General features: G+C 33.2%; 6 protein-coding genes and 2 long non-coding RNA genes across 12 annotated transcripts in view; 6 read left to right on the top strand and 2 right to left on the bottom strand.

Moving 5' to 3' along the window:
• Positions 1-3,692, bottom strand: part of LOC133677238 (protein EMSY-LIKE 2-like) — a 4,254-nt gene extending 562 nt beyond the window's left edge. The window contains exons 1-9 of the mRNA XM_062099148.1: positions 3,430-3,692; positions 2,569-2,771; positions 2,337-2,446; positions 2,134-2,254; positions 1,767-1,913; positions 1,345-1,413; positions 676-909; positions 526-594; positions 377-440 (exon numbers count right to left, since the gene is read on the bottom strand). Coding sequence (XP_061955132.1) covers positions 377-440; positions 526-594; positions 676-909; positions 1,345-1,413; positions 1,767-1,913; positions 2,134-2,254; positions 2,337-2,446; positions 2,569-2,771; positions 3,430-3,457 — 1,045 coding nt within the window. The 5' untranslated portion in view covers positions 3,458-3,692. The remainder of the gene's footprint in view (positions 1-376; positions 441-525; positions 595-675; positions 910-1,344; positions 1,414-1,766; positions 1,914-2,133; positions 2,255-2,336; positions 2,447-2,568; positions 2,772-3,429) is intronic.
• A 14,259-nt stretch (positions 3,693-17,951) lies between these two features.
• LOC133676964 (uncharacterized) lies at positions 17,952-19,118 on the bottom strand. Its single transcript, XM_062098786.1, has one exon. The coding sequence runs from the start codon at positions 18,890-18,892 to the stop codon at positions 18,296-18,298; it is 597 nt and encodes a 198-aa protein (XP_061954770.1). The 5' UTR covers positions 18,893-19,118; the 3' UTR covers positions 17,952-18,295.
• A 25,325-nt stretch (positions 19,119-44,443) lies between these two features.
• Positions 44,444-47,698, top strand: LOC133676724 (myb family transcription factor PHL5-like). Of its 2 annotated transcripts, none has more exons than XM_062098455.1 (7): positions 44,444-45,334; positions 45,426-45,639; positions 45,723-45,799; positions 45,911-45,950; positions 46,670-46,724; positions 46,916-46,988; positions 47,133-47,698. In XM_062098455.1, exons 1-7 carry the CDS (start codon positions 44,861-44,863, stop codon positions 47,343-47,345), a joined length of 1,146 nt encoding a protein of 381 aa, XP_061954439.1. In that variant the 5' UTR covers positions 44,444-44,860; the 3' UTR covers positions 47,346-47,698. The 2 variants fall into 2 exon arrangements, with proteins under 2 accessions (XP_061954439.1, XP_061954440.1); XM_062098456.1 differs by having other exon boundaries at positions 44,447-45,334; positions 46,919-46,988.
• Positions 47,699-51,302: 3,604 nt separating this feature from the next.
• LOC133676723 (myb family transcription factor PHL5-like) lies at positions 51,303-53,180 on the top strand. Of its 3 annotated transcripts, none has more exons than XM_062098454.1 (6): positions 51,303-51,819; positions 51,949-52,105; positions 52,191-52,267; positions 52,348-52,387; positions 52,466-52,584; positions 52,744-53,180. In XM_062098454.1, exons 1-6 carry the CDS (start codon positions 51,385-51,387, stop codon positions 52,837-52,839), a joined length of 924 nt encoding a protein of 307 aa, XP_061954438.1. In that variant the 5' UTR covers positions 51,303-51,384; the 3' UTR covers positions 52,840-53,180. The 3 variants fall into 3 exon arrangements, with proteins under 3 accessions (XP_061954438.1, XP_061954437.1, XP_061954435.1); XM_062098453.1 differs by having other exon boundaries at positions 51,946-52,105; XM_062098451.1 differs by having other exon boundaries at positions 51,931-52,105.
• Positions 53,181-54,812: 1,632 nt separating this feature from the next.
• Positions 54,813-58,833, top strand: LOC133676757 (UBP1-associated protein 2B-like). Its single transcript, XM_062098490.1, has 6 exons — positions 54,813-55,079; positions 56,018-56,138; positions 56,324-56,467; positions 57,078-57,274; positions 57,394-57,469; positions 58,297-58,833. The coding sequence occupies exons 1-6, from the start codon at positions 54,943-54,945 to the stop codon at positions 58,645-58,647; spliced, it is 1,026 nt and encodes a 341-aa protein (XP_061954474.1). The 5' UTR covers positions 54,813-54,942; the 3' UTR covers positions 58,648-58,833.
• Positions 58,834-59,824: 991 nt separating this feature from the next.
• Positions 59,825-63,814, top strand: LOC133676726 (transcription termination factor MTEF18, mitochondrial-like). Of its 2 annotated transcripts, XM_062098458.1 has the most exons (4): positions 59,832-60,084; positions 60,538-62,210; positions 62,451-62,523; positions 63,327-63,814. In XM_062098458.1, the coding sequence occupies exon 2, from the start codon at positions 60,609-60,611 to the stop codon at positions 61,932-61,934; it is 1,326 nt and encodes a 441-aa protein (XP_061954442.1). In that variant the 5' UTR covers positions 59,832-60,084; positions 60,538-60,608; the 3' UTR covers positions 61,935-62,210; positions 62,451-62,523; positions 63,327-63,814. The 2 variants fall into 2 exon arrangements, with proteins under 2 accessions (XP_061954441.1, XP_061954442.1); XM_062098457.1 differs by having other exon boundaries at positions 59,825-62,210.
• Positions 63,815-64,054: 240 nt separating this feature from the next.
• LOC133676451 (uncharacterized) lies at positions 64,055-65,619 on the top strand. The gene is made up of 2 exons (XR_009835613.1): positions 64,055-64,726; positions 64,966-65,619. It is a non-coding gene; the product is annotated as an uncharacterized LOC133676451 (long non-coding RNA).
• A 1,351-nt stretch (positions 65,620-66,970) lies between these two features.
• Positions 66,971-70,611, top strand: LOC133677025 (uncharacterized). Its single transcript, XR_009835680.1, has 2 exons — positions 66,971-67,219; positions 70,363-70,611. It is a non-coding gene; the product is annotated as an uncharacterized LOC133677025 (long non-coding RNA).
• Positions 70,612-71,243: the final 632 nt, after the last annotated feature.

Here is a 71,243-nt window from a genome sequence, read left to right as displayed (position 1 = left end):
GTGAGTCCAACCAAAGCCTTCCATGCACATGCTTTAGACTCCAAGCTGAACTGTACATTTAATTGTATTTCAAGCAATCCAAAAATAAAAAATAAAAAATGCCCCACTTACAGGTACTTCCCAGAAAAAGGGTTCGCATCTATTTAAGAAGAGGGGTGGATCTCAATTAAATGGAGTATATCTATGCATTTAGTAAATAAAAGGATGACCCAGAGAGTGAAGGAAACATTATACTTTTTCCTAAATGCAAGAAAACAATGATTACTATTAGCCACCCATTAAAATGAACTGCTTAAACACAGGATATTGCCATCTTCAAAGAAACAAAATACACAACAAGAAGCAAAGATATCTAAATTGCACATGTATTTATTACCGCTTTCTCCATCAGATGCATCTGCGAGCCTTGCAATTGCATCAACAAGTGCTTGTTCATGCTCCTGCATCATAAAAACCAGTCAAGTCTGCAGTTCTAGAAAACTAACAGTTAAGTCTGCACTCAGCATGACATACAAATCTACTTACTTTTAACATCCTTTTTGCCTTCTCAAGGTCAAGAGGATCAGGATAACTGACACCAAAAACCATCTCCACCTGTTTAAAGTTTCAATGGAAAATGAACAAGTTAATGTTTACACATAACAAATGTAACAGATTCCAAGCTATTTCACGCACCTCCTTAACTAGGGACTCTGTGTTGAGCAATTCGATGTTGTCAGAAAGTTTCCTTGCAATACCATTCTGTGTTAGAAGAAATTCTCTTTTTGATTGATCATTAGTGGATGCCCTCCTTCTTACAGAACTTGAATTAAAACCTCCATGGCTCATGGATTTTTTTATCATGTGCCTTGGCCCACCACGAGAAATTCCAGGATCATCACCTTCCCAACGAATGTCCTCTGGAGCCATCTGTAAGAAAATATATATGGACCATTCTTTTTTTAAACAAAAAAAAAACAAGTAAAAGATATATAAAACCAATCGATATTCAAATGGAAGCCACACTACTAAAAATTACAGAAACATCTAACAGAAGGATATGGTCTGATGCAATTTCAGGCCAGCGCCCCCCCCCCCCCCCCCCCAACAAGCTTTCCTAGTTTTTTTTCCATTTTTTCTTAATACAGTATCAACCTAAAAAACAAATTACCATTCCTCATCAACTCCAAAACATGACTCAAGGGTAATAAAGATAACTAAGATCCCAAACAACCTTGTGCAAACAAAGTTGGAGATGGGGATTGAATGAACTAAACTGATCAGCAAAAAATCTCTCTAAAAGAGTAATCAGCTTTTAAAGAAAAAGTAGAAACCCATTCATCAATAGAAATACTATAAACTTACCTCATTGAGATCAACCCATTCCCACGTCTCATTTTCTGTATTCATATCATAGACCAAAGCATGCCTGCCCTGTAAATTATCAAAATCTAGTCACTACAGCTGAACATCCACCAAATAACAAACTTATTAAAAACAGGGAACATGCAGAGAATGGGAACAGGAAAGTATCTGTGTTGTAATCAGCATACAAATTAACAAAATATGTTAACACAGAAGAAATATAAAAAGAATAATGGTGAATTGAAAATGAAGGAGTCATATTTCTTCACATGGGGGGACACCCTCAGGTGCAAAAATAAAGCCTTGAACATGCCATTCCTTTCTGGACATGCCAAATCATTAACTTGTTACCACCATTCCTTCATTCCAAGATGCTACTCAATAGTAATTATGAAACATGCCTTTTAAAACCTGTAACATACCTCGGTAGGGTTATAGCGAGTTATGACAGCCTTATAGAAGTTGTTGTCCTCAGGCCATCTTGTCCACACTTCTTTTCCAATTTCTTTGTCATCATAGGCGGAACCATGGTTGGTGAAATGCTGATTTCTGGGAGGACCTGTCGGATACTGCATAGAATTGTGTCGAATTAATTCGGGTATGGTTGACCCAGAAAAAGAAAATGGAAGGAGAAAACCCAAGTAGAGGCAATTCACTATTACAGTTATATAACAAAAAAACAGCATCCTAAACTCTTCAGTTTGCAGCTGAAGATGATGAATGCATGGATTAAGGTATTGATTAAGGTTATAAAGACAGTGTCATCACATGAAATACTAAAGAAAGTACCATTAGGAATGTCTTCTGTTTTTTACGGGATGCTGAAACAGTGGGACTAGGAAAAACATCATGAACAGACTGAGATGCATTAAACCTGGGAGCTCGCTGGCCGCCTGCCTCTCTCCACTCCCTACACCATTACTGAGACTTTAGCCATTGCATACTAGTTATTCTGATCACCAAATTTTAGTAAACTCATAAAGCATTCAAACCTTATCTTTTGAATGATATCATCTCTATTAACCAATGTTAAGATCTCTCTGTGTTCATCATCTGACACCCTGAGCTCTTTCCTAAGTTCTGTAATTAAACCCTCCTTATCCTGAAAAAAAGACATTGCGGAACATCTAAACTTGATCAGAATAAGAATATCTTCCCTTGTGTTTGATAGGGGAAAAATAATTCTCAAGTATCAAAAGATACACCAACAGAGAAAGTCAATACCCAACTAAGTTGATCAGATTGAGCCTTAAAAGCACGAAGTACAGCCCTATAAGCTTCTTGTTCAAGGTGATGAATTTGAGCCTCCATGTCAGCTTGCACTCTAGAATATGTTGCAGAAATTACAGCAGATTGTCCACTTCCTGAGATTCTTACTGCTCTTACAACTCTATTTTGATCTGATGGCGGGATATCATCATCAGTACCTGCATTTTTCCAGACAAAAGGTACATGACATCATAGCCCAAAGAGCCATGAACCACAAAACTCACAAAAACTAAACGATGCTCCTCTAATAGATAGTTTTTAAGTCAAATTCATCCAGACATCCATAATTCAACTAATATTTTGACTATATAATCTTCATAAAACATGTCAGATTCACACATAAAAACATTATAAGTTCAAAACATTTTGATATTAATATGAAAGTGTTTCTTTCACTTAAAATTCTACAGGCACATGATTACATGTTCAAAAACATTTAGAAGAAACGCAAAACTGGCACGATAACCAGAATCAAATTCTAATGCTAATTGCATCCCAAAAATAATCAAACTCTGAAAATCCAACTCAATCTCTGAAATGAAGACTTTATTACACATTCAAAACCTAGTTCCTCTAAAACCCACGTCCAAAACACCCTCTAAGTCACAAACTCACCAAAACAGCAACACCCAATTAAGTTTGTGAAATTTAAAACCCTAGGCCACAGAGACCAAACCCACATAATTCTTAAAAAAAGATTCAGCAATACCCAATAAAAGAACAGACTTTATGTCGAATACAAGGTAACAAAAGCAGTTCAGAAAATAAAAAATAACAGAAAGAAAGGAGAAAAAGGGACAGAAAAAGAAAACATACCACTACTGTCTGAAACTTCATATTCCATAACAAGACGAATCACATGAAAGATGCAATTTTTCCTATTGCATTTCAGTCAAGACTTCAAATTTGAGAGACTTTTTCAAAAACAAGAAACGGGTTTCTTCAAATTCTTAAGGGAGAGACAGGGTTTAAATGGGTTGAGAGAGCAGAGGAAGAGAAGGAGGGAGGGAGGGATGGAGAGGCAAAGGAAACGACTTTATAGTTTTTATAAACGCCTTGGTCTGTAGTAAAGGTGGATTGGGTTTTTCTGACTTTGAGATGATAAATGATAGAAAAATAAAAATATAAACAAAAGTAAGCCTTTTGTTGTCATTAGATATTTAGTGGTGAAGAGAAAATTAAAAAATAAAATAAAAGAAATGGGTAACATTGAAAGATTTTGAAATAAAAAATCAATTAAAATAAAATAAAATAAAATTGGGATTTTTTATATTATAAAATGGTAAGATAATCTTAATTTTAATTGCTACAAGTTTCAATGTTATTTCATTTATAAAAAATTGCTGGATTTCGAAATTTCGAAAAGGTAAACACACTCTCGTGTACATCATACGTGTCTATTTTTTAAAATATTAAATTAGAAAAAAGTTACATGGGAGAATGCAATTATTACCGATGAACCAAAAGTAGAGAAACAATGGCTATTCAAATACTCTTTTTTTTTTCTTCTAAAACATAAATCATAAAAAGGAAAATGAAATTTTTTTGTTCCTAAACTAGTTTTTTAAATTTATACTGAATTCGAAAAACATACTTTAGAGGTTCTTTATAGTTTTGTTTTACAAGTTTGTTATTGCTTTTAATGAAAAAAAAACTTGAACAATATAATTTATTTTATATATAAATATTTTTTAGCAAAGTAAAACATGAAAATTATATTTTTTATATTTATTTAGTATAATAAATTTAAAATAAATGATTTCTTTTTTTAAGCTAGCAATAAAACTTTTTATGATAATTTTTCATTTAAAAGGATAAAATAAATATTTTACAATTAGATTATCACAAATATAAAATATTAAGATGATTATTATAAATTAAGAGTTTTATGGTATATAAAAAATAGCTATAATTTTATTTTATTTTTTATTTTTTTATAGAAAATTTCATCTTTATTTTGAATAAATAAACATGTTTTTTTTATAAAAAAAATAGTTTTTCGTAATCAAACAAACCCGTAATGTTTCTTTTTCTATTTTAAGTTTCAGATTTTTTTCAAAAATGATTTTATTCTATTGTAAGAGTTCACATGCACGTTTTCTCATCAAGTTCCAAAACTTAAGAAATGTATAGCAGTTAACATTTATAGAATAAAAAACATCATGTTTGATTTGCCCAAAAAAAAAGGTACATTTTAAAATTTTATTCCAAAATTATTCTCATAAATTCTAAAAGATTCGTAAATCATGTTCGTCACTTATTAATCTTAATCATTGATTTCAAATGAATTAATTTTTACTATTGAATTTGTCTAAACAAAAAAATATAAAAGAAAAAAATAAGAAGATATAAAAAAGAAAAAGGAAAGAGAGAAGAGTGAAAAATTATATAGTTGATCCATTGTTGCTATAAAATACCATTATTAAAAGATAATTATCATCTTCACGGATCCAATCCAACACCAAAAATTTACAATTTCACTCCTCTAATTGAAATATAATTGGATTTGTTGTTTAAAAATGGTTTTTGAAGTTAGACTTGTGTTTATAAGAATAAGGGGAATATTTATAAATGTTTTTGAGTGAAAAAGTTTGAAAAAAAAAACTGAATTTATTCTTGTGCTTTGCCAGATTCCGACATGATTATTTGAAATCCGACGTGTCCAAAGTTGAAGATTATATAGCGCGACGCGTTAACCATGACGTGTTGTTGCTTTTGACCGGGAGTGGAGCCAGGCGCACCTAAACCATGGCCGAGGTTTGCTTGGGCTCAACTTTTGCCTATTTTATTTTATTTTATTTTGTTTATTTTTCCTTTCACACCACACATATATATTGAATTGTATTTTAATTTTATTGTTCTTATATATACAATAAAATGTATCACAAATTTTGTATTTTCTATAAATCTATTTTTATGCGCATATAGTTATGATATGTCATTTTTTTTAGTTCAGACCATAATATTTTTTAAAGGAAAAAATATTTTTCATTAATATAAAATATGCATAATCTAGTGAAATACATATATACAGAGACAAGAAAAAGATAAATACTTTTCTATCTTACTTTAAACTGTATTTTTTTTACTATTAAATGGAATAAATATAACCATTTCAAAATATTCGAAAAAACTATATCATACACAAACACACATCAAACATAATATTGCATGAGATATCTGAGTGTCATATGATTGAAGAGAATAAAAATAAAATAAAAATAAAAATGGGTCACCATCTAATTTTATAATAATTAAAAAAACTCTAATATATACATCTTAGATCATTTATATAAGTAAAAGATACAGATAGAGCTACACATTAATTAAAAAAAATAATATATATATAAAGTTTTTTTTTTCTTTTTTTCGTGAGGATGAGGGAAAAGAATTAGCTGCCCATATATCACTGGTATGGATGGGATAAGAATTTCTTTCAAGTTTCTGAATTTTTTTCCTTATATATATATATATAATATTAATCGGAGGCCAACAAGCGCTGCCATGCTTAAGGTATCGATTGCCCTATTAAATTATGACATTGATTCAACAACATGTCAAACTTAACTGAGAAGATCCAGGGAAGTCGTCTAGTTGTTGCAAACATTGTTTAATCATGCTTTCACTTTCAACATCGGGATGATCTTTTTCTTTTTTTCAATATACCAAATCTTGTGTTCCCACAATGAAAAGTATTTTTTTGTAAAAACTTAAATGTTTTTAATTTAAATTAAATCTTTTTTGCTTTATTTAAATTGTTTTAAAGTTTTAATATCAAAAATAATTTTTTAAAAATAAAAAAACTTATTTCAATATATTTACACTATATGTTTCCATTTCATTATCTGATTTAATCTTTTTATGTATGTAGATTTTATGTTGAGATCGTTTTCCAGAAGATGAGCCAAGTGTGGCTTTCATCAAGGTCATGCCTTGGGCTGTTGGCCAGAAAGTGTGGACTATTGAAAAGATGGGGCAAAGATGAAGGAAAGACAAGGCATAGCTTGGAAGGATTTTATAGAGTGTTAAAGGTGGATTAAAGTAATTAATTACACAGCTAAGGAAAGCTGGTCAACAAAGGTAATACATTTTAAGGGTTTAAGAATGCTGCGAAGAACATGTAAGCTCTGGTTATTGATTAGGATTCACGTGGCGAATCACATGATTCTTTGTTTTTTAATCCATTTTTTGGGATTGCAATGAGCTCAGGAACGGTAATAGAAACAATAGTCAATTCAGCATCACATGATCATTAGCGGCTTCCAAGCTCTGCACTAGCCACCAAGGAATATTAGATGGACCATCAATATTTCTACAATCATTGTTTCTTTTTCTTTTTTGAATTGGGGTAGCTTGAAGCTGTCTTCATTGAGCTAAACTGCTACTAAATGGAATGATTTTATCAATGTTCATAGATGAATTGATCTGTGGAATGAGAAAAATTGAATTCTATAGTATAACTTTAGACCAAGTTTAATAATATAGTAGATGGTCCAGTGATAAGAGTTCGGGACTAAAAGGTTTGCTTCTCATGTGGTCTAAGATTCGCGTCATGTGGTTGCTAATATGATGATTACTGAAGATTTACATGATCATTGACTTCAGAGCCTATGAGATTAGTTGAAATGCGTATAAGTTAGCTCGGACACCAACATAAATAAAAAAAATAACTTTAAACCAAGTTAAAGATGAGCAAACTTGAACAGCTGACATCCGCACCTTATGCTTTACAATAGATGTAATTGTTCGAAATTGCTCCACTTGATTTTGATTTTATTTTATGTGAGCATTTTTGATATGAGAACAATTTAATCATTAATATTTCAAATAATAATTAAAAACAAATCCTCAATAAAAGTAGCTTGCACTCGAATTACACACAACACTGATCCCGTGAATTAATTATTTCAATATTTTGTAAACCTTTTGAATTTTTTCAAAAGATCTAGAAACCCAAGTTGCGTGCATATATACCATAATCAAAACCAAAGTTGCAATAATATTAATCTCACATTATTTTATCTTATGGGCTCATCACATACCACGTGGAGTGAACCCGCGTGCTGGCTGCCCATATATACCTACCTGTTCAAGCTTTTAAATCATTTGAATCTCTCCGATCTTTGTTCACTTCACTTGTACCTTCATGAAGATCAATAGCAGAACTCTGGCCGCTCTCTTCGTTTTGATTCTTGTTCACATTCTCGCATCATCTTCGCTATGTCTTTGCCATGAAGAGAGTAGTCTAATCCCAAGCAAAAGAAGCACAATATCGAGGAAGCTACTAGCAACTCCAATGAAGTCAAGAGAGAACAAGTTGGGTGATGGAAAAATGAAAGAGGCCAAGAAAGCTGTGGAGCAAAGCCTAAGGAAAGCGCCACCAAGTGTCTCTAATCCTATACAAAACTAGTGATCTTCTTGAGACAAGCAAGAGAACTAGATCGATCTCGGCAAGAATGGAGAATTTCTTGTTAGTTTCATTAATTTGTTTTTGTAGAATATTAATATTTGTTTTAACATTTTGTCTTTTATAGTACTTTTTAATCGACATGTCTAGCTCTTTGATCTAAGTCTCAATTTTGTGTTTTGGAAAGAGAGTGTATGTGGAAAATTAATGGCTGTAGATAAAGGGTAGTGTTAGGCAGTATTAGAAGTTCCAATTTTTATGTTTCTAAAAATTGTTCATGTAACTTTTGTTCCGCACTCTACACTAATGTCAAGAAATATTACTAATTGTGAACTGCATTTCCTGTCCTTTTGTTTCTTTGATCTGCTTTTTAATTGTGCCAAAACATCAGGATAAATATTTATTTTTATGTGATAAATAGTTATTTTTCAAAGTATTTTTTACTTAAAAATTCATCAAAATAATATTTTTTATTTTTAAATTATTTTTCGACACTAATAAATCAAAACGATCTAAGAACATCAAAAAAGTAATTTAAAGCTAAAAAATTAAGAATTTAAAAAAATATAATTAGACTGTAATACCAAATAGAATCATAAAAAAAATATAATTCATGAGTCAAATAAAGATACAAACTCATAAAATAGTATATTTTTCAAGTTTTCTCTTTTTTTGGGTGTGGATGTAAGGCGGTGTTGATTCTTGTGATTGAATTGAAAGGGCGCTTTCCTGCATCTAAAATTATATATAGTATTAGCTAAAACTACAAGAAATAATTCGATCTCCAATTTATGAATTATTAGAAGAATCATTTCCCCTAAAAGGTTGAGCTACAAGCTTGACCTTGCCTGCAGAAATCAGAATCCAAGTGAGAATTGTGATTGTGACAACCTTGATTTTAGTATCGAGAGTTTGAAGATCAAACCTAGTGTGAAATTATGATTTCTGACCTAGACAACATCTTTTAAAATGCTAGCTATACAATGGATTTGTCCCCGTCGAGAGCCATGATTGAATGGAAAGCGACCTCAATTTCGGAGAAGGGCGTCCCGGTGCAACCGTGGGCAAGAAAAGCCTAGCAGCCACATGCATAGTTCGCTTTTTAAAATTAGTTTAATGCATTTCTTGGCTTTACACACCTTGTCTCAGGGCAAGCTTCTTGACTATGCGAGCCATGGACAGATGGAAAGGGGGAGCCGCACGTTCAACAGTCATCTTACATTGCGTTGGATTGCCAGCCATGAACCTTTTAGGTACAGGGGTTTGTCTTTACAGCAATATAAACCATAGATATCTTACCCGACCCTGGGATGATTCGGTTAAGGAACCAGATTATAGGTTTTATAGATTGACCCGGATCGACCTGAAAAAATTTAAAAAAATATTTGAAGTTTTAATATTTTATATGAAAAAATTAAAAAATAATTCATGTAAATACAGGCTAGACATGTTATAAATAATAAAATTTAAAAGATTATTTCAAAATATTTTTTTATCTCATATTGAAAAGATACTATGTTAGTTTGTTATCTTTTTAAGTTGAAATATTTAAATCAAAATATTTTTTTATCCCACATTAAAAAAAATATTTTTTTTTTCTTTTAAACATAGTGTGTGTATTAAAGGGTTTCAAATTTTATATTAAAAAAGTAATTTTTATCTTGTGAATATAGATTATATAATACTAAAAGTTTTTAAATCTTAAATTGAAAAAATAAAATATTCTTATAGTATTTATATAATGAATTTTGAAAAGAATTAATAAACCAACTGAAAAATATAAATATAAGAAAAGATATTTCTTTGGTTATGAGAAAAAATAAATTTTTTAAAAAAATAAGTCTTAATCAAGTTTTACTGGATCTCTCAAAACATGATTCAATCCAAAAGATAAACCAGGTTTTACTAGCTTTTTACTCATTTCAATCTTTTACCTTATCCAAATCAATTCAATTACCAAATTAAACGAGTTTTGAATCAACTCCCGACCTAGTCTAAATTTAATAATTATGCTATAAACTGGGCGTGTTTTTCCATTCGCATCTTAAATCTTTTTTCCTGGTACGAGATTTCGTTGTCTTTGTAAATGGATGCATGCAAGGTTGCAAGTTATTATAGCTATGATGAACATTATTAAATATTTTTATATCATAACCACGAACAATTTACAATAATTTAATTTCTTCAATTGTTGTTGAGCTTGCTTTCTTTATTTCTTTTTTTTCCTTGTTTAAATGATAAATTAAGATAGTTGTGATGGACTGAAAATATTTTCTTAAAAAGGCAAAAGACTACAATATTTTTTCTTCTTCTAAAGGCTTAGTTCTACTCTGGGCTGGCTAAGCCCAATGAGAGCAAAAGCCCAAACCTTTATAACCAAGCGAATGGTCCAGAATAACTAGGCCAATCTGTGAGAAGAAACCAGCCCCCTTAGGATTGATGCACAGACCCAACTGAGCCAATTGTAAACTCCAAAGTCCAAAGATGACAAATGACAGGTCGTCTGTTAAGGAGTGGACAAAGCTTTCCATAATGAAAGCATCTCTGTAGATATTTGAAAGTTTAATAATAATTATTTTTTAAAATATTTTTTATTAAGAAATATATTAAAATAATATATTTTATATTTTTCAAAAATTATTTTTAATGTCAATATATTAAGATGATCTAAAAACAAACAAAAATTATTTTGAAACAAGGAAATAAATAAATAAGATTTAAATTTTTTCAAAATTTTTTTTGAAATACAAACATAAACAAGTAATTAATCACATGAAATCGACTTGCAGTCTCCCCGAAGCCAACAACATGCCGTGTCATTCATTGTGAATTAAAATCAATTAAATTAACTTTTATGTTTGAAATTAGATTTAAATTTTTAATAGAATTTAAATTATTCAAAATATATTCAAAAACAAATCAGAGAAGAAATCTCTGATGTGCTATAGTAATTTTAAATAAAAAATAATATTCTAAAAATACCTTTCTTTCTTTGCTCGTTGAAGTAATTAGCTTCTTTCTATCTTTCCACTAATTAAAAATACCAGTTCTCTGATCAGATTAATGATGATCACCACGTACGGGTTTCATGCTGGAATTTATGATTTGGATGATTATATACTGCTAATTAGGCATTGCTGAAATCTCCAGGTTATTCTTAGATTTTTATTGGCCACCACCAACTTGGCTCAAGAAGAATCCACGCACAGGCAGATTTCCAAGTTAAACTGAAGAAAATTTCTTCATTACGACACAGTATTTCCAAATTCCATGCAGAGGCAAAATTTCCCTCATTTTCCACTGTAAGCGTAATCCAACTTCTGTTGGTGCTTAGATATAGTTCAGTTTGTTCCCTGGTTTAAATAAATGCAGAATAAATTATTGCTTATTTAAATATTTTACTATTATTAACTTTGCTTGCGGGTGAAATTCTCAAGGGTCAAAAAGAGAAAATCAAAAGAATTTTTATCAAGATATTTCTAGAATTTCTTTTCTCAACATTCTAATGACAAGTTTCTGATCATATATTTATCTATATCTTCTTTAAAATGCCTATATTTTATTTATTTTAAATAAATATATGAGTTTTTTGTAACAAGAAGAAATAATTTATACAATAAAAATTAAGGATAAATTAATGAGTTATCACATTAATCCGCCGAGTCCGTAAGAAAAGGCCTCCCTTTTAGCCAAAGTGTTTGTGTCATAAATTAATGAATTTTCCTTATTTTTTTAATATTAATCGGAGGCCAACAAGCGCTGCCATGCTCAACAACATGTCAAACATAACTGACAAGATCCATGGAAGTCTAGTTGTTGCTAAGATTGTTTATTCATGCATTCACTTTCAACATCGGGATGATCTTTTTTTTTTAATATACCAAATCTAAGTGTTCCCACACTATTTATCCGTTTGTTATTTTAAAAAATAAAAAAGATATTATTTTAATATATTTTTAAAATTAAAATTTATTTTAAAATAATAACAGATCTGAATAAGATGTCTCCATTTCATTGTCTGGGTTAATCTTTTTATGCAGGTTTTAATTTGATATCGGTTACCAGAAGATGAGCTAGGTGTGGCTTTCATCAAGGTTATGCCTTGGGCTAGCTGTTGGCCAGAAAGTCTGGAACATTGAAAAGACGGGGCAAGGATGAAAGAAAGGCAAGGCATAGCTTGGAAGGTAAGAGGTAGATTTTAAAGGTGGATTAGAGTAATTACACAGCGGTAAGGATAGCTGGTCAACAAAGTTAATACATTTTAAGGGTTTAAGAATGCTACGAAGAACATGTAAACTCTGGTTATTGATTAGGATTCACGTGGCTAATCACATGATTCTTTGTTTTTTAATCCATTTTTTGGGATTGCAGTGAGCTGATCAGGAACGGTAATAGAAACAATAGTCAACTCAGCCTCACATGATCAGCGGCTTCCAAGCTCTGCACTACCTCCCGAGGAATATTAGATGAACCATAAATATTTCTACAATCATTGTTTTTTTTTTTTTGAATTGGGTAGGCTTGAAGCTGTTTCCATTGAGTTAAACTGCTACTAAATGGAGTGATTTTGTCGATGTTCATAGATGAATTGAACCGCCGAATGAGAAAAATTGTGTTTTATCGTATAAACGGCTGATAACTTCATATAACACCAATAAAAATAATTATAAATTAGTCAGATTATAGGCATAACAGAATAATCTAAATTGACTCGAATTGCTTTTTTAAATTAATTTTTTTTAATTCTATTATTTAACATTAGATCTATTGAGAACTGTACTTTATAATTAATTTTAATTTGCTTTATATAATATTAATATTATCATAATTTTATATTCTAATTATAAATTTATTAAAAATTATACTTTATAATTAAATATTTTTTTTTTAACTAGAAAACACTTAGCAACACAACACATGGTTGTTTTCATGAATTAATGATTAGTCTTCGACGATGCCAGCAAGGATATTGCTTCTCCTTCTCTGTATTCCTTCCTCCATCTCTAATGTGATCGGCAAGGGGAAATCGCACCCATAATCTTTTGATCTTTCCACTTTAGTCCTTTTATTGTTTTGTCTCTTTCATATAAATCCAAATAATAATCCATTAATTTTTTCTCATATTCTTTTCTTGCATATAAAAAAAAAGCCCCCCCGCCCCCCTCCCTAACAAATATTCATGGAATGCAAACTCCCATAGCTCATGTACTAAGTGAAGTTTAACTTGACTACGTTGTTGAATTAGCCAGCTAGGTAATTAACACTCATAGAATCAATAGTTTCTCACAAGATAATTAATTAGTCAATGTAAATAGTCTAATCTTCTTAAGAAATAATTTATTTTTGATCAAGTGTTAACTTGGAAATCTAAATCATGCATGGGTCACCATGTCACGATCCTTTGCTGAAATCAAAGTTTTTTTTTTTTCCGGCATGAGTTCGGCGAGAAATTAAGGTTTTTCTTGTGTTTTGAGCCGTGCGATCTATTTTCAGGTTCCATGAATCTTCCAAGTACAAACTAAACAATTTTCTATAAGCAGTTGGAGATCAACCGTAGCTACCCAATCAATTATCACATTAATTGAAATCCCAAACATTTTCAGTACTATACAACTAATAAATTTTATATATATATTAAGGCACCACACAAAACTAAAAGAACAAAAAAAAAAAAAAAAAACACCAACATTCATCTTCTTCTCTTTTTTCATGTCAGCATCTCATCTTCCTCCTCCATCTTAGACCGAACCAGCACAGCCAACAACTTTCTCCCCCTCTTTTCACATCCACACTGCCCTCTTTCTCCATCAACCTGCCAGCTTCTCTCTGCCGTTCCATAACCTAAAAATACAGCCGCTAGCCATCACAAACCCGGCCTTCTAATAACCATATTCAACCCCAATCACTACCTCTTTTGGAAATTAAGAACATAACTGTAAAATTTATTAACTGAACTATCCTTTAATGTCCTATGCATATCATGCTTAATGTTTAGCAGCTCGACACCTTTTGTTTTTCATTTTTTTTTTTGGTAATTAATGATGTCCGGGTTAATTTATACACATCTCAATTAATCTCTCGAGTTTCTAAAATTAACAATCAAATAAGTTTCTAGTAGTTTTAACATTTATAAATAATTTTTAAAAAATAAATTTAAAATTTAACCAGTTAAATTATACCCTGACACTTTCATTTTAACTGCAAAAGTTGATTACCCACGAACTTCTCATCCCTGCTAGTTTTCTTGGTTAATTTGAATGAGAGTTGAATTTGTTGTTTCTGAACATGTGGGGCAGGCTATTAATGAGAAGAAACTTTCGCTTGGATTTGGTCAAGTCATGGTAGAAATTGTTACATTTAATTCACAAGGAACTTGGTGGCAAATTTTTTTAGGTTTTAAAAGCTTTTTAGTTATTATTTAAAATATAATAGAAGTTTTGTAAAAAATAGATATATTTATTGATTTTTTTTCGTCAACTTTCGAGAATGTAAAATATTATTTGTTTTCAAAGTTCGGAATGAAAAGTATAGTCTTTGAAAAATTAATTGTAAAGTGAAATAAAAAACTAATAACATAAATAAATTAATTCAGGCATCAACTTTTTTTATTTTTTTAAAAGGTGGTCTATAAACAAGAAATTAAACAAGGAGACCAAGGGAACCGATTTTGATCTGCTAAAGCCTAAAAGCTTGCCTATCCAAACCCCGGCCCCTCGTATCTCTTTCCCTCACCTTAAAGCAGCAAAGGAAGTTTCGGAATAAAGAAACTTACAGGAGGTAGAAAAGAAAACATTTATTGATGCCTAACCCAGCTTAATTCGCTAATTAAAAACTCTATAAACAAAAGCTTGAAAATAGACCGGTCCTGGCTTGTCTAGCTGCCTCTACTCTTAGTAATTAATTAAAGACCCCTGCCGCATTGACCTCAGATTATGGATCATCATCAATTCTTGAAACCAAAAAACAAAAAAAAACTTATTAATTTACAACTTGCAAGGTAAGCACGCAGTTAGGTAGAATCTATGTCATGGGGATGTGTGTTTGAGGATGTATTTGCATTGGTAGCTTATTTAACGTCAGGTACTCTGCGCTCTTGTCATTTGCATGTTCTTGTATGATCATACAAGATTCATCAAGATTTCCCCTTTATGTACTGGGGTGGTACCTGTTTAGCTAGCTAGATTAATTTATGCCGGAGAAACCTATAATTAAACCAGGGTCAAAATAAAGGATTTCTCAATTAGGTCCATCGTCCACATCTGATGCATAAAAAAGGCATCGTCTTGAAGACAACTTGACAGGGAATGCTAACAAACATGGACAAAAGAATATAATACAGAAATGTATAGAACATTAGTGAATCAACTGGTAATTGTTTTTGTTTTGGGATGAAATTGAAAGTTTCCCTGTTAATTTATTACCCATGACTATCTTTTATTCTAATCTTTCACGCATGTCCTTTCTTAAAAAATTGAAGTAAGCTCGGTTTATGCTGTCATCAATTTGTGACAGTGGGCTTGTAAAGCAATTTGAATAAGGAATCTCACTGTCTGGCATACAAACTTAGCAGTGAGAGCATCTCACAGCTGCTACGTAGAAGAACCAACTTCCATGAAATTCTATAGTGGGCAACGAATAAACATTCAAGTATCCAAGGCATCAGCTGCTATGAAATTCAGTGTGCTGTTGGGAGTAGATGAATACTTGGCAATATATGAGTTAACAAATACACGTTTAATAGTCAAAAGATATGGAGAAAAACAAAATCCAGTATACTTTTGCACAATCACAACTGTCACGTTTAATAGACAAATAAACGTTTAAAAATCATCATCAGTAAACTTAATAATTTGGAAGTCATCACTGGGGTCTTTCTTTATTATCTGTTTTAGTCTTAATTAATGATCTTGTACTAGATTCTGTAAAGTATCACATTTGGCTCCACTTGGATATGCTGTGTTAATATATAGCTTAATTAGATCATAGTGATGGCTAAAACAGGAAGAGAGGGGAGCCCAAGAGATTGACCCTGTCCAAAACAAGGCTAAGCTCAGCACTGCAAAATGATCTGGCACGATTATCAACGCAGATAGTTACCTCTCTAATGATCTGAGATCATAAAGTGACATGTTACCCGCACATCTGCCATAGCTGGAGACATACTTGTGGTTAAAAAACTTAACCATCACTTTCATGACTAATGGAACTGGATAAGCGAGCTTACTTTGACTTTTAAGATGATAATTGTAAGCAGCAGCTTGGAGTCCTGGGCAAGCAAACAAGCCCTGGCCCGGGGTGGTTTTCGAATCGATAGATCATCAGTCACTTCGTCAACCAAACCGAATTTAATAATTACAAGGCCTGTTTGAGATGCCATGTCTTCAAATATTGAAGTTTGAAAGGGAAAAACTCTCAATTTACTCCCTAATCCCATCAATTCTTAGATGGGTTTCCATGCTAATGACGAGTTTCTCAACTAGGTTTCTCAAGTATGATACATTTCTCAATCGAGTCCACAGTTTTACTCTAATCTGTTAGCTTTTTTTTTTCATCATGTCATATATTTATAAATATATGGTTGTTTTTTAAAAAAAATTTTATTTGAAATAATATTAAAATAATATTTTTTTTATTTTTTAAAAATTATTTTTGACATTAATATATAAAAATAGCCTGAATATATATATATATATATATAAATACTAATTTGGAGAAAAAAATAAAAAAAATTCAGTTTTTTTAAAAGTATTTTTATAATGTAAACACAAATAGGATCTTAAAACTATGCACCAAGAGGATTTGATGCTTGTCGTCGTGCATAAGAGGTTGCTGCAATTCTTGATAAAATGAAGTAACTGATTAGAAATGCACGACCTGTTCAAGATGAACATGAAATTTATAGCTTGAAGTCAAAATGGACAATCACCCACTATATTATTGGCGACAATTAGGTTCCAACAGTTTTTAACTTTTCTCGAGGATGCATGCATCACTATAGAAATTAAACCCTTTTATGAAAAATGCTTCTCAAATAGTCATTGATTACTATCACGATTATAGTCCTAAAAAATGCTCGTCTTAAAAAGCTTGTGGAAATATATTCGCTTAATTAGCTGCGAGTATAAAAAAATAACTTTATCGTAAATAAGTTCTTATTTTATGGAGTAATAAGAATTAATTTAATCTTGTTAAAAAATTATCCCAACCCAGTAACTTAAATTGTTAATTGAGATTTTACTATATAATTTATATTATTATCTAACGCATCATTTCAAATAAAAATCCTTTAAACTTAAAATTTGCACAAACTCATATTATTATATTCGAACCCGTGACCGCATGGTCATTAAAGTTCTGATATCATGTCAAGAAATCATCTCAACTTAATATCTTAAACTGTTAGGTGAGGTCTCAATATATATATTATTTTCTAACAAATCTAAAATTACAAATTTCCTCTTATTTTTTTCTTAAGAAATTTGTTGTAGCCAGAACGCATTATAGTCTTAACATCGCACAAGGATTCAGAAAATATAAGCTGCAGTAGAAGTATACCTTACTAAACTGTAGCACATCTGCATCACTAAATGACTATAGAGTACTCTCTGGACACTTTTTTCACCCTACAAAGAACTTTAAGCATATGCTTCGACTCTTATGTTTAGGGATTTCCACGAGAAAAATCTCATATTTAAACCTTTGAGATGAACGGAGCTTCCAAAGAGTGGGGATTTAAAATCACAAGAGCACTATTTTTATCGTATAACTCAAAATCCGTTGTTGGATTTTATGTTAAATTAAAAGGTTGGATGCTGGAGCCTACACTAAATTTCAAGAACATAATCCCTTTCCAAGCTCAATATTGTGCATCCCATAAAACGAGGACAATGAAAATTATGTCTATTGAGATCCGACATAGAAATTCCAAAAATAAAAGAAAAAAATCAGAAAAATTATTGCAATGATAGATTAAACAAAACACACTTCCACCCCTGCAACCTGAAAGTTGCCAGCATTATCATACACTTTCAAGGGATCAGGAATTTCACAATTACCCCCTCCCCATCCCCTTCTCCATATCATGTACAACTCTCTAGGCCTCCACCATTTCAAAATAAAGCACAATGTCAAAAGCAAGAAAGAAGAACCCAAAAGGAAAAACCCCTTGCACCCCAACATGGCCATTATGTACTTTCCTCACCCCACCAATGTTCTAGCATAGAAGAATGGGAAAGCAAAGAAAAACTACAACAAGAAACAAAAAGACCCCTGCATTCACATGCTTCTAGCCATCATTGCTTGGAATCTCCTGTAGGACTCTTGCTTCTCCAATATAAACTTTTCATGGCAGTTTGCAATGAACAAATCTGCTAGCCGATTGATATCTTTCTCGATACCCTTAGGACCCTCATCGTCAACTTTCTCGTCTAGCCAATGAAGGTACCCTGAAAGCTGAGACTCCGTGTTGTCCTCGCACTGCTCATTTGTAATTATCGAGTTCCACGTAGAGTCATAGTAGAAATGGGAAGAAGAGAACCCATCAAGAACTGGTTCTGGCACTGGCAGCACATGTGAAGAGCACCAGTTATAGTGTAGCCTAAATGAGCCAAGGAATATCTTCTGATGCTTCTGCTTCTTTTTTGAGTTCTTCGTAGGGGAAATGAAGAAGTGTAAATGTTGGTTCTCTTTAAGAATCTCAATGACAACGGATTTTGCTTTGGATAGAGCTCGAACGATGCGGCACACGTGTGAGATGATAAGGGTGTGGATAAGGGTTTTGATCTTCATGGAGCTTAAGGTTGAAGATGGTGGCTTTTTAGAGAAAACTTGAAGAGGGTGCAAGTTTCTCAGATAGGATGGAGAGCTAACCATTTTTCTCTAGGTCTATAGGTGTGGTGGGGTTAATTTCTTGGGCATTGTTCGATGGCGTATATAAAGAGTCTTGATTACCTATTTGCCACTATACTTTTATCATATTTAAAAGGAATGCCATCCACTTTGTAGATTTCGTAGGCAATTTTTCCTTTCTCCTTTTTCTCAGTCATGCAATCGATAAAGACTTGAAATCCTGTAGCTATCTTAACTTCCCGCACTGCATATCATGACCCGCTTACATTTTTCGAAATGTCGTGGCACTTTCTGTTATTGATCAGTGTATCGAGGTCATGCCTATAACAGTAGAATTTAGAGTGCTAAAAACTAGAGATCCAAGCCTCATCAAGCTAAGGTCATGGCGCGATTTTTTTAATTTCAGTAAGCAACTCGAGAACGGCGACTAAGGCTTAATCTTCGCCGAAACCACCAGCCCAAGAAAATAATATAATGCGAGAATATGTTCTTCTCAAGTTAAACCATCAACTGCTCGAGCACTATGTGCATATTTTGGTTTATTACTGACGTAATTGTTGTATTTCTTTAACAAAGCTTAGTTTGTGTTCACATAGAAGAGGTCAAGCAGGTTCATTAGGACAGCCCTGAAATCTGGGAGCCTTCAATATCAAGGTCCCACTGAGACCAATAAATTAGAGATATATTTATGGAGAAATTAATTAATAGCATGTAGAGACAGTGAGGCTCATGCTCGATCCAAATGGTGAAATAGCATAGGAACAAAATCAATAATAACCTTGTAGATTTAATTTAGATCTTAATTGGTCCATCGAGCACTGAACTAATATTTAAGTAAATTTTCTCATGAGTTTACTACAGAGAGAAGATTATCAAATTTGTTGATGAACTACTAATTAATCATTCGGCAGACTAAACATACAAAAAAGCCAAGTTCAACCACCTTAACTCCCCGACCTGCATATGGCCTTTAATGGCTTTTTCTGCGTACCACATGTTTTAAAGAATTGATTGAATTATAAATATACATAAAAACAAAAACTTAACTCTCCATGGAGTGCATTATGTCCAAAGCAATTTAGTTAATTTGTCTTACAATTTGGTACAAAAAAGGACTTTTTGAGCAAGATACTGACTTCTAATGACTATAATGGTAGAAAAATACAAGAATCAGATTCAAGAGCATTTCCTAAATATTATAAAAAAAAATTAAATGTTTCAAATTTTTTTTTGAAAAAATTAATTTTTTTATTTTAAATTAACATTTTTTATATTTTTATATCATTTTTTTGGACATGTGGATGCAAAAACTAAAAAATATATTATTTTAATATATTTTTTAAAAAAAATATTTTAAAAAACAACTATTATTATTATATGCTCGAAAAAGATAATTTATTGCAGGTTTGAAAAAAGAAAAAAAAAACTTGCTAGTTGAATGATTAACACACAAAAATAAAGAAACGTGATCCAGTCAAATAAAGGAAAGACTAAAATATTAGGATGTCAATTTCCTAGAAACTAGGTTTTAACCACTTCCGAATACCTTTTCCTAAGAGATATGCTTGTCGGTATACTCTACCATGGTTTTAGTTCCCCATTCTCTGTAACCTGTACTCAAATTTAATATACATGGAAGAAACTTGCACTCTTCAACATAGACTAAGATTATCCTTGGAGCTTTCTTAAGTTGCTGGTAAAGAATGAAGCAAAAACGTTTTTCTATGATCGCTCAATCAATTTAATAACCTCCCGTCCAGTGGTTTTGATCTTCTCAAATGGGAGAAAGAAGACACAGAGAGGAGGGAAAGGGAAAGGGAAAGGAGCCCGTCAATTATCCTAATGTTTTCTATATTTGGATATGAATTAACGACTTATCATTAGATTTTTTTTTCCTTTCCTGTAATGAAATCAATTTGATGAAGCCATCAAGCCAACTGGGGCTTGGTAGAAATCTTTAATTAATCTCTATACAATACCATGAGAAAATAATGGTATAGTAAGGTATCTCCCCTTGGCACATGAAACAAAACCTAAATAATAATGATTGATGAAGACAACTTGCTTGCTATAAATTTTTTATATATGCTCCTATTTATTATTATGAGTTAATGATTTTATATTAAATTATCCCTTCTGAGCACACAAGACTATCCCATAGTAAGACAGAAAGTGAGCAAAGATTATCAAGGTATAGCCTAATTAGTACACTACAAGAAGAAGAAGAAGACGAGTCATGTTTATCCGGTTGCAAATTTATGACTAATTAACATTCAGTCACAAATTTATTTATTTTTTCAACTTTGTGACCGATTTGTGATGGAATGTTATTACAATTACAAATCAAGCAAATTTGGTCACAATTTTGTTTTTTAATTTTATTTTTCTTATGGCATCTGTGATCAATGTTGGCGTCATGAATTTTATTTTTTCATTGTGATCTCATCCATTCTATTCTATCTGAATCCCTCACTCAAACAAAAAATTATTCTCTTTCCCTCCATCTCTTACCCATCGTTTTATTCTTCTCCCCTTCACTTTTGTTTTAACATATTATCTCTCATTTTAATATTTAATAGTGTTAAATTAATTGAGATCAAATAGAGAAAGGAGGCTAGAATTCTGAACAATCTGTATATTATGAATGCTTAGTCTTAACCTAAATACAAATAGAGTATATATAGGTCAAACTGAAAGTACTATTCTACCCTTAATAAATAAGACCACATAAATATTATTTAACATCTCCCCTCAAACTCACGATGCGGCAGCTACAAACATCGAGAGTTTGCCAACCAGAAAACGAAAACGAGAGATGGAATGCGCCTTAGTAAAGAAATCTGCAATCTGCAAGGAAGAAGGAACAAAAGGCAAAGCAATGGTGCCATGTTTGAGATGATGATGAGTAAGATGACAATCGATCTCAATGTGCTTAGTGCGCTCATGAAAAACCGAGTTATGAGCAATCTGAATAGAGCTCTGGTTGTCACAATACATAGGAGTAGGATGAGAAAAGGAAATTCCCATATCAGCAAGTAACCAACGTAACCAAACAATCTCTTTGGTAGTAGATGCCATGGCACGATATTCTGCTTCGGTGGATGATTGAGAAACAATAGATTGTTTCTTGCTCTTCCAAGAAATAAGAGAATCACCTAAAAAGATACAAAACCCGGTAACAAACTTGCGATCTGTGGGATCACTACCATGATCAGCATCAAAGTATGCACGCAACTCCAAGGAAGAGGTGGATGAAAGTAAAAGACTCTGAAAAACTGTACCCCGAAGATATCGCAAAATACGAAGAACAGCTGCCCAGTGAACAGTAGTAGGAGAAGCAACAAACTGACTAACAACATGAACAGCATATGCAATATCTGGACGAGTAATGGTGAGATATACCAAACTCCCAACAATAGTGCGGTATAAAGTAGGATCTGTCAAAGGTAAACCATCAGAAGAAGAGTACCTTGCGTTAACCTCAATAGGAGTATCTACAGTTTTGTTATCAGTAAGTCTAGCCCGCTCAAGAATATCTGCAACATATTTCGACTGAGAAAGAAGGTAACCTCTAGGTAAGTATGCTACCTCAATACCCAGGAAATATCGAAGATAACCCAAATCCTTCATTTCAAATCGTCTAGCCAACCCTGTCTTCAAAACTGAAATACCATCAATATCATCACCAGTAATAATCATGTCATCAACATATAAAGACAGAATGATACGACCTGCATCAGTGCACTTAATAAAAAGAGCAGAATCATGACTGCTAGAAACAAAGCCAAGAGACGAGATCACAATAGAGAATTTCTCAAACCAAGCACGAGGTGCTTGTTTGAGACCATATAATGCTTTCTTAAGCTTACAAACATATCCAGAGTCATGTGAAATACCAGGAGGGGGTGCCATATAAACTTCTTCTTGAAGATCTCCATTAAAGAATGCATTTTTAACATCAAGCTGAGAAATATGCCACTGACGAACCGAAGCTACGGCAATAAGAGTGCGGATAGTAGTCATTTTTGCAACCGGGGCAAATGTCTCCTCATAGTCCATACCATACTGTTGAGAGTATCCTTTTGCAACCAGCCTAGCTTTGTATCGCTCAATAGACCCATCAGAATTAGTCTTGATCTTATACACCCAACGACAACCAACAACACTCTTACCAGGAGGTAGAGGAACCAGATCCCAAGTATCTGTCTTATGCAAAGCAGAAAGTTCCTCATCCATAGCTTGCTGCCAAAGCGGATCAAGAATTGCCTCTTTATAGGAAGAGGGCTCAAAGAGACAATGAATAGAAGCTAAAAAGGAAGTAAATGATGAAGAATAACAAGAATAAGCAAAATCTGGTAGTTTTGTGGACTTACGAATGCGGATGGACTGACGTGGAGGTGGATCAACAATCTCAGATGAAGCTTGAGGGGCTGTAGATGAGAATGGAGCTTCAGATGTGCTAGAGAGTAAAGTACCAGTACCTGCAGAGTTATGAGTACAAATTGATCGAACATAGGGAGAGGTATCATTACCAGAATCCTCAGAAAAAGGATCTATATGAATAAGATCAGATTTTGTCAGGCTATGAGTAGTGGATGAAATAGAAAAGAAAGGTATATGCTCAAGGAAGACAACATGACGAGACACATAAAGTTTCTGAGTTATTGGATCAAAACAACGATACCCCTTTTTACCTTCACCATAACCTAGAAAGACACAAATAGCGGATCGAGAGGATAACTTACTGCGTTCTACATGAGGACGAAGAACGAAACAAGTACAACCAAAAACTCTAAATGAGGAATAATCAGGGACATGCCCATATAACTTTTCAAAAGGAGATAGACCCAAACTATGAGAAGATGGAATTGTATTAATCAAACTTACAGCAGTAAGAACAGCTTCTCCCCAAAACTCACTAGGAACAAAGGCAGACAACAAGAGAGAACGAGCAGTTTCAACAATGTGCCTATGTTTTCTTTCAGCTACACCATTTTGTTCAGGAGTATATGTACATGAAGTTTGGTGGATGGTTCCATCTAAGGCAAGCATTTGACAAAATTTATTAGAGGTGTATTCCCCACCCAAATCACATCTAAAGCATTTGATCACAGCAGAATGTTGAGTTTTGATAAGAGCTCGAAAAGCTGCATATATCTCAAAGAATTCAGAACGATGTTTCATTAAATAAACCCAACAATAACGAGTATGATCATCAATAAAAGAGACATAATATCGAGACCCTCCTTTTGTGGAAACAGGAGAAGGTCCCCATACATCAGAATGAATCAAATCAAATGGTGAAGATGAAACAGAAATACTTCGATTAAAAGGTAAAGCAGAAAATTTTGCCAATTTACATCCACTACAATCAGAAATGTCACAAGTTTTCAAATTTCCTAAAGCTCCTGTGGATGCCAAAAATCTCAAACGAGAAGATGAAACATGACCTAGACGGGAATGCCATAAATAAAAACTAGAAGATGAAAGACTCAAACGAAAAGAAGACAAATCAGCAGTAGCAGCAGCAGCGGTAGCAGCAGCAACTGGCACTTTTAACTCATCCAAAATATATAGTCCATTCTCCCTACGGCCTGTCCCAATCAGCTTCTGAGACTGCAGATCCTGTACACAACAAAAAGAACCAGAAAACATGACTAAATAATCACCAGAATCACATATTTGACCAACAGACGCAAGATTCAATTTGAGTTTTGGAATAAGATAAACATTAGGGAGAGACAAGTGAGGTGTGACAACAGAACCAACACCTGCTAAGGGCATGGGAGTGCCATCAGCAGTCATAACAGGAATGGAGGACAAAGGGGACACTAAGGTAAAAGATGAGGAATCTGGAGACATATGATGGGAAGCACCAGAATCCAAGACCCATTCAGAGTGTGACATACCTGAGGAATTATGAGGCAACTGACCTATGGAAGAAGCGGACATTGCTTGTGGCTGCAAGGAGAGAAACTTTTGAAATTGCTCAGCCAAAGTATTAGGATCGGTAATAGAGCCTGGGGAAGCTAATGCTGCAGTATTGTGGTGTGGTGGTTTATAACCCTGAGGTGGTCGATGAGCATTAGATTGTGACTGACTGCTAGACTTCCAAGCTTGATTCTGCTGTCTCAACTTAGGACACTGAGCCTTCCAATGACCTTTCTGCTTACAGAAACTGCACTCATCAAAGCCAACCCTTGTGTAAGGCTTGTTCTGATGATTAGAGAATGGCTTAGAAGGTACTGCTAGTACAGAAGGATTTGAAGCAGAAAGAATTCCCTTTTCAGAATAAGACTGAAGACGTATTTCTTCAGCCAATAACTCACTGACAACAGAGTCAACAGAAGGCAGTGGAGTACGATGCAGAATTGAACCTCTAAGTCCTTCGAAGTCACTGTGAAGCGCTGTTAAAAACTGTACCAATCGTTGCTGCTCTCTACGCTCAATATAGGCACCACATGCCTTTAATTCTGCTGATTCTGTAAGAGCCAATTGATCCCAAAGATCTGTCATAGCAGAATAAAACTCTTGAATACTCATATTCTTCTGATGAAGAGCTCGTATGTCATTTTCTAATTGGTACTGTTTTGCAAAATTTGATTGCGTGAATAACCTTTGCAGATGATCCCAAACCTCTTTTGCTGTCTCATACTTCGCCAACTGCGTACCTATCGAATGCTCAACAGAATTGTTGATCCAAGTAATGATCTTTGCATTATTTGCTTCCCATGTATCTATCAAAACAACATCCCCCTCCTCAATATTCTTAGGTATTATATAAGTTCCACTAACATACCCCCACATCTTCTTACCCTTAAGAAAATTCCGCATTACATAGCTCCAATACGAATAGTTCTTCCCATCCAACCTCACACTCACAGACTGAAGCGAATCATCTCTTTCAGTAGCCATAATTAACAATCACAAAGAACCAGAATGCAAAAGCAGCGGAAAACAAAATACCAAATTGCAGAAACTGAACAGAGATTGCAGAAACTAAACAAATATCTTCTCAAAATTAAACGATTACTCCAAAACACAAAACTAATTTGCAGAAACTGAACGCAAATACCAAATTGCAAAAGCTGAAGGGTAGATGAAATACCAAAATAATTGCAGAAACTGACAAAATTCCAAATTTTGCAGAAACGGAAGACAAAATCTCACTCCAAAATTTTTTGCAAAAGTTGGATCCGCGAACTTGTGCTTGGGATTAAGCCTCGTTTCATAAAACCAGCTCTGATACCATGTTAAATTAATTGAGATCAAATAGAGAAAGGAGGCTAGAATTCTGAACAATCTGTATATTATGAATGCTTAGTCTTAACCTAAATACAAATAGAGTATATATAGGTCAAACTGAAAGTACTATTCTACCCTTAATAAATAAGACCACATAAATATTATTTAACAAATAGCACATTCTATCTCAATCATCATTTAAGTTTCTCATTTAAAGGGATTGAATAAGAATTATTTTAAGATTTTTACTTCATTATTTAGATTAAACATGATGATGGAGTTAATCTCCAAAGAAAATAAAAATGTATAATGTTGTTAACAATTAATATTAGTAGCAATTATTTATTAAGATCAATTGGTGACTGCAAATTCGGTCTTAAATTCCCTTCAAAACTAAGATTTTAAATTCCCTCCAACATTCAGAATTTTAATTTACACTCAAAAAAATCCAAATTTATGATTGAAAATCTGGTCACAATCGTTTTTTGAAAAAATAAAATAAATAATTTTGTGAGAAATCAATCACGAAATTGAATTGTGAAGCACTTTTTGCAATTTGGTCACAAAATAAATTGTGCATGATTTTAGACCTTTTATGACTGAAAACTTGATCATAAAAAACCTTTTTTTTCTTCTCAATATAGTTTCATCTTTCTTCTCGAGAAAATATTACAAGTTCGAAATAATCATCCCTCCATTAAGTAAAAAGAAACATTTCATTCAATTGTTTAGATTACTTGAATTGTAATAAGAAAAGTTGGGGATCTAATTATAATATATATACAAAATGACTGAAAAGATTTAGTAGAAGGAAAAAGTAAATGTAATTAATTTAGGCAAGTGAGTGAGTTTCTTTTCAGTTTTGGAAATAGAAAATACCCTTTTGAGTACTCATTTTACCTCCTATTTCGATCACAATTTCAAAAAATAAAATAAAAATAAAATTATTTTAAATGCAATTTGATTCATTTATGATCATTTTATATTTTTTGACCATTTTGATATCATCTTTGTATTAACTAATTTTTTTTAAAAAAAAACCCTCAAAATCAAAGAATAAAAACAAAAAACAAAAGTTTATCGAGCATAGTGATAATTGAAGGAGGAGTGAGGGGCTAATGCGAACATTTCAAACCCCTTATCCAATCAACTTAAAATCATAAGATAAGAGAGAATAAAGAATAAAAGAGGAAATATTAGGTATTATAAATAGGGAACCCCATCACAAAAAGGGTAGAGCAAGAAAATTAAAGAATTTTAAAAAAAAATATAGACAAAAAAAGTGAGAAATAGAAAAAATGAAATGAAAGAAAAGAAAGAAAATTTTGTTTGATGAGAAAAATCAAGAGAGAAAAAGTTAAGAAAAAATTCAAAGAAAATAAGAGAGAATCAAATGTATGAAAGAGAGAAAAAAAGAGAGAGAGAAAAGGAGTAATGAAATTACCTAATATATTAAATTATTGTATTCAAAATGTCCTAAAATATTTCTTGTTTTGCAATATTGTGTATTAATGGTTTTATTATGCACAAAGTAACCTAAAAAAAATAAATTGTCACTGGTCATTATACTAGAGTTTTGATCGGTGGATAATAATATCACGTAATATATTACTTTATTGTATTCAAATTATCTTTTAAATATATTTTATTTTATAATATTATGATGTATTAATGATTTTATTATTCACAAATCAACTTAAAATAAATGAACCTTCATTGATCATTGTCCTAAAGTTATGATATGTAAATAATAAAATCACTTAATATATTATTTTATTATATTCAAACCATCTTTAAATTATCTTTCGTTTTGCAATATTGTGATATATTGACTTTATTAATCACATATTAGTCTAGAATAAGTGAACAATCATGCCATTATCTTAGAGATTTTATTGATGAGTAATGAAACTGTTTAATATATTACTATGTTATGTTCCACATATCTTTGAAATATCCTTTTATATATATATATATATATATATATATATATATATATATATATATATATAATATTATGATGTTTTGATAGTTTTCTTATTTATAGACTCGTCTAAGATAAATGGATTGTCTCTATGTGTTGCCCTAGTGTGTTGATCAATGGATAATGAGATTGTTTAATATGTCATATATATCATGTTTCATGATATTTTTTAAAAATATTTTGTTTTTATAAAAATATATATTTCAAAAAATATATAATAATCATTTTGTTGCCTAGTGTTGAATTTATGTCTATGTTCTTGTTTTGGGACATTTTGTCGGGTGTTATGAGAAAATTTAAGTCAAATCGGTGTGATTTTATTGAGTGTGAGTAGAGATATTTCAGGTCCGTTTCAATTTGTATAATCTTAAATAGGCTTATTCATGTTATTTTCTCACGTCCATGCTAGTCCAATGCTCATATTTTAAAAGTAAAGATTAAGCCTTGTTGTTATGTACATGTACTAAGACATCTATCAGTTTAGGTCAATTTTTAGTATAGAAGCACAACATATATATGTATTATTAAAAATAAATATAAAGCAGCTTACTTCATGTTTATTGTATGTGGTGATTGTTATTTTTTATTATTATATAACTAATTTTTATTTAAAATATTAAAAAAACTAGTTTGGGTTTCTAGTTATTATACAACTAAATGATGATTTTATATATATATATATATATATATATATATATATATATATATATATATATATATATATATATATATATATATCTCCTTTACTACCACACCAGGCCTTGCAGGTTTGATCGTGAGCATATACATAAATGTTTATTGTCCCAACTTTACAAATCATAAATCCAAGTAAACAGTTTATAGGTACATGAAAACTGTGGTGAAATTATAGAAATAGGCATCGTATTCTTCAAAAAGTGGTCTACTGGAATGCACAAAAGGATATGTCGTACTGCGTTGATATGTTTCTAAAACCAAGTCCTGGAAAGAATTGTAATGAAGTACAAGGCAAGATTATGCTGTAGCGAGTTTGTCTGACTGTAGCTGGTGTGAAGAGAATCTACAGAGCTAAGAAAAAAAAGGCAAAGGCCAAAGGGAGAGTGGTAGGAGCAGGAAAATCCTAGCTCAACTTTAGTCATGTACCAAAAAGATACATTCAATGATATTGAGAAGTTGGAATACATTATCTCCCCCTTTAATATATTCCCTCAGAATCACTTGTCAGCATCAGAGAAAGTCCCATGTAATTCAACATTTCAACTTTCTATATGCTCTGTGCAGGTTTTGAATTTCTGTTTTTGATTTTGTTCTCTACTGTCTGGTTGAGAGAAACTTCCTAGCCCTTACTGACTCGGTACAAGTCACCTACAGCCCCCAGAATCTTTATGCTATGCGTAGCCCCGGCCTGATTATTATCAATTGAGATTATAGAATATAGCTGCTGCATGCCATTTTTATTTCAATATCTGTGTAATGCTGAAATCCTTGCTCTTTTATAACAAAGCAAATTGGCTCTATAATGCTAACTAAATTACTGGCATCTACTTTACTTCTTCTGAGAATCTTTGATGATACATTTTGGTTTAGAAAGCAAGTTCCCTCTGCCAATTTTGCAAAATTAACAATGCTTCCAGCATTCGCAACATACTTAGCCTAGAGATTTATTCACATTTGAACCCCAAGTTGTTAATTGCAAGAGCTAGGTACTTGTATATTTAGGCTTCAATTTGGACAAGCCTTCTCGATAAGTTTTTAACAGAAAACAACATATTATCTTCAAAAGGCATCATTTTATTGTACAAAGGATGGAGAATATTAGCATACATTGATGGAAGGATCCATTTGAGGAATGTTTGATATGTTAATGTGAGGTGCCAAATTGAGAATGTTTTAGTTTGAGGACCCATTTGACAATTGGCAAATAGGTTAGGAACTAATTGAGGTTTCCCGAAAAAACTTTTTGGAGTTGTGGGACAACGGGTTCAAATTTCGAAGAGCAGGAGCAAACTCGATCGAAAAATTCAGAGATGCTTCTTGGTTTGCTTAATTATGCATGGATAAAAAGAGTCACCATCCTCGATAGACTCTAAACTTTCTTCTGCATGTTCGGTTTCAGGCTTCTGGCATCAACATGAGAGTCACGAAATTTGAAAGCTACACGTAAATGATGATGGGTTAAATTTCTTTCTGCCTGCTACACAGGCAAGGATGGCCCCAGCAGTGCCGATCATGGTCTTGAGCTCTTTAACTTTCATATATTCCTTTTTCTTTTTGCAAAGTTAGCAAGTTATTCCAAACCTACATATTAACCCTGTAACTCAGCCTCAAGAAAGCTATAATAATTTGTTAAATTTCAACTTCTTCAGCATGTAGTTATTCTGGAAGATTATTTGCTGTGAAGCACTTTTAAGTAACAAGGTGGAGAATAAAGTTAATCACTCAAAAGTGAAAATTGTATAAAGGATGATTTGATTAATCAGTAGCACCAATAATTAACTTCTAATTAATTCACAAAATTGTAAAAAGAATGATTTGATTTAACAAGTCTAGAAGATACATGGGACCTTAAAAGATTGATTATCTCTAAATTTCTGCGTTAGATATATATTTTGCATCAGGTCTCAATCAGCTCAAAAATCAAACTCCTTATATTATAAAAATGATTTTCACCTACTCATTTAAGCTTTAAATGTAGATGATTTTTTGACAAATAATTATATACATAGAGTCGTTAGGTATACAGCAGGACCATAAACACAATCTCACTCTGTTAGAAGCTCCTTGATACCTTGGACACAGAATCCTTAGTCATTGACAGAACTCCATGATTTCCTTTTGAACAATCATTTGCACATGGCTGCGAAAGTTAAGGAGTAAGGACAACCTTCGATGATATAATCCAAATCGCAAGCTGTTCGCCTGTATAGATTTGATGGTTTCATTCATAGAATGTGTGATTGGAAAGAATATGCCTCTGCATCAGCATATATGAACTACTACTCCTACGTAAATTTCTAGTGCACGCAATCATACTAGGTTATTTTATATGAGATAAATTTAAAAAATACACGAAACAATTAAAATTAAAAATTAAAAAAATAAAATAAATAACAATTAAAAGAATGAGAATCAAATATAATAGATGAAAAAATTAAAATAAGATGAAAAAAATCCTTACATTGGATATTGATGCTTGATTTTAATATAAAAAATTAATTTTCATTTCTTGTATTAAAATTGACAACAAGACAAATATACAGTTTTTTTCTTTAACTTTTCATTCAGCGCCTTTCCAAAAAAAAAACATTTACTAAGAATTTTCTCCTTCTTCTTTTGTCCCTTTAGTTTGAGATATTAATTTATATATGGATTTAAAAATATAAAGATTAAATATATATTTTCAGGAAACTCAAGGACTAATAAACTATTTTGTCTAAACTACAGGGGCTAAGTTATAATTAACTCAATCTACTTCTTCCTCGAAGGGGTGGCTCGTCTTCTTATTGTGAGCCCATATCCACGGACGCTTTAAAAGGTTAAGCCTTAGAAAGTCGGACGTAGTAGCCTGCCTGGCTTAATAGGCTAAGCAAGACCAATCAGCCCATATAGCGTCCAGTTTCAAATTTTCACTTCCTGCTACTTATCCCTCCGCGTGGACTCGGTCTACGTGAGGAGAAATAATTTCTTTTTTTTTTTTCGAGCGTAAAACCAAATAACTAAGTGCAAACGAGGAAGAAATTCATAAAATAAACTATGATGCATTTTCATTTTTCATATTAAGTTTTTTCAATATCGAAACATAATACAAAATATATAATTATAATTATTAACATAAATCTAAATGGCATAAAAAAAACACTATATCACGAAACACAAAACATTTTAGATTAAAAAAGTATTTTAATTTTTTTACCCCTTCACATAAAAAACCAATAACCTTGTTGATGGGGTAAAGTTATCATTTATACATGATTCATTTTTTATTATCAATTTGATTTGAACAAATCAATTATTTTATATTTTTTTAATAAAATATAATTATTTAATTACCCTTAAAAACAAGATGCATCTTACGACAGCCTAACGATGGCTTCCAAAACATAATTCGATTCTTCTCGATAAGCCCTCTATCCCATGGTTTGGTGTAGTGGTTTTTTTTTCTTTTCTCTGCCCTTTCGATTTCCCCGCTCACCCTTATAATTGTTCAAAGAGATCATTTAGTTTGTGTTTTTCTTCGGATATGAACCTTGTTTTTTTTAAAAAAAAATAATTTATGAAATTTATTTTTTTCAATTTCATTCTATTTTATTTTTCTCATCTATCATATTTGGTTTTTATTTTTTTGATTATTATTTGTTTTGTTTTTTAATTTTGAATGATTGAGAATTTTGTTTCGTGATTTTTTGAGATTTACCTTCTATGAGTAACCTGGTATAATAACATGGGGCACGAGTTTTAAATATTAGTCCAATTTGACTTTGATTTCTTTTTTAGGTGTTTTTTTAATTAATATTTTTTTTAATTTTATCATTTCAATAGAGTTATATATCTCATTCTCATATCCCGAGTTGTGGTTTAGTCGAGTTAACCTGAGTTTTTTTTAGATGTGTTTTTTGTTTCACCTTTCATTATTGAATTTTCTTAAGAGTAAACCTCTATTGTTTTATTTAATTTCCTTTGTACAAGTTTTTCCTGGCCTTACAAGTAGGTCACAAACTTGACATGCTGACTCGAGTTAAATATATATATTTTTTTAAAATTGATTTTTTTTTTTCAATTTATCTTTTAACGTTTAATTTGCTAATAATTGAGCTTCTGAATTTTTATTTTTTTTATGAAGTTATCTTATTCTCATTCAATTTTTGCTTTGTTATAAAATGAAATTGTTGAAACCTTTTATAAATATTTAAGAGGTTTTTTTTATATAATATTGACAAACTTTATTTTTTTTGGATTAGTCATTGCTATTTTTTTTTTAATTTTTGTTGGTTTTTGTTTATATAATCATGTTAATGATTATTAAATTAATCAAATTTATTTAACTTATTCAAATTAATAACTCAAATCCTCAAATATTTTTTTTGCTTCTTTAAAAATACTTTCATCATCGCTTAAGCAAATTTTTTTTTTTTGCACTTAAAAAAATTCAACACAACTTACAAAATAATATAGATAACTAGAAAGGAAGGGGAAAGAGTGAAGAATGAGAATCAATTGTGATTATTGATTTACAATTAACATCTTAAGGTTCATGAGCTATCTTCAAAAATGATCTAAATGAACTCGATCACTATGTTTTGGATATTTTGATAATGTAATCCATGAAGTCATATGTTTCCCAAACAAAAGAGCAAAGAGGAAACGAAAAACTTTATTTTCATTAAGGTGTGTATGGTATTGTGTTTCGAAAGTATTTTTTTTTTAAAATAAATTTTTATTTTTATGCTTCAAATTAATATTCTTTTTATGTTTTCAGATTATTAAATTAGATGTACTAATGTTAAAAATAAATTTTTAAAAATAAAAAAATATTATTTTAATATATTTTAAAATAAAAAATACTTTAAAAATAACTGTTATTTCACTTCCGAACAACCGAAGAAAAGACACAATTTAAGCACTCTTCGGGACTAATATTGATCCCCTTTGGATTTTCTTCTCCATAACTTAGTATCCATCGATCTCTTACCCATATGATCAACTATACGAACACAACCACCATTCTTCTTCTTGAAGTTAGGGCTGTGATGGAGCCATGTCCTGCAAATTGGCACCCTAACAATCCCATCAAACTTAATCGTAGTCTTGTTCCCTTCCTATATATATAATCTTTAGCACATGCTTGGAATGTTATGTTTGGTGCATTAATTCCCCCCTCAATTATTATAGAATAAATTAAAAGATAGATTAATTATATATCGAATTTTAGGGAGAATATATATATATATATATAGTTCTTCTCCGTGAAGCATGGAAACTGTACCGATGAAAGACCATCACTATTATTCATCTTCATCGATCGCGATTAGTTTCCAAAGGTTATGCTTGCTTTTAGTGGGCACCATCTGAGGTCTTTGTCACACACGCATGCCATACAAACACTGGTTGCTAGCTCAGTTTCAAGTTTCAACAGTTCATTAGCAATTAGTGCTTGGACTACAATTAATTTTAAAAAGAGAGAGAGAGAGGGTACGTAAAAATGATTATCTAACTAGTTTTTTTGTGAATATAATGAAGTTTTGAATTTTAGTTAAGTGGTTATCACCAAGGGACGGTAACAGAAGTTCGTGAGATCAGAAGATATATATTTTCCAATACCCTTCATGCTAACCTCTTATTATGACAATTTAGATTAAATAAAGTACATGATATATATATTTTATTTTTATCAAATAAAATTATATTAAAAAACCCCAACAAATCATTTTACAAAGATGAGGAAAAATTGTAAATACAATAAATTATTTATATATAAATTTGGATAGTATAGAGATCCATCGATTGAGAGATATCCCACTCATTTCCGTACCCAAAATTACCACTTCCAAGATAACAGAAGTCCCTCCAATTTTATTTTATTTTTTTGTCCATTTACTAGTTTAGTTCTTCATGCTAGCTGTGGGATATATATGTATATACACACATTGGTTTTCACCATCAAGAATATTAAATTTAATTGAAAACTGAAAAGTTTATAATTATATTTAATAAAATAAATTGAGAATTATATTTGTTAATAAATAATAATAAATTTGTTGATTCCAATCAAATATTAAGCTGTGAAGTTGAGAAAAAAAATACTTTTTTTAAGAAAAAAAGAAGTTGAATATTTGTTTCAGTTTAAAATTAAATTTTTAAAATTTTAATTGGTTTGGATCAATAAAAATAAATTTTATTTTTACAAATCTAATATTAACTCAATATCAAGACTTGTTTTTATTAATATCGTGAGATCTCATATAAGACTAATTAAAATAAAATAACAAATCCAATTCCAAATTAACTTAGTATATGAAAGAATTAAATTAAGAATAAAAAGTCAAGTGGCAACAGAAGTTAAAGAAAAAGAAAACACTATGGATATCTATTGTGTCCACAATGAATCGTCTTTTATATATATTGTATTTCCATTATTTTTTTAATATTCTTTTCATTTTACATTATTTTGTGTGTTCCAAACACTATTTCATAGTTTTTCAAGCATTAAAATATTTTATGAAAACCGAACTATAATTATTTAAAAAAGCAAAAGAATTCAATAATAAAAAAATATGAAAGCAAAAAAAAAAAAAAACCCAACATAAAAAAGAAGAATGTATAGAGTTGTGCATCCATGTCCATCAAAATTTCTTGAAGATATGGTTGATCTTGAAGATATGGTTGATCTTCAAGATAGTATTTATCAAGATAATGTCTATCTTGCAGATACATTCAAATATTGTGTTGCCATATCAATACATGTAAATCTCTAGAAATTAGGCAGTAATTGTGTTCTGAAAGGAGTCAGCTAATGTTGCTGATTCTCCTCCTTAATTGTAGGTCTTCTTACTGTATATATTCTTCCGCTAGCAATAGAATAAGACATGGGAATTCAGTATTTTGTTCTTCTTAATTTCTGCTTTATGTTTTCTACATGGTATCAGAGCGAATACTGATCCTTGTTTTCTAAAAACACTCAATCATCATGAGTGGAGAAATTCCCTCCAGCATATTCAAAAGTTCAACATCAAAAACAATGTATGAACACGACTCATCATCACCTTATTTCTTGAATTCTTCTGATAATCCAGGAGCAGTTCTTGTTTCTTGTCTTTTGAAAGGAGACAATTATCCAACATGGAGACGTGCTATGATGAATGCTCTACGAGCCAAAAACAAGTTGAGCTTTGTTGATGGCTCTTTACTCAAACCAAAGGAGGATAACAAAGAAATTCAGGCCTGGGAAAAATGCAACTCAATGGTAATCTCTTGGATTTTTAACGCGTTAGCTTCAGATTTGCATGACAGTGTTGCCTATGTGGATTCAGCATATGAAATGTGGGGAGAATTGCAGGAACGTTTCTCTCAAGGAAATGTTCCACGTATTCATGAATTAAAAAGAGAGATTTGTTTGGCACAACAAAAGGATCTTACTGTAGCAGTCTACTACACCAAACTAAAGGGTCTTTGGGATGAGTTGTCAGCCTACTCTACTGTCCCTTTATGCTCATGTGGTGCTGGAAAAGAAATCTGGGCAGAGAGGGAAACAGAAAAAGTTCATCAGTTTCTCATGGGATTGAATGATCAATATGGAATCATTCGGTCCCAAATACTAAACATGGAACCCTTTCCTTCAATTAACAAGGCTTATGCATTTGTAACCAAAGAAGAGAAGCAACTGGCCATTGCCTCAATTGGTCGTGATCAGCCGACAGAGGCAGCAGCGTTTATTGTCAAACCTTTCAGATTTCCAGCAAGGGATTTTGCAGGAGAACAACAAAGAGGAGAGACAAGCAAATTCAAATGTTCATATTGTGATAAACCTGGGCATTCCAAAGACAAATGTTTTAAGCTTGTTGGATATCCTTCAGGTTGGCAAAGCAGAGCAAAGACTTCAAATTTTACGAGACAGAACAAAAACTTCAAAAGGGAACCAGAACATATTTCATCCAACAATGCCATTGCAGGGTCAAGTCAGCCTACGGGTAAAGGTTTTAATCTCACTCAAGAACAGTATGAACAGCTCATGTCCTTACTGCCCTCTACTAATCAGAATATAGCAAACTTTGTCGGTAAGGTCACTCACTCATCTGATACTACAGATTGGATTCTAGATAGTGGTGCCTCTGAACATCTCACATGTGATGCACTTGCTGTCTCTAATACAAAAATACCTTCTCATTATTTGCCTGTTAAACTACCGAATGGAACATCAGTTCCTGTGCATTCTGTTGGTCAGATCCAACTGTCAAACATGACTTTAAATCATGTTCTTTATATACCATCTTTCAAATGTAATCTTCTTTCAATAAGCAGGTTGACAAAAGCACTACAATGTTCAGTCACATTTTTTCCATCTTTTTGTGTCTTACAGGACCTCAAATCGAAGAAACTGATTGGAATGGGTGAATTACGTGATGGCTTATACTACTTTCATGGGCTGCATTTACCTTTTGTCGCAGCAGCATCACTTCCTTCTTCTTCCAACTTGTGGCATGAGCGGTTAGGACATATCTCATTTGATCGATTATCCTTAATTCCAGAATTATCTAGTGTGTCTTTTAAAAATTCAAACAATTGTTGTGATGTGTGTCATCGAGCTAAACAAACTCGAAATGTTTTTCCCTTAAGCAATAATAAATCTGATTTTCCTTTTGATATGGTCCATTGCGACATTTAGGGACCATATAAAACACCATCTACGTCAGGTGCTCATTATTTTCTTACCATTGTAGATGATTGTTCTAGATGCACCTGGGTTTATCTTCTCAAACACAAGTCAGAAGCACAAAAATATTTTATTCAATTTCATGCTATGGTTAATACTCAATTTAATCGGAGTATCAAAATAGTTAGGAGTGATAACGGTTTGGAATTTACTGCTGGTCATATGTTCAAATTCTTCTCTCAAAATGGTATTTCACACCAAACGTCTTGTGTTGATACTCCACAACAAAATGGAATAGTAGAGCGGAAGCATCGTCACCTGTTAGAGGTTGCTCGTGCTCTACGATTCCAAGCCAATTTACCAATCAAATTTTGGGGTGAATGTGTCCTGACTGCAGCTTACTTGATAAATTATACTCCCACTCCTAAATTGTCTGGCAAAAGTCCTTATGAGATACTGTTTTCAAAATCCCCATCTTACTCACATTTACGTGTTTTTGGCTGTTTATGTTATGTGCATGATAAAAATCGATCTAATGATAAATTTGCTCCCCGATCTAAGACTTGTGTTTTCATCGGTTATCCTATGGGGAAAAAGGGATACAAAGTATGTGACATGGAATCACATAAAATTTTTACATCCCGCGATGTTGTTTTCTATGAAAACAAATTCCCTTTTCAGTCTCATAATCCTTCAAAGGAATCAAATGTAGTTGTTCCTCTGCCTATTTTTGACTCTTTGGAGACATTAGACACCATGTTCCCGGATCATAGTCCACAAATTCAAACTTCTCCAGATAATCTGGATGCTGAAACTGCACTGCCTACTGTCATTAATTCTGATCATCAGGTTGTTCCCTTGAACACTTCACGTTCTCAAAGACCTCGGCGAGTTCCTTCTCATCTTGATGATTATGTGTGGCAGCTTCCTGGAATAGATAAGTCATCACAACCCACATCTAATACAGTTTCTTCAGGTACTCTTTATCCCATAGCATGTCATTTGTCTTATGCTCGTTTTGCTCCTTCTCATCAAATGTTCCTAGCTAATATTTCTGTTGTGAGTGAACCTAAAACCTTTTCCCAAGCTGTAACAGACCGACAATGGTGTGAAGCGATGAAACAAGAAATTTTTGCGCTAGAGCAGAATGCAACTTGGAGTTTAGTATCATTACCTTCAGAGAAGAAACCAGTAGGTTCTCGTTGGATATACAAACTAAAATACAAGTCAGATGGTTCCATTGAACGCTATAAAGCTCGTTTAGTAGCTCAAGGATATACACAGATTGAAGGATTGGATTATACTGAAACTTTTGCACCGGTTGCAAAATTAACCACTGTCAGATGTTTGTTGGCTGTTGCTGCTGCTAAGAATTGGGAATTACATCAACTAGATGTAAACAATGCATTCCTTCATGGGGAATTACATGAAGAAGTCTATATGATTCCTCCCCCAGGCTATCTGCCATCAGGTGATAATCGGGTATGCAAGCTGCATAAATCATTATATGGACTAAAGCAGGCTCCTCGTCAATGGTTCGAAAAGTTCTCCTTGTCCTTAAGAAAATTTGGATTCACACAATCCTCCAATGATCATTCACTTTTTACTCTGATTAAAGGTACATCTTTCCTTGCTCTCCTTGTCTATGTAGATGACATGGTTATTGCTGGAAATGATTTTTTGCAGATTCAGAAACTCAAGCATTATCTCAGTACATGCTTCTCCATCAAAGACCTCGGCACACTTAAGTATTTTCTTGGCTTAGAGTTGGCTCGTTCTCCTCAAGGAATATCTCTCTGCCAACGCAAATATACTCTTGATTTATTAAAAGAAACTGGTATGGCTGGCAGTAAGCCAGCTGCTTTTCCCATTCCTCAACAGCACCGACTGTCTTCAGACTGTGGAGAACCTTTACAAGATCCAAGTCAATATCGTCGCTTGATTGGACGTCTTATTTATCTTACAATTTCTCGACCAGATATCACTTATGCAGTGCAACTTCTCAGTCAATTCATGCAAAAACCATGCCAGCCACATCTTGATGCTGCCTATTATGTTCTTCGTTACTTGAAGAGTTCTCCTGGTCAAGGCCTTTTCTTTCCATCAAACAGTGATTTTCAGATCAAAGCTTATTGTGATGCCGACTGGGCAAGCTGTCCCATGACTAGACGATCGGTTACTGGTTATTACATTTTCCTTGGTGATGCTCCTATATCGTGGAAGTCCAAGAAACAACCCACAGTATCACGTTCCTCTGCTGAATCAGAATATCGCTCTATGGCTGCCACCACTAGTGAACTGATATGGTTACATAGTCTACTTGCTGATCTTTCTGTGCCTCATTCTCAACCAATGTTTTTACACTGCGATAATCAGTCCGCTTTACACATTGCTGCTAATCCTGTGTTTCATGAGCGCACTAAACACATCGAGATCGACTGCCACTTCATTCGTGAGCACTTACAATCTGGCATCATTGCTACACAATATGTTTCAACGCACTTTCAATTAGCAGATATCTTAACTAAAGCGTTGGGACGTGATCGATTTCACTTTCTTCTTCGCAAGTTGGGCATTCAGAATCTTCATGCTCCACCTTGAGGGGGGATCTTGAAGATATGGTTGATCTTGAAGATATGGTTGATCTTCAAGATAGTATTTATCAAGATAATGTCTATCTTGCAGATACATTCAAATATTGTGTTGCCATATCAATACATGTAAATCTCTAGAAATTAGGCAGTAATTGTGTTCTGAAAGGAGTCAGCTAATGTTGATGATTCTCCTCCTTAATTGTAGGTCTTCTTACTGTATATATTCTTCCGCTAGCAATAGAATAAGACATGGGAATTCAGTATTTTGTTCTTCTTAATTTCTGCTTTATGTTTTCTACAAAATTTGACATGTTTTTCTCTGGGCCGAACTCATGACTCTTTCTCTTTAACTACAGGAACAAGATAGGACCAATTTTCGTGAAGAAAACAAGAGGGAATATGACCCCGTCTTCCAAATACGTATATATCTACCCCTACAGAGAAATACGTATGTATCTACCCCTATAGAGAAGTATATAAAAATGAAAATACAACCTTTCCAAGAACAATTAGGGTAGCCTGCCATGGAGACGCTGAAGCTGAAATGTCTCTCCAGAGCCGTAAGGGTCAGTTTTAATTTCTTGTGTCACAGAAAGATATGGGCGCCAGCGCCAGGAAATAATTCTCTTTTCTTTATTCATTAAACATGCACTTTGTTGTCTTGCGACTATCGCTATTGTATTCTTCGTTAACACCTGTTAATTAGGAGATTACTTTATTTGGACATGCTAATCTGTTTGTATAGCCCATTAAATAATTAACATAAATAAATCTTGTCTTTCCCTAATTTCTAATTTATTCGTTAGGTACCAATCAGCACAAAGAGTTAATGCATGCTGTCAGTTTAACTCGACTTCGAGCTGCATTTAGAAATGTTATTCCTATTTAGAAGGAGTTTTTTCGCAATTATATATATATATAGCATTGGACAATCAGATATTGTTAATTAATAAAATAATATACAAACAACAAATACTTAATTTGTCTGAATCCGAATTATAAAAAAAACTGGTGATTTCTTCATAGATTATTATCATTTTGGAAGTTAGCTGATTATTTTATGTATTGAAAGTAATTGTATCTTTCGTTCAATTTAATGTTCATCAATCTGCAAGCAGCACCAAAAGGTTAAATCAGTGGTTACGTTAGGAAAGAATAGGGTTCGGATTCTGGTTCTGCATGCCTTTGCCTTCCCAGATTTTTAAGAACAGAAAAGTACCTCTCAATTACATGAATCAATTACATGAAAGGTTTTTAACCGGGTTACTTGAAACAATTTCTTTTTTAATTTTTTATTAAACCTAAACAAGGTTAGGTTTTAATTAACCCGTCAGGTTGATCCCGATTTTTTTATTAAATGTAACCTTTAACCTATCTTAAACAATATATGATGGTAGAAATAATGATATTTTTTTTTATTTGTTTGTTTGCTCTTAATGCATCTATTCCCTAACAATAAGTAGATGAGTATCAAACCATGATAATATTTTGTAAATGTTAGATAAAAAGGTGGTCGATTGGATGGATGGAAAGGATTGTCCCAGCATATCTATGGCCTCCATTTACAAAGACCAGAAAAATAAAAAATAAAAGTGCCTCCTTTTCATGCCTTCGCACTTCTATCTGATTGAGACATGGAACAAGGTTCCCAACCCTCATCTTGCACCATTCCCCTGCGACCTGCTTATGTATGAACAAGTGCGAATTTTCTAGCTTCATGCAAACTTTGGCTTTTTGGGTGCAGTTCTATTCACTTATCTCAAATGCTGCACGTAAAGGTGAAAGCTTTATAAATGGTTCATGAACAAGACCGAATTTGTGCACTTTTTGACTAAATAAACCAATAATTTTTCTTTGAATATCTTTGCATATTAACCAGTCCTTTTAATTGCTTTAACGCATATGACTTGGATATTAATTTCTCTTGACAATGAAACCAGAGAGATCAATACATATTTGATGAAAAAAAAAAGAAATTAATAACTTCGATCGTGACAAAATTAATAGTTGTCACCGTAATGATTCTAACGATCCCAAGAGTTCAAAGATAAATCGGTGATTCCCAAGAAGAAATTATGACTAATTGCTGGCTGATTATGGTGTTTATCTGCCTTAATAATAAATTAAAAGCCAGGCAATCTGTTCTTGTATTGGATGTCTAATTGGCTGTTTGTTTCATTGTTAGTAATCGTTTATTATTTCGTTGGTTAATTTCGTCATAAACTATTTTACTATTAAATCGACAATATTCCTGCAATGAACAGAAATGTTCGAACTGGATATATGGGTGACGCGACGAGACGAACAAGGCTTGACTCTGTGTGTGTGTTGAGATCGTAAAATTGATCTCAACTCGTCAAGCTCAAGAGCCCTCACGGCCAAAAGCTAAAATATAAAAACAAAATTGACTGTAGCTTCTGAGTGAAATTACTACTCGTTAGAAACGTAATTTCGTGATTTTGTTCCTTCCGCAAGAAAAGAAAACTCAACACACGCTATTAAAGATATTTAAATATTTTTTTATAAGATTTAATAGTTATTATAAATTAACAGGAAATAATTATATCTTTTTCTATTTCTAATGCTTGAAACAATCAACATATTACCAAAAGAAAAACAAATAGATTCATGGGGTAATTTTGTGTTTTTCACAATAGTTTTTTTTTTTTGTTATTATTAATTCAACCAAGAAACAATTTGATATTTGATCAAATATATATTTATAAATCAAAGTGAAATAATTAAAATACCTCTTAAAAAAAAAATTTGTTGTTGAGGGGCTTTTGTGTCTTTTCGCAATGGTTGTTTTCATTATTATTAGGTTAGCTTAGGGCCAATTTGATATTTGATAAAATATAAAAAATAACAAAAAACAAAAATGTTTGGGCTCTTGTGGTGCACTCTCCGGCACGTGGAAGACGTGTATGACGCCTCCGAGTGTTCAAAAATGCTCTCATGCAATGTTGGTGGAAACACCGCCGCGTCCTCTTCTTAGTGGCGTGGCTCGTGTTGGCAGCATCGATCTACTTTGTCACTGATGAGTTTTTTTTTCTCTCTCTCTCATCCCCTGAAAATTAGAGTTTAACTCTTTTTGTTATTGGTATTTTCAATTCTAGTTCTTATTCTTTTAATTTTTATTTTTTTATTGATTTTTTTATAAAAATTTTATTTATTTTTAATGTCATCTTTTAATTTTAATTATTTCAAAAGCAATACTAAAGTTGATGTTGATGGATTGAGATGGATTAGCTTAAACAATATGTCATCAGTTTAAATTGTTAGAAAAAATTATCATATTGTGCTCTTGTCTTGTACTTTCAGTTCATTTGTATCACCAACTAATCATGATATATCATGTTATTATTTAAATGTCCTTTTCAATTCTGAGTTTAAATCACCAATAAAAATTATATGCATTAAACTGAGCCTCTCTCTAACTGAATCTTAGACACTGGAAATTGTGTCTGAGATAATTATTTGTGACATCCAATGTTAATTCAGAGTTGGGTCGTGTAGGTTCACTGTTACAATTTCTTCTAATGGAAAGGAGATCTAATTCTTGGTCTCTTTCTGCATCAAATTAGCAACATGACTCTCCATGACTCTGTCAAAATTCCACAAAGATTACTCTTATGCTTGCAATTGGTGTAGCTCACAATATTATCCCTTGGTTCTTTGAGCACGTTTTGGAATCTTGCCGTCATAATTCCACTATACTTAATTTCTGGATAATTATAAAATATATATATAGCTTGGTTTGAATTCACAAATGCTCATAATTAATTAACTTCAATATATATCTTCAACCTTATTTCCGATATATATCAAATTAATAAGTTTATTTGTAGATCCATATCCACAAATCCATGTTTAATAAGTTTGGACTCATCAAACGACCTACCTAACAAAAATAAAAAAGCATAATGATTTTTTTCAAACTATTAAATTATGGTAAAATATGACCAGTAAAGAGTGCTTTACATGCCCAATTCTATATTAAGTACATTGCTATGACTAGTTGTGTCGAGATCATGCCCCAACTAGATTCAAAAGATGCTATTTTAAAATTTTATTTATTTTCTGAGGTATTTTAGAATTTTTGTTTAAATTATATCTGTTAAGCACCTATTTAAACAGTTTGTAAATATTCTTACAATAATTTTAAGCATTATTAAATTTCAAAATATATCAAAACAAGATTTTATGGGGTTGTAAGCTTGAGAAACTCTTTGTTTCATTATTAGTGTCAGTAGAAAAATCCCAAAGAAAAATCAAGACTTCTTTATTCTGATTTTTTATACTGCTGAACTTTTATTTTCTTGAATGAGACATGATATTCTTTTTGTAACCATTTGTTTTATGTGAAGACAAATCTGTATCAACTTGTTTGTTTATTGCTAAGAGTTCTGTTTCCTGTCGTGCATTGGTTATGTCAAAATTCATCCTTCGTCCCTATCCATTTTAGGAATAACTTAAAAGGCGTGCGCAGTGCTTGGAAGATATATTTATATATTCATATCTTATGCAAGAAATTTTTTAGAAGAATATCAGAAGAGAATTTCTTTTGCATTTTGCATTTGAATTCAAATTTGCAGTGGATCATACCACTTATCTGCATCTTTCTTTTTCCAGATTTGTCGTGTACTTTGCGTGGCTTGTAGTCTTTATATTCTTCACAGTAGTACTAAACTTGATACACGTTTTGATGCTTGCCAAGAAACCTGAACAGGAACAGTCTCTGCTCTATCTTGTTAGGAAACTTTGTGATTGGTGAGTTTGCTCATCTATCCTCACAATATTTCGGCAACCAACAGATTGGAAACATGGCATCTCGTTTGCAGCCGGCCGCTGTGGAGGCAGGATGCCAAAATCAGAATATTAGTCTTGAAAGATCACCCGATAGCATAATGAGCCGGTTTGAATCTCCGGCTTCGGCCTTCTATGCGACAGAAAGATACATGAGATTTCCGCAGTATGATTGTCAAGTTGGTAATTATTTCTGCTCTCAATACTCCAACTCCTACGATTCACATGTTTCTTCACATCAGTCCTCTGGGGCAGACTATATTAACTCAGGAGAGCAAGCTGACCACAACTTTGGATTGAGGAGCACTTTGGAATCGGCTGTAAAACCCCAATTCTCTTGCCATAAATCCTTTGACAAGTCCGATAAAGGTCTAAGCAGTTCTTCAGGAAACAAGCTTCCTTCAGAACACCACAATAAGTTTCTGGATAATCCTGATGTCTCCCTAGGGAACCACTTTTTAGTTCCTTTCCAAGGAAATCAAAATTGTCGAGTAAGTATTCTCCAGGTTGGTAATTTAGTTTTACTACTTTTAGCCTCTTAACGAAAATTCATTTTGACCAAGTCATGTTGTCTCTGTGCAGGTTGATTATAATCCATATAATTCTCCACTTTCAGAGCTGGGCCGCTTCAATTCTAGAGAAGAAAAGCGATCTCCAAGATTTTCTTTGGGAGGTTTTCCTATATCTTCTGGCAAAGATCTGTCTACTACACTGTCAAGTAAAACAAGGATAAGATGGACCCAAGATCTGCATAAAAAGTTTGTTGAGTGTGTAAATCGCCTTGGAGGTGCTGAGAGTAAGTGATTTCAGTGTGAGCTTTCTATCCATTTGAGAAGAAACAATTGTTCATATCTGTACCTATTGATTAATCAATTACAGAGGCAACACCTAAAGCAATACTAAAGTTGATGGATTCAGATGGATTGACTATCTTTCATGTGAAAAGTCATTTGCAGGTATTATTGCTTAACCAAATAGTATGGATTTTATATATATATTTTTTGTAATCCATATGGGATATTCTTTCTAAGATCTCTTTGTTATTTCTTTTCTATTTGCTCTTGCAGAAATATAGAAGTGCAAGATACATGCCAGACTCTTCAGAAGGTAAACCTTTGTAATTATTTCTTATGATAAACGGTTCAATCCCCTCATCCCTTAAGTGCTCGAAAGTTGAAATTGATCACATAGTTAATATTAGAACAAAATAATGCCTTCAGGTGATTATGTGTTGAATTTGAATATGAATGCATGCGGAGAGCACTTCATGGAACCTTTGAGGTTTTAATTCAGACCATCACTGCCATGTTAGCACTACCCTTCAAACACTTGAAGAGAGGAGAGAATTCTGTAGGCTTTCAGTTCCTGTCAAGTTCTTGCAGCAAGGAATATATCTATATTAATTTTCTCAGTACTTTAAATTAAGTAAAATGACGAGCAATCTTTTTTGCTTCCCCTGTGTCAACGGGTGTTGAGGACCAAATTGAGAATAGTTTTCAATAACAGAATGGTTTCTTAGCGTGCATAAGATGCAATCTTAGGTTTACATTTATCTTTTCAGCAACTCATTTACTCTGTACATAGTAATTGTGATGATGTTTACTGATATGCAATAATTTGCTATATTATTTTTTGGTGGTTTTGTCTGCGATTTGTTAGAAGTCCAGCTTGCCTGTAAAACACAACAGCAGAAATTATTATAAAACAAAATAGTTCTTGAATTTTCTGTTTGATGATGCAGTATGCATGTTTAACTTTTGAAGGACTTTTGCATCCTTTCTTTCACTGTTGTTAAAATTCTGATTCAAATACCACTTCTGTGGCAGGAAAGGCTGAGAAAAGAACTAGCATAGATGATGTATCACAGCTCGATGTCAAAACGTAATCTCATAATGAATCCTTCTTCCTTGGTTATTATACTAATCGTATCCTAACAAGCGTTCAAGCTAGATAAATTTCTGAAACTTGAAATTGCCTTTCTTGTCTTCTTTTCTGTTTCTTCTTCTTAATGATGTGTGCCTATCATCTTAGACAATCATTTGATCTTATGACAAATTGTTGACCATGTCTAGCAGTGGGTTTCAAATCAGGGAGGCACTGGAGGTGCAATTAGATGTCCAGAGGCGTCTGCACGAGCAGCTGGAGGTACTGGTTGGGTTGTTTCCTGATGACCTCCTGAGAGGAGTGATTCGGTTCATTCAAGACCATGATGATCAGACTTTTGAATGGCCTAGCCTTCAGTTTCACCTACCAATAATTACTAATTTCGCTTACATTTTCTTATGGCAGATTCAAAAAATTCTACAGTTACGCATTGAAGAACAAGGCAAGCAGCTTAAGATGATGTTTGATCAGCAACAGAAAAAAACTAATAGTCTCTTGAATAATCAGAACTTGAACATTACTTCTCCGGACGAGTCAACATTTAGCCTCGAAGATATTGATGTTTCTATTGTAGAAGGCTCTAATAATAATACCCATTTCCCATCCAAGATAAGTTAGATCTTCAAAGCACATAGGACTCATTTTCATGTGCAAGCACTCATGGCTTCAAGCGAAAGTGATTTCTAATCCCCAGCTACAACAGAATCGCAAATGATCTCTGCTCCTTTGTAAAGAAAGTGAAAGCGTTTGATTGTGCCTACACAGGAAGGGTAAAAACATAGGAATACGATGTGTGTTCACAGCATAGTACTCTTTAGAGCTTGGAAGTTGGGATTCTTTGCAAAACAGAAAGTAATGTGGTTCTTGTACTGTAAATTCTTCCGAATTCAGCATCGGCTTTAGAAAAATAGTCTTGCGTTATTATGTACTTCAAGTTCATCCTAATAAAAATGTACCAGAGTTTTGATGTCTTCTCTGTTAGCCTGGTGATATGAACCATCCTGTTAGCTCTGTATGCTGCACCCAACCAGAAGTCAACCAAAAATCATAACGCGTACAAGTTTTTCCATTTCATTCTGCTATCAGCAGAACATTGGCTAATTAGAAAAAAACAATTTGGCCATTTTCTTGCGACTAGCTTCCAAAACCAATTGTCCATAAGATCCACCATATCAGCCGGCATGTATAATGCTGTCTCGAAACCTTCACTTACGATGGTGGGACTATCTGACCATCACGGAAGGGTTTAAACTGAAGTTTCCCAGGAGGCGATCCATTGGTTAAGAATCCTAGCCTTTTCTGTCTAATAAATAAATAATCAGTTGAGCAGGGTAAGAATCCTTGGCATGTCAGTGTTTCGTCATTCATTACCATCCTTACCGATAGACCTTGCAAGAATGTCATCATTCTTTTCAATGTTTTTGATAGTTGTGCTAGAGAGGTCAGTGTTTCGTCATTCATTACCATCCTTACCGATAGACCTTGTAAGAATGTCGTCATTCTTTTCAATGTTTTTGATAGGTGTGCTAGAGGTCAACACAAGGACAACACAGATCCTGCAGAAAGCTGTACATGAACAAATTATCTTTGAATGTGCCTTTGACTCCTGATCATTTGATAAAAATATTAAACTATAGATTGAGTGAACTCTTTCTTATTAGCAAGAGTTATTAAACCTGATCCAAGAGTCCATCCAGTATAAAATTAGATTACGGATTTAACTGAGTCAACTTAGAATTTTAATCAGGTCATAACACGCTAATTTTTCTCTAATTTTTAATGAAACCTGGCTCAAACCAGGTCCCACTTGACCTGTTTGGCTGGTTCGGGTTGCATAATAGTGATTATTAGTCAAATAAAAAATCTATATGCAGGATGGTGCGTATCTTTTTGGTCAGACAGAGAAAATGAAGTCCTAGTTCTTGCATTGCTGCCAATCAGGAGGACATCTGTTGTGCACATGCATGCGAGCGAGCTCATGTCCTATCAATGATTATTCCATGGCTAGAACTTGTACTATAATTGTGTACTATCATTCCATTGTTAAATCTGTACAATAAGTACTACATGCTTTGGTAATACATTTAACATATACAAGTGTCCTAATCCTAACCAAATTGGTTCATGAACTGCCAAGAACTTGTACTATCCATGCCCGATTATTTTGGAAAATTACCATCAGAAAGACGTATCATTAAAATTTATAGCAGATGTTGTCATTTAGGTGGAATCTCACCAAATCCCTACCACTTGGAAGTTATATTTTGTTCTTCTAAAAAGATAAAAGGATGCCTGCATATTGATCACATCCTCTGCTGGTACACATGTATTATCAGCAGGAAGGTTGTTAAAATCACGATTTCGACACGGCACGGAAAGTACTAAACAAACTCGGATTGTAAAAACGGATCGTAAAATCGTAAAATTATAAGGAATTTTAAAATACATTAAAAAAATAAAAATTCATGCATAGTTCAAGGCTTCAGGCACCTTAAAATACATGTTTCAAGTTTAAGGCTTCAAGCACCTTAAAATACATGCTTCAAATAAAAATTTATACATAGTTCAAGTATCTTAAAATACATGGTTTAAATAAAATTCATACATAATTTAAGTAACTTTTCATTAATTAACAATTAACAAACTTAAAATAAATATTCTACTGGTGTTCAAGAATATGCACATGCAGCAAAACATCATTTCTTTCCCTTTCTATCTTCACATAATTGCATGATAATTCCATGAGCATTAAAGTTGGGCAGAACAAACAAGATAATCAAGCAGATCCATATGCCCCTATGCAATCTCACCACAGATCTTTTAAGCACAAGATATTCCAATTCCTTACTTGTTGTGGTGTATTATGACCCTTTAGGACTGCAAATACTTCATTATCAAGAGGGATGTCAATAGATGGCCATTCTGACCAAATGAAAGCACTTGTTATCCCAACATTTACCAGCATTTCCATTCTCGAGAAAGCCCAAGAAGATGACGAACACCAGTATAAGTTGAAGCAACATGGACTGTGTCTCAACAACCTTTAGCATGATTATTTATCAATCAACCAATAACAATTCAATAGCTGCATCCCATAGTCAATGAAAATAATCAATCACAACAGAAAATCAACAAAAATAGTCTATTATCCATGTTCAACTAGTAATTCTCCTCTAAAACCATATTTTCCAAAAACAAATAATTCAACAGCTGCACACAAAATCAATTCCAATATATCAATCAATCACATGGGTAAATCAACAAAAAAGAAAAACAAACACTGCTATCAATTTGGACAAGTGATTTCACTCTAGAACCATATTTCCATTTCAGGATTTCAAAACCTTTTTTAAGCTCTAAGCTCAAATAATCCACACCAACCAATTCTTTATACAATCGATTTCCAACTCTAAAATCAAACAAACACAAGCCGTTTTGAAATCCTTCCATCACTCACAGCTTATTAACAGAGCAGAATCATCAAGTTAAACATAGCCCCCTGATCTATCAAAATTTCTTTTCGATTTCTTCCCACAAAATCAACAGAAAATAATAATAATAAAAAAAACCCACAAAATCCTCCAAATTTCTTCCCGATTTGAATAATTTCATGTTGCATATATTTTTTCTTATCACAGTCTACTTCTGGTCTATCAAAATCTAAACTTTCATCACCTCTAAATCATTAGCAAACCAAACCGATATTAAACACAATAATTATCAAGAAATTAATTAAATTTAGTTCAACTAATCAGCATATAACAATAAAAAGGTAACATTTTTTTCCAAAACTTTCTCAGCAACCAAACAAAATGACATTATAAATGGAACTTATGGTGTGGAGTGTAGACTGCAGAGGAAGCCGTTGATGATGGAAAAAACAAAGATCATTGCTGATTAAGAATGAACAATCTGAAGATTGAAGAGCACTGCCGCTGTTGATGAAGAGGAAACCGTGAGCCGTTGATGATGGGGAAGAGGAAGCCGTGAGGCGTGAGTTGTTACCAGGAGAGCGCTGTCATTGTTGATGAAGAGGAAGAGGAAGTCGTCTCAGCGTTAGGCCGTGAGCTGTTAATAGAGAAAGAGATTAGATTTAGGGATTTAGAATTTTTCTTCTCTGTAGATTGTTTGATTATCAGCAGCTGGAAGAGATGAAAGAACGCGCAAATCGCCAAATAGCCACTGGACAGCTGGAGCGTAGAGGCAAAGGTTACAGGCAGTATATGTTTTCTACCAAAATCGTTAAAACGTTCTTGAAATCGTGTTTTTACGCGATTTCACCCGATTTTAACGATTTCACTCGATTTCAACCTGATTTCACCTATTTTCGAGTTTTTTGAACGATTTAGCATGTTAAGCCTATATTAACTTGTAAAATCATAAGATTTTACGAGTTAAATCATGATTTTAACAACCTTGATCAGCAGTGTACCAGGAAAATGAAAATTGATGAGCTGTTAAGAGCTAGTTAACATATAAAAAGAACAGGGTTCCTGCTCTTATAGAATCATATATATATATATATATATATATATATATAGAGAGAGAGAGAGAGAGAGAGAGAGAGAGAGAGAGAAATTCCCAACTTCATAGAATGCATACTGAGCCTTCCAATCATAAGACAACATAATTGGAATGTTGCTCGCCACCATCAAGCATGGGGGAAGTATCTCAAAGTCAAGATGTAGAGCCTGCAACATCAACTAACATCATTCCAAGTCAGTTCGATCAGCTAGCTCCGGCTTTTTGCATAAGTGAATGCTTGTTCGATCTTCAGCAAGATGATGGTTATGAATTTCCTACTTTCCCTTCATGCTCACAGGTTCCTGGGCCTAATGATGCAAAGATGTCATCAAATCAATCATCCAGGGGTAACATTTTCGATGAATCCAGTTGGCAAACAGTTCTGAGACCTTATTTATTTAGCAACCAACACCATAAATATTGTGAAAAGACTCAAAAACATCTTTCTTCCATTAATTTGGGGGGAAGTACATCCCTTTCACTTGAGCGAGTCCAATTACTTGGAGACAATGCAACCTTGATTGGAAGGCCCCTTCAGCCTACTTCTGATAGACAGAATGATCCCGAAGTAAGTTATCTACTTAACTTTTTTCTGATGTTCTTGTGTGCATACATCATGTCTGGTTTTCTTTTGTATCAAATGTGTTTATTTCAACTTCCTATCCAAATCTGGTATAAGCTTCTCAAGTCTCAGCAGCTGGAATCATCTACAAGACATTTGGGGGATGGTTCCTCTACTTCCAGCGGTTCAGGATCTTCTGGACCAATTTTCTCGAGTAAAAAACGAATTAGATGGACTCAAGGTCTTCATGAGAAGTTTATCAAGTGTGTCAATAGCCTTGGTGGTGCTGCAAGTAAGTAAATTGGTATGAGCTTTGCTCAATTGTTAAAGGACTATCTTTTATTGATTGTCTCCATTGATTGATCAAATAATAATAGAAGCAAAACCAAAGGCCATACTGAAGATGATGGAAACAAAAGGATTGACCATCGTTCAGGTCAAAAGTCACTTGCAGGTACTCAAGATCAGGTTGTGTTTTGGTTCCACCCAAGCTTATTTCAATTTATTAACCTTTTTCATAAATTTGTTTTGCAGAAATATCGATCTGACAAGTACATGTCAGAATGTAATCAAGGTAAATCTCTGTTGCATGTTGAAGTACTTTTGAAGGCAATCTACTTGTAATTTTCACATCAATAGTGGTTTTCTGCAGCAAAACCTACAATCAACGACATGCCCCAACTTGTCTTCTCTTCTAGAATTAGCATGGGAATCAAGGAGGTACAGCAACTGCAGCTAGATATTGAGAAGGATCTTCACGAACAGTTAGAGGTATGCCTTATGCCTTGAAATCTTGAAATACCTAGCAAACCAGTTGTTATGTTCTTAAAACTGGACAGAAGTAATGCTTCATATGCCAACGGAAAAGTGATCAAGTTCTTTTTCGGTTGAGAGGCTTCCCATTTCATGTATTTTACCCATTTGAAACAGATTCAGCGAAATCTACAGCTGCAAAATGAGGAAAATGGGAGGCAGCTGAAGCTAATGCTGGAGCAACAACAGAAAACAAACAAAAGCGTACCCTAAACTTGAGGCTGAAAAGCCTGCGAATTGCAGCATCCATTAATCTACCATGAAGATGTTAGAATTTCAACCGCGGAATACCGGTTTCTCATTCTAGTTCAGTTTAATCAAGTTTGTATATGTGCAGCAATAAAATTCCAAAAAGACTCACCATCTGCAAGGATTAACACTTGTTTAATGGAAAGCAAGCCTTATTTGGTCTGCTTTTACATATATCAGTTATGAGAAGTGAGATTCAGAAAACTTCCAATTCTATACTAGAACAGCTATCAGAAAAGAGGGAATGTATCACAGGCCTTGCTTCTTGTCATAAGAGATTGAGTTTTGAACTTGAGTCTTGACCATACAGTGATCTTCTTACGTTGCAGTTTCGAGTTTAAATTCCTGTTTTGCAGTCGATGTGCTTGCAAAATGCAAGAACTGACTGCGAAACAATTGTCTAATTTCATATATATATATATATATATATTTTGGGGTGTTTATACAGTGACATGGTATACTTACATGCAACAACATGTTACAAACAAAACTTTTTATTGGGATAGTTTAGAAATATATTAGCGGTTATTTTTTAAAGTATTTTTTATTTAAGATCTCGTTTGTTTGCTGGAAAGTAATTTCTTTTTGAAAAGTGAATTTCGAGAAAATAAATTGTTTTTTGATGTTTGGTAGTGTAATGAAAAATAAATTAAAAAATATTTTTCATTATATCATGAAAAATAAGCTGGAAAATAACTTATTAATATTTTATTTTTCTCAAGTTTATTAAAATAATAAGGAACAAATCTTACAAATTAAAAAGTTGAATGAGAATAAAATTGAAAAAAAAAATTCATAAATTATCTCAAATAAAATAAATAATAATCAAAACAATAGAGATCAAATCTAAAAAATAAAAAATAAATAAAAGATGAAGAAATTAAAATAATAATAATTAACATTTCATAAATTATTTCAAATAAAATAAGTAACAATCAAAAGAATAAGGATCAAATTTGATAGATAAAAAATTTCAATAAAAAAATAATAAGGGAAAAACAAATAACAATTATAAAAATGAGGACTAAAATTAATATAAAAATTAAATTTTAAGAGATAAAATTGAAAAATAAATATTCAAAATAATATATATATATATATATATATATAAGCAATTAAAAGTTTAAGGACCAAATTTGATATAATCAGCAAATAATATGACATTTCTAAATTTTTCACAACTTCCGTAAAGTGTTTAGAAATTTTCTAGGAAAACACTTTTCTGAAAATCAAGTTAAATTTCCCTTTGATTGGAAAATGTTTTCCGTTGACCAACTTTCATAATGGCAAACAAACACAGGAAAGTTTGGAAAATGGTTTTCCAGAAATTACTTTTTGGGAAACAAATATGGCCTAAAAATATATCAAAATAATGTTTTTTTTAAAAGTATTTTTGATATCAGTATATCAAAATGATTTAAAAATACTAAAAAAATATTAATTTAAAATAAAATAAAATAATTCATTAAAAAAATATTTTTAAAACACAAAAACAAACACAACTTAGATTTATCCATTGTTATTAGCAACTTATACAGTGAAAACATGTGAAATCTACAGTAAAATGAATGAAATTCTTACCAAAATTAGATAAATTCTAAAAGAGTTTCCTCCATATTTTATTATTTTGGATTTGAATTCAGAAGATGTTTTGAAAAATCTTATTTCCATTTATTCATAATATTAAGCTCGTCCTTCAAGATAATAAACACACACACATATATATATATATAGAGAGAGAGAGAGAGAGAGAGAGGTATAAATAAAAACATAAAAATAAAAATAAATATATATATATATATATATATATATATATATATATATACTTTTAAAATAAAAAAATATTAAACACTCTCGATCACAAGACAATAACCAAATAATGGTTCTAAAAGTAAAAGCTTTTACTATTTTTATATGCAAAGAAAAGAGTCGAATATACTTTATTTGCTTAGAGTGGTAAAATAAAGGCAGGAACACACCAGACAACATAAATTAAACAACAATTTGTTAAAAATCTCCAGCGCCAGGTTTCACTTCACATTCCCAGAGAGACAAAACAAAACAAAAATGGAAGACATGAAGAAGAGAAAGATGGACGAGGGAAGTAACAATGGTTCTGGCGAAACATCAACCACACAAGATTACCTTCGTTCACTACTTGACCCTCTTAATAAATCCCAGCTTGTCGATCTTCTTTCTAGACTGTACGTCCCTCTCTTTCTCTCCCTCTTGCCTTTTCTTTTAATGGTTTATTGGGTTTTCTTTTCTGGGTTCTTTTCATTTTTTTGGATTCTATTGTGTTTCTCTTCGGTTGCCGGATATTTAACACGTATATGGGTCTGTTTTGTGAAGAGTGAATAGTGGGATTTTAGTTTCTATTGATGTACTTTTTGCAATTAATCTAAGATTAAAAGTTGAGTCTTCTTTCTACAGGGTTGGTAGTAATTGTAGTCTGTGTTAGATTGAGAATTTTTTAGCCTTGTTCTGTTTTAGGCAAATAAACAGTGCCACGTTAATTTTAGATTGGTTCTTGTTAGAGAAAGCCACTGGATTGTTGTTTTCCTATAGAGATTTTTTATTTTGTGTGTTTAATTAATAATACCCTTTGTCTTTTTATTAGAAGTTTGAGCTTTGTACATTGTAGTGCATTCTAGTAGATGCATTTAGAAGCTGTACTGTTGTTTCTTTTCAGAAGTTATAAATTTTGGATCTTTTTTTTTTATATCCTCTGATGGTTCATGGTTCAAATGAACAGTTAAGATTTTTCAATGTGGTGAATTCTTATAGATGCATTTACATTTTCCATGATGTTTTCTTTGGAAAAATTAATTTTGGATCTTCAGATTTCTATATCCCTGATGTTTTAAATAATAAATACTGTGAATTCATGTAAACACGTTTAGAAGCTCTTTAGATGCTGCAACTTTCTATGAAGAAAACAGCTCTGGAACCCATATTTGTTGCTTCTTTGTTCTCTGCTTGTTTGTGCGCACGTGTGAGTTTGCATGCACTGAATATATCAGTGCCTTTGTGAGAATATTCCACTTGTCATGCTGATGGGGGGTTTGTGGGTGGTTCTTCATCTGTATGCTGTGTGATTGACACTGTGCATGTGTGTTTGCTTGCATGTTGAGGCATAAAGAGGGTCCCAATATCCTTCAATTGCAGAAGAAATTAAAGGTCTTGCCAGTGCAGATCCTGTCCATCGAAAGCTTTTTGTCCGTGGCTTGGCCTGGAACACCACTTCAGAAACCTTGTGTGCTGTGAGTGCATTGCTGGTTGCTGAGTGTCTTTTTTGTGTTCCATAGTGATGATTGTCCCACATGATACTAGTTTTGCCTTGAGTTTTTTCACATGGAAAGCTCTCTTTTACACGCTCTTCTCTTTGATGTTTTGCTTACTATTCTAAATCTTTCTCATGTTTAAGTGCTGTATGCTATTGTTCCAGGCATTTCAAATGCATGGCGAGATAGAAGAAGGAGCTGTGATCTATGACAAAGCGACAGGAAAGTCACGTGGCTATGGTTTCATTACATACAAGCATATGGAATCAGCACAAAGTGCTCTAGGAGCACCCAGCAGATTGATTGATGTAAGTTGGTTGTTTTTAAGTTCTTGCATGCATGATTTGTGTGTTTCTTTCTGTGCACAATCTCATCCTGCCTGCATGGGTGATCTGTTTGTAAGGGCATAGATTCCAAGTAATAAGTATAATTGGGTTATGGAAGATGAAATATGACATGATTAAAAGAACAGAATTATGAACTTAACACTCATGTGTCATACAGAGCTTCATTAGCACATCAATCTGCTTTGAGGAAAATCTAACTCAGGAAATTTAATGAACTGTGAATTATCCTGTTGTTTTTGAGTATATAATATGGTCAAATGTTATAAACAACCATACTTGAGGTGAAATTTTAGAAATCATTGTTTAGATCTGTGACTGGTTAAGTTCACCCAAAATGTTGCTCTTCTAAGATGTACTTTAAGTATGAAGCAGAGGTAGTGTTTGTTATCGCATGGCTGTCATTACACTCTGTAGGTAGCTAGGATATTGATTTTTGATGCCAAGGCTTTTTCTCAGTTAAGCAAGAAAGTCCCAGACTCCATGTAACTTCTAGTTACACATTTGTGCTGTTTTCACACATTTTCTTAATCTTGAGATTTTTATAATTGGTTTATTTGTGTTCTGATTCCAGAGTCGGATGGCTGTCTGCAATCTAGCTTGTGAGGGATTAACTGGTGCAAGCACTACACCTGATCTAGCCCAGAGGAAACTCTACGTTGGGGGTTTGTCGCCAGAGATCTCAAGTGAGATGCTGCTTAATTTTTTTGGAAGATACGGGGATATTGAGGAAGGCTCAGTTGCGTATGACAAAGATACTAACGAATCACGGTAAAATGCCATTTTCTTTCTCTGTTCATCAAGAGATATTTGCTAGTTTAAACTTTTTCCCAGTGCCTAAGTCTTCAACTAACTGTTGAAGGTTGTTTTCTTTTCCCTTTCATATACAGTGGGTTTGGTTTTGTTACATACAAGACAGTGGAGGCTGCAAAGAAGGCCATAGATGATCCGCACAAGTTGTTTGGGGTAAGTTAACGATAATTCCCTAGAGGTGGTCATAATAGTGACCTTATTTATTGTTCTAATACATAAATCTTTAGAGGAGGAAAGTTCTTAAACATCATAAAATTGTGAATTTTTATTTTCATTTTGTGGCTGCTGGAATGTGTTTGTCAAGTTTGCTCTCTAATTCCTTATTCATGAGTTATTTTTCTTTATATCAAAATGCCATACAATGAAGATGGGTTATAAGTGATGTTTGCTTCTCCTAGGAAAAGGAAAGAAAACGAACTTGATGCTTGCTGTAATGTCCAACAAGGAGTAAGATTCTCTAAAAAACAGTGGTTGTGTTTGCTGAAACATTGGAGTTGTGAGCCTACCCCAAGTAGTTTGGACTAAGGCTCTGTTAAATTGATTTAAGTTTTAGACCAGGACCTGTTATAGATTAACTTTCCTACTGCATTTTGGGCAGCAATTGGTGTTCCTCCTTCAGTGTATATATATATATATATATATATATATATATATATATATAAGGTCTTCAAGGTCATTCGATTTTGCCCTCCTGCTATAAATTTCGGTGGTGTCCACTCAACAGAGAATGGGACTCTACTTCTATTCTTATTAATTGATTCTGGTATTTATCAGGAGCTTCAAATTTCCAAGCAAGAGATCTCTCTTAAGTGTCTTGTTTTTGTCAAGCGGGTTGTAAAGTGCTTGTCCTAGATGCAGGTCTCTTTAATTGTGTTCCTATCTGGAAAGGAGCACAAGCTACATGAGTGACAAATTTTGATCTCTTGGTTGATCAAATTCTGTGTTATCAAACTAACGTCTTTTTATTTGGTTGGCTGCAGGGAAGAACAATCATTGTGAAGCTTGCTGATACCCACAGGAGCAAAACAGTACAAACGCATTTACCAGCACCCATGGTTCCCCTACAAGTACCAATGGGAGCAGGTGGATATGCACAGCCAGGTAAAGCACCCGCTGGCGGTGGTGCCCCTGTTGGTTATCCTTATCCTCAAACTGTAGCACCATATCCAGCTTCTTCATACCCTAATCCTCCAGTTGCACCTGCTCCATACCCAACACAATCTCAGATTTCCTATGCACAAGTTCCATCGAAGAAAGAACCATTAGGGCATTCACCAGCACCACCTGTCGGAATGGGTGGCTACCCCCCCTATTACTACCCTAAACAGTGACCTATTCTCACTGCAATTTCAGTGCTACTAAGGCCTATGCCTCCCTAATGCGGTACTTTTTATGTTGTCAAGTGGAGCTGTGGATGGCTCTATGAGACAGTAGCTGTTGAGAGGCTCAGAAAGGCAAACAAAGTGAAATTTTGATACTAGATGATTTTTATTTTTATTTTTATTTTCGTTTTCCCATTTCCAAGGACTCGGCATACTTCATTAGTCACTAGCTCTCTAATATTAGATTGGAGGGGACAGGCATCTCCAGGAGACAGATTCCACTTATGGTGTCTCCCACTGGAAGTTGAGAACCTAGAGGAGAGAGGCTTCTACAAACTTTAGATTAACTTGACTAAAAACCTCTAATGCGCATGTTGTTTTTCTTCCTGGGACTTCATATAGGCCCCCACTGGATACAGCAATTTTCAATTTGGTGTCTGAACTAATTTCTCCCTCAATTGGATCCTCATTGAAGAATTCATGAATTCACTTATTCTGAATGTAAATAATTGACACATTAAGTGCGATATCTTAAGCATAGATGTTATCTTAAGTAAGATACGTTTGGTGTAAAAAATTTGAATTTTTGTTTTCTTAAAATATTTTTATATATATATTTAATTATTTTGATGTGTTGATATTAAAAATAATTTTAAAAAATAAAAAGTTTTATTTTGATGTATTTCTAAATAAAAAGTACTTTGAATTGTCACCGTTCTAAATAAACCTGTTGTGGATTTGTAGAATGTGAAAGTAATGAAGTGAAGAGAAGAGTGTTTTGTATTGTGTTAGTATTTTTTTTAAAAAAATATTTTTTGTTTAGAAATTTATCAAAATAATATTAATTTAAAAAAAATTAAATTTTTTAATATTAGGACAGCTTATTGAGATTTTTTAAAAAATAAAAAAAAAATTATTTTTTTAATAAACATGCGGCAGCAGCTTTGCCTAACAGGAGTAGCTAAAGGAAGAAATTTAGGAAAAGTAGGGTTTTATTCTTTTTATGTGACCTGGTGCGATCACCACATGACAAAAACTGACAACCCCGAGACCGGCTTGGTTAGAGGTCGGGCGGGGCCTATGGGCCAAAAATCCCGGCCCAGACCCGCTCGTTATGATTCGGATCAGGACAGGCTGACCGGGTAGCACATGAACAGGTCTAATCTCAACGAAGAAAAGGTCTCGATATGATACTACAATCTCAAAATATGTTTGGGTGTAAGAAATAATTTAGAAAACATTGGAGGGTACCTCTTGCAATTAACTAAGAATGCTTTTGACACTGGATTCATGGACACACTATTCACTCTCTTGCACTGGCCGCTCAGCAACCAGAGCTCCATACTTGGCTCCAACGAACCTATCGAAAGACAAGAAACCTTGCACCTGAATCTGCAAGTTTCACTTGTCAGTAACTGAACTCAAAAAACCCACCATTCTAACAAGGTAAGAAAGTCGACAAAAACTATTGTAGTTATTGGAACTTCTGTTGTGCTTATTTTTTGAATCTCTATCAAGCTCTAGACGTTATTTCTTTCAAGTTAGCCATGAACCATTTGCACAAACTCCAAATTTTGAAAAGGGTTTCTCCCAATTTTGTTGGTAGATGCAGAAACCCAATATGGCAAGTGGGCTCTTTGTGCTACATTGTAGAAAACCCTAGGTTCTATGGGACAAAAACAACGGTTCAAACTGAGAATTTGGATAGAAATTTGATAGGTAATGATCAAAGCATTAGCAAAATCTCTGATGCAGCTAGAAGGGAAGCCCAGGCTTCAACTGCATTACTGGAGTATTTGCACTCCACTAGAAGTTTTCAGTTTTTGGATGCAGAGCATATGAGCAAATACTCACCTGTTTTTGTTAAAAACCTACTAAAGAAGGTTAATATTGATGCAGATATTAGGCGGTCCATTACCCGTTACTTGCGTTACCACCCGATTAATGAATTTGAGATTTTCTTTGAGAGTATGGGTTTAAAACCTCAAGAGTATAGTTCTCTTCTTCCGCGTGATCTGATGTATTTGAGTGATGATGATTTGCTGCTTGAGAATTATCATGTGATGTGTAATTATGGGATTGCGAGAAATAAGATGGGAAAGATTTATAAGGAAGCAACAGAAGTTTTTCGGTATGATTATGGGGTCCTGGCATTGAAACTCAAAGCTTATGAGAAGCTGGGGCTTAGCTCTTCTTTTATAGCCAAGGTGGTAGTCCGTAGCCCTGATCTTTTGATTGGAGATGCGAACATTGACTTTATCAAGATATTGGAGTTATTGAGGAAAGGGGGACTTGAGTACCGTAGAATTGAGAAGCTTTTGTCGGATAAGAGCACTTACAACTGGAGCCAGTTGCTTTCACTTCTAAACTTATTTGGCAAGGCAGGTTACAATGATGAGCAGTTAAGTGAGCTGATAAGCCAAAAGCCATGGATTCTGCGTGAGGATTCAGTGGATAGGGCTCTTTTGCTAATTGGGTTCCTGCTTAAATTTGGATCCACGATGAACCAGATATGTTCCTTGTTTCTGCAGTTTCCCAAGGTACAGGTTGAGAAATTTGCCTCAAATTTGAGGCATTGCTTTCTGTTCTTGAATGAGATCAATATGGAGGCATATGAGATTGGGAAGCTTTTTCGTTCTCACCCTATATTTATAGGTTCATTTACGTTGAAGAAAACCAACAGTTTGCTTTCCCGTCTGAATGCTGGGAAGAAGCGAATTTGTGAAGTCATCCAGGAGAATCCAGAAATTATGAAGAAATGGGTGAAGGGATCAAAAATTGAATGGTTACCAGACTCGGGTGAGGAACTAAGATCTCAAATGCTGAAGACTAAGTTCTTCGTAGACTTGGGATTTGTAGAGAACTCAGATGAAATGAAAAGAGCACTTAAGGTTTTCCGGGGCAGAGGAGCAGAGCTTCAAGAGAGATTTGATTGTCTTGTGATAGCTGGTTTGGATAGAAATGATGTTTGTGAAATGATAAAAGTATCCCCTCAAATTCTTAATCAGAAAAAGGAAGTTATTGAAATGAAGATTGATTTTCTCATAAATGATTTGGGTTTTCCCGTATCATCTTTGGTCAGATTCCCTTCCTATCTCTCTTACACAATGCAAAGAGCTAAGCTTAGGTTAACAATGTATAATTGGCTCAAAGAGCAGGGAAAAGTTAATCCTATGCTTTCCTTCAGCACTATAGTTGGTTGCACAGATAATGTGTTCCTTAGTCAGTATGTAGTTCGTCATCCTAGAGGCCCAGAAATTTGGGAGGATTTAAAGAAAGAAATTTGTTCTGCATAGAAGCTATCTGCTGCACATAACTTGTATTTCCATGCTTCTGCCTCTGTTAATTGGCTAGTCTGAAGATGTTTGATTCTTTTATTTCTTACAAGCCGGAAATTTTTATTGATGTTGTTGAATTCAGACATCTTATATTGAAGATAATACACCTTTTTTCTCTCCTGAGTTCTCCTGGAGCACCTTCTACATATCCTGCACAATCTCAAATTTCCTATGTACCAGCTGCCATGGAGAAAGACCCCTTCTACTTTGACCAGTAACCTCTGGGAATGGCAGGTAGTCATACTACCTTCATAAACAATGAGCTGTTTGCAGTGGAATCTTGAAGTTGGTTGTGTATTTGGTGGGGTGGTTTTAATTTGGGTTTTGTCTTGAATACTGTGCTTAACTGTAAACAATGCACACATATTTAAACAGTGTTTTTATAAAACGAGGAGACAGCATTTATGCCTATTTATTCAACTGTGAATTTTTTATTCATGATGTCATTATCTTATTTTCCCTTTTTGCATGCAGAGTTTGGTTTTGTGCTTTTGTTACATGCAAGACAGTGGAAGCTGCAAAGAAGGCCACAGATGAGATGCACAAGGTGCTTGGAGTAAATCTGTTAATAATTCGTCAACTGGTCCTAACAGTGTGCCTTTTCCTTTTTTGTTGTTCTATTCATGATGATTACTTAGAAAAGTGAATTTCTCAATCAACATGAACTACCGATTTTTTTTATTTTCTATTTGCCTTTTTTGCACAAATGCTTTTGTACTGTACTTAGATTCAAGGCATCAACAAAAGGTTATATTGGAATACACTATCTTTCTCCATTTCAAATGCAGCAAGCCATAGAAGAAAGGTTAAGTATGATAATAAGAACATTATACTTTTAGAATGAAGTCTATAAGGAGTGAAAAAGTTTCTCCCAAAGACATTAATATAATGAGCTACAGACAGTTTCTTGCTGAATTGAGGTTGTGGATTTAAGCTTCTGAGTTTTAGAAGCTTTTATAAAATATCTTTGCTGCTGCAGTTTGGACAGCATCTGATATCCCTTCCACAGTAGATAATAATTAGGGACTATGGAGTCAAATGGCCTGATTTGGAAATTGAGGGTCTGGAACTCATCCAAACTTCACCTTCAACTACGATTTTCTTTGGTGTCAACTTGATGCATAGAAAAGGATTCTTCTTTTATTCTTATTGATAATGCAATATCTACCAATTATATTTAGAGTCTCTCAAGTTCTAAACAGTAGATGACGATGTATCTTGAATGTCATGTTTTATAAATGAGTTGCGAATTACGCACATGCTACCCAAATGATCAACATCAGATTCCTCGTCGATCTTAATTTATTGCTACTTCATAAAGAGAAACCTTTTCTGTTGTTTTGGTTGCAGGAATGAACTATTATTGTGAAGCGTTCCTATACCCCCAAGAGCAAATCTAGACAAATGCCGTTATCTGCACCAACTGCAGCAGCAGGATGGATGCAGCAGTTCAAGCATCTGCTGACAGCGTTAGTGCACTTATCCTCAGAAATTTGCATCACATCCTGATCTTTCTAATCCAAGCCCTCCAGTAGAGTTGCAATGAAGAGAACTCGTGCTTCCCCAGTGCAGTGGTTAATGTCATCAAGTAGAGTTGTGAGGATTTGATGACATAGTAAGTCCTGGGAACCTTAGAATGGCTAAGAAACCGAAATTTCGATACTTGATGTATTCTTTTTTCCTTTCCATTTTACCCTCTCAATGCATTATAATTATTAACCGGGTAATTTTAGGCAACAGCATGAATTTCCCCATTGCAATGTATCTTTATACTTTCTAATTGGGACCTGTTTTTTTCTGTACAATATTATTGACAGTAAAATATATATTATTCTCAAGTTTTTGTGTGATAGTAATAAGATGAGGAAATTGTACCTTTGTGATAAAAATGATGATATTGATGATCGTAGTCAGTTGTTGTGGTGATGTTATTGGTGGCAATTATGATAAAATAATGATTACTTGGATAATAAGTTAATTGTAGTGATGGCAATGATAAAATGATAGTTAAATTAAGCTTTACAGCCTTGTACTACAGAACAACCAAGACATCATTATACAAACCCTAAGAACCCAACCTGACCTCTTCCAACTACTACTTCGTGTAGTTTATTTTTCTTAATTTCCTTTTTAATTAGGGGCTTGTCAGATTATTATTTTTTGAAAAGAAAAATTAACAGGTGACATCAAGCTAGACAAATAACAGGACAAAATAATTGAATATTTGTCTCTATTGAAATTAAGCTTTACTCATAAATCAAGAATCAAGTTGAAGATGCATTTATGATCACGGGGACCATGGTGCGTCGACTCCAGTCAATCATTTTTGGCGTAGAAAGCTTGGGCAAGGCATGAGGAAGAAAGGAAGGCAGCCAAAACGAAATTTGTTTCTTGCCATGAAAAGCTCACACACATAAACTGGAAGTAGTTTTACTGGATGCAATGATATTGTGGTCAGTCAGAATGAAACGGAGGCTTTGCAGTATCATCTTTTATTATAAGCATGTATAAGTTAGTTTGTGGTGCAAATCAAATCGTTGTGATACTTCAGGGAAAAAACTGAAGGTTTTTAGAATTATCAAGAAAGAAAGGGGAGGAAGGCAAGCAAAACACAATCGACTGTGGCAGTTCACAGTGTTTTTGTGAGATACCACATAGGTTCGTTTGGCGTCGGTCACGGTGAAGATTGTGTTCCTGGCAGTGGCGCTTTCAGGATAGGGTGAAGGCTGTGGGAAGAAAAGGAGAGAAGGGTAGATCCTTTGCGATTCTCTGTTGTGCGTCAACCCCATTCTTAGTCACAGCACCCCTTTTGAAGTCTTGAAACTTTCATTTTACAGCTTTTGTGCTGGTTTCCTTGCTTTTAAAATTTAAATGGTTTTCATCGATTAGACTGGAACTATTAGGGCTTTTCATACATGTCCAGCCTTGATTGTGGAGGTGGCTCTTCATTTGAATTGTCTTTTGCTTATCTCTGTGAGCCTCTTTGCAGATTATTTTCCATTAGCAACATCGCAGGGGAGGTGATCTCTATGTCCAAAATGCTGTTAGAGAGCTCTTATTTGCTGATTGTTTCCATGACAGAAGGAGCAATAAGAGCTGGCACATAGTAGAAAAAGAAAAAGAAAGGGTTGATGATCTTTGAGCTGGTGGGCTTTACACAGAAACCGTTGCCTTACCTATAGATCAACAAGCCTCCGTTAATAAACTTTGAACAAATTCAGAAAAGGGTCAGCAAAATTGTGCTGCTGCTGGTGGCTGGTAATGGAGTTTCAAGTGTATTCTCATTTCAGAGCTTCTGCCATATTATTATTATTCACATGTCCGTTCTATCCTCAAAGTTCTAACATATCTCTTGTATCTCCTACGTATTTAACTCGACACAGCAATCAAACACTACCTAAATAACAACATCGATTATTGATATGGAGCTGGAAGCAATATCATCCCCTAGTCCTAAACTTCTGATTGATCAGCATTACGTCCTGCTTCTACATGTAAAACGTATCAGTGTTGCACGATTGTTTAAAACCATAGTGGAAGTCAAAAACAAAATCAATCCAAATAAGTTTCAGGGGGGAAGTCATAATGAATATTTGATCAGCTCTTTATTAATCAAATCTAGCAGTCTATTAACCTTATATTTTTTTTAAAAAAAAAAAAAACAATCTGATATAGTGCCAAGAAAAAAACTTTTTTTCTTAACTAGAAATTTGCTTAGCTAATACTAGTTTCTCAACTTGCGCTATGATGCGGGTGGATAATGAAACTCTGAACATAAAAGAAGGATTCTAGGCTGCAAGTAACTATCTGATATTTTTATCATACCGATCTAATAAGCTAATCTTGAATTCTCCTGTCCCAACTCATTATCTTGCCAGAGTTTCAAATTAATAGCATAAAAGTTGTTTTTACAATTTAGTTAACTTGACCCATCCAAAAATAACTCGGATAATTAATAAAAAATATGGTTTGGTTTAAAAAAATCAAGATAATATTTTAAAAAAAATTAAAGATGAAAATATATTATATTGATCTAGGTTTCTTGATTTAAACTACCAAACTCATAACTTAGATCATGAACTCTATAAAATTTAAAAACAATTTAAAAAAAAATTATTTTTTACCTAATGATATAATAACTAAAATAAATATTTGTAAAATTGAATATCAACCAAAATATTTATTTGACATTGCAATACCTTCATAAAAAGTAAACTGAAATAAACTATGAAGACTAATTTAAAATCGCTTAAATATTGAAGAAAGAAATTCAAAAAAATTAAATCGAAAGAAAAAAATGAAAGATGAAATTTAAAAAAAAACTGACATTGTTGTTAAACCCAACACAACAAATCAATTTTAAAATTTTATGACCTGACTCTTTGTCTAGCTTAAATTGCTTATCATAGTTTTAAAATTAACTCATAATAAAAAAAAAATTTGAATGGTCTATTAATAGTTGATAAATTTCATGAGTGTTTGGCATTGTGGTTGTTTTTGGGTTGCAATTTTAAAAAAATAGGTTTTAAAAAAATAACTTTAGTTGTGTTTTCTTTTTAAATAGATTTTAAAAAATTATGTATTGATTAAAACTGTTATGAGATAAGTTTTTACATGCAAAATAAATAAAACGCATGCCTTTATGAATAAATAAACATATTATTTTAGTTTCTATAAAACTAAGATTTAAAATCAAATTATGCATGATGCTTAATACAATTGATAGAAGTTATTTAATCAATTAAATGACTTTTTTATGTGATTGGGCAAAACAATATTTACCACAATACTAAATAATAACTTCATATATCTCATATAAGTTGTTAGATGGTATTAAATTCATTAATATAATTTGAAAATAACAGTTAGAATTAAGCTAGTACTAATATCTTAGTGTGTTTATTATTGGATGTTTAAAAATATATTAAAATAATTTTTTTATATTATTTTTTATTTTTGGTATTAACTAATAGGAAAAAGGGTGAAGTGTAGGAAGAAAGTTTGGGGATGCCTTCATAGCTTAGTTTTATGCTATTGAGGCAAAAATAGCCTCTCTCCAATCTCCATTTAGCGTTCATCCTCCATAAACCCTTGAGGAGTGAGGACTTGCCGTTCTGCAGCCCGTTCCAAGTTCCATGCTTTGCTCCATTGAACCAGTTAGAGAGAGAAGAAATACTGCCCCCCTACATCTCCCAATCTCTCTTAGCAATCACTAAACTCACCAAGCCTACCACACTAATAAGGTAAGAAACTCTCCAAGAAACTCGCTTTTATACATTTCTAGTGAATTTATCTTACTCTAGCCTTTCTTTTTGTTTGTTAACTCTCTAGCTATCACCATTCTTCATTTCTCATCAAAATAGCCATGACCCACTTTGGCAAATTTAAAATTTTCAAATGGGTTTCATCCAATTTTGTTGGTAGCAACAAAACCCCGTTGTCCTCAATGGTTTCATTATTCAACATTGCAGAAAACCCTAGGTTCTATAGTACCAAGAGGATAGTTCAAACTGAAAATGGACAAAACATAAGTCCAGTTTCTAGGACAGAAGCCCAGGCTGCGTTATTAGAGTATCTGCACTTCACTAGAAACATACAGTTTACTGATGCAGAGAATATGAGTAAAAATTCACCTCATTTTCTTGAAAAGTTATTAGCAAAGGTTGATATTGATGCAGATATTGGGCAGTCCATTACCCGTTACTTGTGTTTTCACCCTATTAATGAATTTGAGCCTTTCTTTGAGAGTTTGGGTCTAAAACCTCGTGATTATAATCCTCTTCTTCCACGTGATCTGATGTTTTTATGTGACGATGATTTACTTTTAGAGAATTATCATGTTTTGTGTAATTATGGGATTGCAAGAAGTAAGATAGGAAAGATTTATAAGGAAGCCGCGGAAATTTTCGGGTATGATTATGGGGTCTTAGTGCTGAAACTAAAAGCTTATGAGGAATTGGGGCTTGGCCAGTCTTTTATGATGAAGTTGGTTGTCTGTAGCCCTTATCTTTTGATTGGAGAGGTGAATGCAGACTTTATCAAGGTATTAGAGATATTGAGAAAAGAGGGAGTTGATATCAGTAGGATAGAGGAGCATTTGTCTGAGAAGAGTTCTTATGACTGGAGCAAGTTGCTTGCACTGCTCAACTTATTTAGGCATGCAGGTTACAATGAGGAGCAGCTAGGTGGACTCATAAGCCGGCATCTGGGGATTTTCTTTGAGGATTCAGTGGATAGGATATATTTGCTAATCGGTTTCCTCCTCAAATTCGGATCCACGATGAATCAGATATGTTCTATGTTTTTGCAGTTTCCACAAATGGAATTTGAGGAATTCTTTTCAAATTTAAGGCATTGCTTTCTGTTCTTGAAAGAGATCCAGATGGAGGCACGTGAGATTCGGAATATTTTCCATTCTCACCCTCTAATGCTTGGTTCATGTAGATTGAAGAAACCCAACACATTGCGTTTAGCCTTGCATGCTGCAGATAAGAGAATGTGTGAAGTCATCCAAGAGAGCCCACAAGTTTTGAAGAAATGGGTGATGGGATCAAAAGTTGAACGATTGCAAAACTTGATACTAAAATCACGGATGCAGAAGACCAAGTTCTTGTTGGACTTGGGAATTGTAGATGACTCAATTGAAATAGGAAAAGCACTTAAGGTTTTCCGGGGCAGTGGAGCAAAGATCCAAGAGAGGTTTGATTGTATTGTGGAAGCTGGTTTGAGCAGAAGAGATGTTTGTGAAATGATAAAAGCATCTCCTCAAATTCTTAACCAAACGAAAGATGTTCTTGAAATGAAGATTGATTTTCTTGTAAATAAGGTGGGTTATCCAGTATCATATTTGGTCACTTTCCCATCCTATCTTAATTACACAATGGAAAGAGTGGAGCTTAGGTTAGCAATGTATAATTGGCTCAAAGATCAAGGAAAATCTGTGCCCATGCTTTCCTTGAGCACTGTAATTTCTCTCTCAGACAAAAAGTTTATTAATGAGTATGTAAATAGTCATCCTAGAGGCCCTGAAATTTGGCAGAATTTGAAGAAAGAAATTTATGCTGAATAAAAAGCCACTAGCTGGACCTAGCTTGCACTTCTTTCTGTCCATTGACAGGGAAGTTGCGAAGATCTTTGATTTTGTTACTTCTACTGGCCGAAAAATTTCTGTCTATCTTTGATTGAGGTGTCGGACTGATCAACAACAAGGGGAATTAAGCTTGCATAGATTAAAAAAAAAAAATATTAGGTTATGTTATGCTCTTTCATAGTAATATTTGTTAGTCTAAATGTCTTTAAACACCTATAGTTTATTTATTTTGTTGATAACAACAATGAGTGGATTTAATATGCATATCAAAAAGTTTTAATGTTGTAAGATTTTTTTTTCAAATCAATTTGATGCAATATAGACTTTTTAAATGTAAATATGACTTGAAGATGTCTAAGCTCAAATTAATGTAATCAAGTTTTTATGTAATTTAATTTCGCATTGCAAAAATGAATTTTATTCTAAATTATTTTTAATTGCTGAATTTTACCATCCAAAATATTTTTATTGCCTAATCTTATACATGGTGAAAAATACAGTGTGAAAAATTATTTAATCAGATATATTTTTTATTATCAATCAATTCATTATAAATGAAAAACATGAATTTTATCACATGCATTTTTAATCACCAAAAAGCTTTTTATCCATTTTTACCTAAAAAGAATTGTTTACGAGAGCTTTATCTACTGTGAAAGTGTAAATAACACTTAATCACTTGCTTAATATTTGGTTATGGATCATTTGAGAGGTTTAAATCTTGATCCTTGAAAAGATTATGAATGTAAAGTTCTTTAATCTTGAACCCAAAAAAAGATTAGTGTAATTAATAAGGTTTTAACTACTAAGAAGATTATTAATTGATAGTAAATACTCAAACAAAGATTTAAATAGTAAAATAAACAATTCTCTGAACCACTATAAGAATTAGTATGTCTCTCCCTCGCTATCTATTTTATTGTATCTGTCCCTTGATAAATTATGTAATTGTTATTGCTGAAAATTGAGGTGTTAGTTCTCGTAAACTATCACAAGTATGATTTAGCCCTGATTCACCCCTCTTTAAGCTATTTTAGACTTTGAATGTCAATAGTAAACGTCAGCAAAATTTAATAAAGATGTAATTTCCTCTTTCTTCTGAAGCTGTAGATTTTTGTCTTCAGAATTGGAAGTGAAAGGACCTTAACCAATGTGTTTTGTGTTTTGCTTATAAACCTGGTAATGATTCGAAAATCAGATTTGTCTTGTACCATTGCACTTGCGAAGGTCAGCCCTCATCATGCTGGGTGTCGCGGGCTGGCAACTCTTTAGCTGAAACTAAAAATGTGATTGCAGGTAAAGAAAGAATCAGGAGCCACTCTGTGTGGTCGGTCCGCAATGATTGCTTGCAGCGGCAGGAGGGCTCGCTGATGGGGGCCTCAAAGATGTTGTTGAGAATGTAGGACCATTGATAGAAACATATAATACCAATTAGTTGATGATAGGAAGCTAGACTTGCAAGAAATTCATGGGTTGCGGTTGTTAAATAGTGTTTTTCAAAAAAAATAAATTTTTATTTATTTATTGTAGTTTTAAATTAATATTTTTTTGTGTTGTTAGATGATTTTGATGTGATGAAATTAAAAATAATTTTTAAAAAATAAAAAAATATATTATTTTAATATATTTAAGAGTAAAAACACTTTAAAAAACAATTGTTAACACACTTTCAAATATCTTTTAATTTCTTATCGAAATAGTTATTTTAAGAATTATAACTTCCATGAGGTGATTCTTTTGTGAAAACAAATTTTTATCTATATTTGTTTTAGGCAAAAACAAAACCACAATTGTCAAAATTCAATTCACATGAACAAAATCTTTTTAAGGATTACAGCATCCCAACATTAGACAATGAAGTCCATTTAATTGCCATTAAAATGCAAGTCTCGATATAATCACACGTCCATGCGAGAGTGAACTGAAACTAGACAAAACAACTAGAATGGCAGTGAGAACCAGTGTGTGTGAGGCATCGTTGCGCACACTGACAGTGTAGGGAGGCGTGTGGACTATCAAGATGGCTACTCCTCTTATTCTTCTTTCTCCTGAAGACAATGGTGTAGATCATCTTCACCGAAGATGAGAGATCGGTGGCTTGGAAAGTCTCGATTATTAGCTAATAATTTTCTAGGCTGCTTCTGTTGTGTTGTCGTCGTTGCTGGTCTGGCGACTGG

This window comes from Populus nigra, chromosome 17 (genome assembly GCF_951802175.1).
Source record: "Populus nigra chromosome 17, ddPopNigr1.1, whole genome shotgun sequence".
In the NCBI taxonomy this organism is placed as follows: Eukaryota; Viridiplantae; Streptophyta; class Magnoliopsida; order Malpighiales; family Salicaceae; genus Populus; species Populus nigra.
This window is presented reverse-complemented; position numbering and strand designations above follow the sequence as displayed.

Coding starts and splice junctions, on each gene's coding strand:
- LOC133676723 (XM_062098451.1), top strand. CDS start 51,385: ATGGGGGAAGTATCTCAAAGTCAAGATGTAGAGCCTGCAACATCAACT. Junction 51,820..51,930: donor ATAGACAGAATGATCCCGAA/GTAAGTTATCTA, acceptor ATCTGGTATAAG/CTTCTCAAGTCTCAGCAGCT. Junction 52,268..52,347: donor AGGTCAAAAGTCACTTGCAG/GTACTCAAGATC, acceptor TTTGTTTTGCAG/AAATATCGATCTGACAAGTA.
- LOC133676726 (XM_062098457.1), top strand. CDS start 60,186: ATGAACCATTTGCACAAACTCCAAATTTTGAAAAGGGTTTCTCCCAAT.
- LOC133676964 (XM_062098786.1), bottom strand. CDS start 18,892: ATGGTTAGCTCTCCATCCTATCTGAGAAACTTGCACCCTCTTCAAGTT.
- LOC133676757 (XM_062098490.1), top strand. CDS start 54,943: ATGGAAGACATGAAGAAGAGAAAGATGGACGAGGGAAGTAACAATGGT. Junction 56,139..56,323: donor CTTCAGAAACCTTGTGTGCT/GTGAGTGCATTG, acceptor CTATTGTTCCAG/GCATTTCAAATGCATGGCGA. Junction 57,275..57,393: donor AAAGATACTAACGAATCACG/GTAAAATGCCAT, acceptor TTTCATATACAG/TGGGTTTGGTTTTGTTACAT.
- LOC133676724 (XM_062098455.1), top strand. CDS start 44,861: ATGGCATCTCGTTTGCAGCCGGCCGCTGTGGAGGCAGGATGCCAAAAT. Junction 45,640..45,722: donor TCGCCTTGGAGGTGCTGAGA/GTAAGTGATTTC, acceptor AATCAATTACAG/AGGCAACACCTAAAGCAATA. Junction 46,989..47,132: donor GTCTGCACGAGCAGCTGGAG/GTACTGGTTGGG, acceptor TTCTTATGGCAG/ATTCAAAAAATTCTACAGTT.